At 37.5% G+C, this 72089-nt stretch overlaps 5 annotated features.

Annotated features, from left to right (window-relative positions):
- Window positions 15434-16633: an enhancer, noted in NCBI's record as "BRD4-independent group 4 enhancer chr5:56988450-56989649 (GRCh37/hg19 assembly coordinates)". NCBI's record gives its function as "activates an origin of replication core promoter dependent on BRD2, P300/CBP, MED14 and CDK7 cofactors, and independent of BRD4, by STARR-seq in HCT116 cells {active_cell/tissue: HCT116}" and the evidence as "EXISTENCE:reporter gene assay evidence [ECO:0000049][PMID:35650434]".
- Window positions 15953-16247: an enhancer, noted in NCBI's record as "tiled region #2408; HepG2 Activating DNase matched - State 5:Enh, and K562 Activating DNase unmatched - State 5:Enh". NCBI's record gives its function as "activates a minimal TATA promoter and a strong SV40 promoter by Sharpr-MPRA in HepG2 and K562 cells {active_cell/tissue: HepG2 | K562}" and the evidence as "EXISTENCE:reporter gene assay evidence [ECO:0000049][PMID:27701403]".
- Window positions 21581-22085: an enhancer, noted in NCBI's record as "OCT4-NANOG hESC enhancer chr5:56994597-56995101 (GRCh37/hg19 assembly coordinates)". NCBI's record gives its function as "activates a minimal SCP1, AML or CMV promoter by ChIP-STARR-seq in naive and primed H9 embryonic stem cells {active_cell/tissue: H9 hESC(naive and primed)}" and the evidence as "EXISTENCE:reporter gene assay evidence [ECO:0000049][PMID:30033119]".
- Window positions 38899-40098: an enhancer, noted in NCBI's record as "MED14-independent group 3 enhancer chr5:57011915-57013114 (GRCh37/hg19 assembly coordinates)". NCBI's record gives its function as "activates an origin of replication core promoter dependent on BRD2, BRD4, P300/CBP and CDK7 cofactors, and independent of MED14, by STARR-seq in HCT116 cells {active_cell/tissue: HCT116}" and the evidence as "EXISTENCE:reporter gene assay evidence [ECO:0000049][PMID:35650434]".
- Window positions 57827-59026: an enhancer, noted in NCBI's record as "P300/CBP strongly-dependent group 1 enhancer chr5:57030843-57032042 (GRCh37/hg19 assembly coordinates)". NCBI's record gives its function as "activates an origin of replication core promoter dependent on BRD2, BRD4, P300/CBP, MED14 and CDK7 cofactors, with strong dependence on P300/CBP, by STARR-seq in HCT116 cells {active_cell/tissue: HCT116}" and the evidence as "EXISTENCE:reporter gene assay evidence [ECO:0000049][PMID:35650434]".

A 72089-nucleotide genomic window follows, 5' to 3' on the forward strand; every position in this document is an offset into this window, starting at 1 on the left:
AGAGTTTTATTTCTGAACAGTCTCCTCAAATTTCTGGTATTGGGAGATCAGATGTACCAAAGGAATTGTAGTATGTTGCTGTAACCTGAGTATAAACTGCATATGGTCAAAGAGTCTGCTTTGAAATTATTGTTTTAAACCTTACAGAGGAACCACAGATGAAGTCTTTGAACAATGACAAAAAGCACCCTGCCCACAAATATCTACCTGCTTCCATGAAGGCTTCTGCTTGCTCCTCTTGACATCTCTGACCCCATGTTTTCATCCCACCAAAGTGACTTGGAGGTTCTTAGTTGCTTTGGTTTTCTGCCTTCAAGTCACTGCTTCATGCCAATGGGGTGTGATTTGAAAAACAATCAAAGCTTTGGGAACTGGTTAAGCACTCATGAAAATCTCAATACCAACTCAATGAATAGTAAAATTAAATAGGACAAGTGAGGCTGGGCGTGGTGGCTCACGCCTGTAATACTAGCACTTTGGGAGGCCGAGGTGAGTGGATTACCTGAGGTTGGGACTTCAAGACCAGCCTGGCTAACATGATGAAACCCTGTCTCTACTAAAAATTACAAAAAATTAGTTAGGTGCAGTGGCACGTGCTTGTAATTCCAGCTATTCAGGAGGCTGAGGCAGGAGAATCGCTTGAACCTGGGAGGTGGAGGTTGCAGTGAGCCAAGATCATGCCACTGCACTCTAGCCTGGGCTACACAACAAGACTTCATTGCAAAAAAACAAAACAAAACAAAACAAAACAAACAAACAAAAAAACACAGGACAAGTGACAAGTGAGCAGCTGGTAAATCAATAAAGACTAATGTGAAAAGTGATGTTTACATAAATAGCAGCCTAATTAATCCCTTGAAATACGAATGTAAATACTTCAAGATGTTTACAACCTTGGATGTGTCAAGTCCCAGGTATTTCAAGGGCTTCCAGCATCTTTTTCATGTTTTACCCCCAACATCTTTTAAAGCAGGAAATAAGAGAATCATTTTCTTTCTCAAGGTGAGATTTAAAACTGCGCTTAGGTCTTGCTTAGAATTGGAATACGTGTTCTTCTTGACCCAGCACAACAACTATAACTCTCCAAAAATAACAAGTTGTTTTCTGGCAGCTCCTAGAACAAAACTCAATCACATCAGAAAGTCTCTGAAGAAAAGGCTTCAGAAGGCATTCTTGGAAATAAGCAGAAATGTACTTGATAATAAGAAAAGGAATGGAACTGGCTTAACGACATACAACGTGTGTGTGCATATGTGTATTCCCCTTCTTCTTACACCACACCTTCTTTTAAAATTCTCAGATTCATTACACATTAATTGCCAATCTTCTATTTGTGATGAGAATAAAGTTTGTGTGCTTTGATGTAAAAGTTTGATACTTGAACCCTAAAATTATTTAAAGAATAACATCAGCTTCAGCAGACAGATATCTTGGCACTGTCATAATTTTAAGTTCTGTGTTTGCAACTGAAAAATTCAGAAACTGACCCATTTTGAGGTGGGAGGATAGGGTTTGCATCAAAGAAAGGTAATTATCTGCCCTCTCTCAAGTTCAGGGAGCATGCTAGACCCTACCAGAAGCATAGGTAGATAGTCAGAGAGGGAACTTGACTTCACCAAGCATTTTTGTGTTCTTATTGGTACAACTGTGCATTTCCCAGACTTTCTTAGATTTGCGACAACCACGTGACTAGTTCTCGTCAATGGGGTGTGGGCGGGAGTCAGGAAGGTCACCTCCGGGCCTGGCCCATAAGTTCCCTCAAAATCGTTCATGTTGTCTCTTCTCTCATCTGCCTGCAGAATACAAAAGATTAAATGGAAGGCTCTGGAGCCCTGAGGAATAGCAGTTACTAGACTGAAGGAACCTGAGTTTCTAGATTGCGATGTTGAGCAGAGTCCCTGCTAACCCAGGAAAACTCTGATGTGAGAAAGAAGAAAACCCGGATTGCACTAACTCACCGAGATTTCGAAGTTTAGTTGTTCGGCGATGAACTTGTCCTGAACAACATAGAGGAACAGTGGGAAATACATGGAGTGTGCTTATAAGAAGCTATGGTAGGCAGGATTTCAAGATGTCCTTGTGATCTCTGCCTCCTTGTGTTTCTCCCATGACTATGTCATGTTCCACAGCAAAAGGGATTTTGCAATGTATTAAGGGTACTGAACGGTTGACCTTAAGATCGTGGGATTATCTGGGTGGGCCTAATTTCATCACATGAGTCCTGTAAAAGAAGTGAATTTTCTCTATTTGGTAGCAGAAGAGGCAGTCAGAGACATCTGAAGTGTGAGAGGGATTCAGTGCTGAAATGGAGAAGGTCACATGGTAAGAACCTGAGAGTGGCTTCTGGTAGCTGAGAGTGATCCTTGGCAAGATAATGGAACCTTAGTCCTAGAGCCTCAAGGAAATTAATTCTGCTGACAATCTGAGGGAACTTTGAAGCAGATCTTTTCCTAGTTGAGCCTCCAAGTAAGGATTTAGCTAGCTAGCTGGTACTTTAATTTGAGCCTTATGAGTCTCTGAGCAGAGGACCCAGGGAAATAAAGTCAGGCTCCTAATGCATGGTGATGATGACGTGATAAGTGTGTTTTGTTAAGCTACTAAGTTTGTGGTAATTTTTAATGTAGCAATAAAAAACTAATGCAGAGAGTGAAAAGTGCTGTGTCTAAGATATGTGGCAAAATCAGGGTTAGTCCATGCTGGTGTCACCATCCAAGGAATTGGATCTGGTGAGCAGAATGTGGCAGCAGGAGGCAGTGTGATGGTGACAGTCACAAGGAGATGGGTTCTGGGGCTGCAGTTTGAGGGTTGAAGCAGCTGCTGTGGATTTAAGGATCTGAGAACTCAGGCACAGAAGAGGAGGTCTGGCAAAATCTGGGCAGATTTTGCCCAAGAAATGGCCTGGGGTCAGAGATTGAGTCTAAATCTCAGTGTCAAGAACTGAAGTTCACTTAATTCTTTTTTTTAAAGAAACTTCTCGTTTAATAAACTAGGCTGCTGATTTTGAGATATTTACTTATGATTTTTTCATGGTTCTTCAGAATTATCTCAGAGGGGTCTGAGAGGCTGAGCAGACATAGCCTTAGTGACCCATTTCTGTTTTAGCCAGGGCAGCCCTGCATGTAGGTATTTATATTTAGGGTTCCATATGACACTGCTCTTGGAAAAAGACCTTCATTACTAAGACTGTTAGAAAATGCCTAATTTAGGGAAAAGCCAAGTATCTTTGGGAAAATGTGGGGGCTTCTCCTACATAAGGAAGCAAGGCTAACTCTAGACCCCACAAGAGAGGGCTTGGTTCTCATTGGTTCAGGTTCTGGCTGGAATGAGACTGAAGGATAAAATACCCTAGGCAAGGCTGGGCAATCAAGGACTGGACAAGATCTTGCTTGGCTTTAAAGGATCCCCTACACAATCCTCAGAGATGGAAGCACAATAGATAAGGATATGTAAAAATATTATGTACAATACACATTATACATATATATATACACATATATGTATATGTATAAAACATGGATTTCCTGACCTGCTCATCTAATCTGGCTCATTTTGTGTCAATTCCAGTGTCTTCATTTCTAATAAATATTTATTAAATACCTGTGTGTGCCAGGCCTTGAACTTAGACCTGGGGATCCAGAAGTAAGAACAAGAAGGGAGAGAGAGGGAAACAAGACAATACATGATCACATCAGGTTCAGACAAGAAAACAAGTTTGACTTTCTGATTGTGGCAATTCCATGGGAAAGGAGCAATGCGATCTCCAGTTTGACACAGGGCTGCTATGCAGGAACAGCACCCTGGAGTGACCAAAAATAAAGGCAGCAAGCACCTGGAAGCCCAGGCCTCTGTCTTTTAACTCAGTTAATGAGATCTTTGGCATAACCATGTATACACATGAAATTTTCTCCTCCTCAGTCTCTAATTGTACCAATTTAGTTGCCATTAAGATTATTAGCATAATTCTACTTTAATTACTGACAACTGTACCTGGTGCAATGAGTGAACCTCCTGGGCAACTTCCTGAAAAGCACAGTTGCTCCATCACTGCTGGGTAATGGTGATCATAAGCTTTGCCAAGCAGAGAGACAAAGCGACACTCTGCCGACGCAGCCTCACTTGCAGTCTTCACCTCCCAGCAGCACCATCATGCTATTGACCCCATCATTTTCTTGGGCTAGTTTACAGAAGCGAAGACAAAGGGAGAGAAATCCACCCGTTGAATCAGCCACTGTCTGAACCAAGGCAACAATTCCCATTGATCTGACTCACTGCCTGGAAGAAGATGGTGGTCATCTCATCCCATTAACTGTTTCTGCAGTTTCAGGGGACAGTGTATTCTGCTTTATTGCTTCAAGTGATAAAATGGGTAGAATTTGTTACTATGCAGTGACAAGTAGCCATGAACTTAAGCAAAACCAAACGGATGGTAGGTTAAATCATATTTGAAAAGCATATTCAAGTATAATTTTCTCTTTTCGGAGGCAAAAGACCCAGGTCTTAATGGAGGAAGAGCTATTTTTAGCTTATCATGTGTCCAGGTGTTCAATGATTTGAAATCTTATATCAGGCTTTGTTTCTGAATTAGTCTACTTCCCCCTGATTACAGTGTTTTAGTTATTTATTGCGGCATAACAAACCACCTCAAAACTTAGTACCTTAACACAATAATTTGATATTATCTCTTAGCTCTTGCTTGGAGGTCTCCCATGTGGTCACCTTCAGTTGTCAGGTATGGCTGGAGCCATCTGAAGGCTTGACTGGGCCAGATGTCCAGATGGTTTCTACATTCACAGGTCTGGTACTCGGGTGAGTATAACTGAACAATTGAGCTTAGCTGAAACTGTTGACTTGAGTGTCTACACATGCCCTTCTCAGCTTGTGGTCTCAGTGTGCTCAGGCTTCTCACGCAGCAACTCAAGGCTCCAGGCAGGAGTTGCCAAGTCTCTTTTAATCAAATGTCAGAAGTCAGGTAGTGTTATTCCCTGCACATTCTATTAAGTGAGTCACAGAACTAGCCCTGGTTCAGGAGGAGAGAACTGCAAAAGGGCATGAACGTGGGAGACATGATTCATTGAAAGGAGACACCTTTGCAAAGTAGCTATCATATTAGCATCTTTAGCATTTTATATGAACTCAGGTAAAAACCTGAGGGATTGTAACATCCCCAAACCTTATTGCGAGTAAGCTGATTATGAGGGTCATTTAGTATAAAGTGCCCATGCTAGCTGAAACCTCTCTTAATGAAACTGACTAAACTTTGTCTGTCAAGCTTATGAACTTTACTATTTCTGGTTGAGCCCCTACCTTCTAGGAAAGTAGACAATTTATTCTGAATTGGAAAAATTTTATCTGTATTTTACTTGAGCAACTTTTTCAACAATAAAATCCCGATGATAATTTTTAAAAATAAAGAGCCAAGAGAATCACAATTTCCTATGGCTACACTAGTGACTTCAGATTTGACTTTGCCAGTTTGTCAAACTACAAATGTTAAGGAGGGCCTCGTGTATGGTAAGCAGCCCCTCTGTGAGGTGCTTGGGAGGAAGAAAGGACACTTAAACATGGTTCCCGTCCTGGATGAGCAGGCAAGTCCTGAACCCAAAACTTAGGAGTAAGGATTTCTCTGGCAGCCTAAAATTTAGTTGAAAAAGCAAAACATTGCATATACAGAAGAATAGAGTAAAAATTGCTACATAGTGGAGTACATGTAGATTTTATGGCTTTCCAATTATTTTTCAACTTTCAGTTTTATATGGGAAATAAGCTTATTGGATTTTTTTTCTAGTTGTTGCTGTTTCTGTCTCTCAAGATAACTTTTAGGATAAAGCATTTGTCCTTGACATCTTCATTTATAATCCGGTTGAGTTCTGGTGTGTAGCCAAGTTTATATGTAAAATTGATACCTAGAAGAAAAATAACTATTTAATGTCAGAATGACTTGTTCTAGGCTGATGGTTGTTGACAGAACACAAAACATTCTCTGCCTACAATTTGGACAATGCCCAGAATTATTAGGCAATAACTGAATCAAAAAGAGAATTAAGCTCCTCCATGTGATGAGTACTGTTAGCTCCTTGGGTCACAAAAATAAGTAAGAATCAGTTCCCGCCCTCAAGAGAGTCAGCATGGAGAAAAACACAGGTAACACTACTAAAGTTCATGATATAAAGAGATATAAACAAAGTGCTGGAGGGAAGAATGACTTAACTAGAAGGGTCACTGATGACCTCAGAGCATAGTAACATTTAAGCAGTTTCTTAAAGGCTCAGTAGGATATTGTCAGGCAATAAAAGAAGATTATGCCAGGCAGAGTAGATAGCATGTTTAGGAAAGGGATGATAAAAGGACCCAGAACATGTAAAGAATAGTTAGAATCATGGGAGCTACAGTGTGAGGTGCATTTAGAACTGATGATAGAGGAGGCCAGAGAATAGGCAGGAGTCAGATGGGATATATGGTGTGTTTGCTTGATAAAAGTAGGGTTTGGGTAGTTATGAATTGACTAGAACATAGAGGCCTGAAGAGTTAGAATAAGTCCAGCTGCCAGAAAATATAACTTAGGCCAAAATTCTTCAACTGATCTCATATTGTTCCACATCTGACAGATCAGTCTAGGAGAACAAAGGACAAGCAGGATGCAAGCACCTCTAGACAAAGGCTGAAAATGAGCACAAGATCAGGGTAAAAAACAGAAGCTCAAGAGGCAGGAAAATAAATCTGTCAGCTGCCTGCAGTCACATGGGACTAGACCTTAAGAGGGGGAATTGGCTGGGCGTGGTGGCTCACGCCTGTTAATTCCAGCACTTTGGGAGACTGAGGCAGGTGAATCACCTGAGGTCAAGAGTTCGAGACCAGTCTGGCCAACGTGGTGAAACGCCGTCTCTACTAAAAATGCAAAAATTAGCTGGGCATGGTGGTGGGCACCTGTAATCCCAGCTACTCCGGAGACTGAGGTAGAGAATTGCTTGAACCCGGGAGGCGGAGATTGCAATGAGCGGAGATCGTGCCACTGCACTGTACCCTGGGCGACAGAGCGAGACTCTGTCTCAAAAAAAAAAAAAAAAGAAGAGGGGGAATTATGTCCCTCTAAGAGGGTGGGGCTACTTGGCAGGGACTTGATCAGCCAGGAACAATCCAAGAGTCTAGGACCTAGGCATCTGATTTGGTTTGGCTCTGTGTCCCCACCCACATCTTATCTTGAAATGTAATCCCCACCTGTCAAGGGAGAGACCTGGTAGGAGGTGATTGGATCATGGGAGCAATTTCTCCCATGCTGTTCTTGTGATAGTGAGGGATTTCTCATGAGATCTGATGGTTTTTAAAGTGTGGCACTTCCCTGTTTGCTGACTCTCTCTCTTGCCATCTGCCACGTAAGATGTGCCTTGCTTCCCCTTCACCTTCTGCCAGGATTGTACATTTCCTGAGGCCTCCCCAGCCATGTGGAACTGTGAGTCAATTAGATTTCCTTTATTTGTAAATTACCCAATCTCAGGCAGTACCTTTATAGCAGCATGAGAATGGACTGATACAGCATTCAAGAGCCAATCAAGTTGATTATGTGGTGATCCAGTGAGCCCTGATTTAAAGCTCATTCATAATCCCTACATTGAAAGACTGGCTCTGAGCTATGTTCAAAGGCTAAATCTAACAAGAAAAATTAAAAACCCCAACCTTCAATGGCTAGAAGTATAAAAAGACCTATAATAAAGCCTAGTTTTTCATAGGCAGCTATGGTTCTCCAAGGAAGTAGAGCCAATAGGATGTGTGTATATATAGAAATTTTGTTTTAAAGAATTAGCTTATACTATTAAGAAATTCAAAATCTTCAGGTAGGCTGCCAGGCTGGAGACCAGGGAACTGACCAACATCACAGTTCAAGTACAAAAACTGTCTGCTGGCAGAATTCCTTCTTACTTGGGAGAGATCTGTCTTTTGTTCTATTCAGGCCATAAGTTGATTGGACAAGGCCCATCCACATTAGCCAGGCAATTTTGTTTACTTAAAGTCCACAAACATAAATGTTAATCTCACCCAAACACATGCTTGTGGAAACATCCAGAATAGTGTTTGACCTAATATCTGGGGACTATGGTCCAGTCAAGTTGACAAGTAAAAGTAACCAATCATGACAGGTGGAGGCTGATGGATGTAAGTAAATACTAGAGAGTTAATATTTTATAAATAAAATTTACACATGGGTAATAAAAACAGAATTTTAAAAATTTAAATTTATTTGCTGGACTGTTCATTCATCCTAAAGTCATATTTAGTAGAATATGAATTTACGTCTGTGTGTATGTGGTGTGTGTGTGTGTGTGTGTGTGCATGTGCATGTGCATAGGGGTGTGTGTGTGAGAGGGAGAGAGAGTAAATATTTTTGTGTGGTGTTCATAAAACTATCCTGGAGATTTATCTCTTTACTTAATTGTATCTGTTGAACCAAGATGATCAAAGTGTGGTCAGTTGATTTATTTTAGCTATCTTTAATGAGTAGTGCTAGATTTTTCTTCTGGTTGACTTGTTCAGCAATATACTAGCGAGAGTGTCAGTGCTATGTCAGCCAGTCTCATTGTGTGAAGGCATAGGCTAGAATTACACTAAGTATAATCCATGGATCAGTAGCTCAAATCACTTATAGACCTAATCACTTCAGCTAAATCACTTGTAAGTTCATAAGAAAACAGAATCTTATGTCCCTCCTGACCTGTGAATTAGAACCTGCACTTCAACAAAGCCACAGGTAATTCATATCTATGCTGAAATTTGAAAAACGTAGGTTCAGAATAGCAGCCATTAAGTATATTGCTCATGTGACTGGCTCTCCAAAGCATCTTCTTTACTCACAGGAAATGAGAGAAAATACTGTGTTGCAACACCGTTTAAAAAATCAATGTAGAGCCCTACCAACCTGAGGCCTCTATTAACAAATCCATCCCATGATGGAGGGGAGAGATCTTGAATCTGAATTACTCTAGTATTTACATCATGTAATTCACCATTTTGCTATAAACTGTATTCTGTTCTTTAACTGCTTTATATAGATATTTTGAAACCTTTGATTTACACGTTATATGCTAGTTCAAGCTGTTCTGTTGCTCTGATCTAGCCTACAATAAAGGTCTCAATGTTTTTAACCTGGTGTACAAGGCCTTGCATAACTTATGCTGCCTTCAGATTTTCTACCATATCTTTTTTTACTATGCTTTTAAAGGTTCTTTCATTATTGTTCATCCTACACAAACACCCTGCTACCCTCTGCCCCACACCACTTACCCTTCTGTAGTCCACCTATCCTACACTTTTCCAGACATTCTTTCTCACTTCTCACTCTAACTACTGTCTATTCTTATTGTGTCTGTTACAGTTTCTCTGACACTCAGGTAAAACTCCCTTTATTTTTATTTATTTTATTTTATTTTTTTTGAGACTGAGTCTCGCTCTGTTGCCTAGGCTGGAGTGATGGCATAATCTCGGCTCACTGCAACCTCTGCCTACCAGGTTCAAGCAATTCTCCTGACTCAGCTTCTGGAGTATCTGGGACTACAGGCGCATGCCACCACGCCTGGCTAATTTTTGTATTTTTAGTAGAGACACGGTTTCACCATGTTGGTCAGGCTGATCTCGAACTCCTGACCTTGTGATCCACCCACCTCAGCCTCCCAAAGTGCTGGGATTACAGGCATAAGCCACCGCACCCAGCCTCTTTATTTTTATTTGTCCTTTGATGAACAGATGCTATCTCCTCCTATGGAATTTAAGACCTGTGAAAACAAGGGCCGAGTCTCACATTTCTCCATTCCCATCGCCTAGTACTCTGCCCACAACAGGGGCTTAATTACCGTTTGTTTATAGTGTAGTATGGCTGTGAAGAATAGATGATTGCTTCTCCAGATACAGGCATATTATAAGGAGACCCTGAATAAAATGTAATTGTTTTAGTGGAAAAACTTTGCATGGCATAAACATTATCCAACTCATTGCCAATGACCAACTAAACAAACTCTTCCTATTAAAATAAAAAACGTCATTCTGTATTTTCTGTTACACTTTAATTCACTTCTCATTTTTATTTTGTTGAAAGGAAAGACACATGTAGTTTAAAGACATACAGTAAAATATAAAACTCTTCTTTATAAAGTTTCCCCTCAAATATATACTTTACATTTTTCATTTGATGACTTCTAATTTCCCTTTTCCTTTTCAGTTCAATATCTCTGAGTATTTTACTTCTCAATGACACAAAACATTCACTTTCTATGAAGATCAAATTATTACATGTTTTTCTAATGGGACAAAGCGTAAAGTTTTCAAGATATGATTTTGTGATAGTTTCTTAAGGGGAAATGCTCTCTATCTAAACAGACTTAATAAAAGAAATCCTGAGATCACTTACAGACACAATACCTTTAATTTCAATGACCAAAACCAGATTATATGATATATTGGAATTCCAGAACACCCTCTAAAAATGTGAATTCCATTGTAATTATAAAATACTTGGAGATCACCACATGAACTGCAAACATATTCTTTTGCTTTCTCCTGTGCCAGTAGATTTAAGAAATTCATAAGGAATCTCTTCAAGGACATAATATCCTAACATTAATTTATTGAGCACACCATATTGAAACCAAATGCTGGTGTAGTGCATGCCTTTAAACATGACCTTAAAATAACCTTGCCTGAAAATGTTCTGGGCTGTACGTGTAATGTTGTCTTGACTACGCCGCCAGCTTCCTATCTCTGAGCCTTGATTCCCTTGCCCCTCTTTTACCAGAATTCACTCTGAATCTAAAAACAGAGGAATGCAAGTCTGATCATGCCCTTCCCTTAGGATACTGTCCACCTTTAGCAGAGTTACTAGAAACTAGACCATTTAATGTCTATCTTTTTTCAGTCCTTTAACTAGATCTCTCACCATTTCCTCTGTTATAATCAATGATCAGCCATAGTATGAGGAACATGTTGCTATTTTGTGGACATATCATGTCGTCTTTTTTCTCCATGCCTTGGCAAAGTCCATTCTCAAACACTCCGATTCTCTCTTTACCCAATCTTTATCAAACTCGATGGTTCTCAATCCTGACATTATCACTCCAGGTGCTCAAAAACAACGAAACAAAACAGAAACAGATGCCTGGGTCCCACCCTCACCAATTAAATGTTATTTCCTGGGCTCAAAGTTTATTGAAATATTCCCAGATCAGCTCATGTATAATCAGGGTTAAGAACTCCTGAAGCTAAGTTTTTATTTTCCTTTAGAACTTCTCCTGTCTGTCTTTTTTTCCAGATTGTTTTCCTGGTTCCCCAAGGCCGGGTTGGGTGCTATTTATTTATGTATTATATTACTTCATTTATTTTATTTTTATTTTATTTTATTTTTGAGACGGAGTCTCGCTCTGTTGCCCAGGCTGGAGTGCAGTGGTGCCATCTCGGCTCACTTCAAGCTTCACCTCCCGGGTTCACACCATTCTCCTGCCTCAGTCTCCCGATTAGCTGGGACTATAGATGCCCATGACCACACCCAGCTAATTTTTTTGTATTTTTAGTAGAGACGGAGTTTCACCGTATTAGCCAGGATGGTCTCGATCTCCTGATCTCATGATCCGCCTGCCTCGGTCTCCCAAAGTGTTAGGATTACAGGTGTGAGCCACCGTGCCAGGCCTTATTTTAATTTTTTATGGTTCTCTTAATTTTATCGTTCAAAAAATATCTGTTGATGACAACTATGTGCAGACACAGCGCTAAGTGCTTGGGTAATTGTGATGAAAAAAATTTATCTGTTTTCATGAAGCTTAGTGTTTAGTGAGGTGGTAAAAATAATCAACTATTCACACAAATTGTACATTGTGACAAGGGCTGGGAAGCAAAAAGACAGGATGCTCTGCAGGAGCAGGTGGATGGAAGGTTAAGGAAGGCATCTCTGATATTTATATTGATACATAAAGAATGAATGGGTATTACTACAGCCAGTCAGAGAGCAGTGGACAGGGAGAACATTCTAGACCTAAGAAAGAGTATGTATACAAAAGGGTTCTGGAATGGTGCACTAGAGGAACTAAATCAGAAGCCTGAAGCATAGGTATTGGAAGAGAAATGGTATGAGATGGGGCTCTAAAGAAGGCAAATTCACATGGGACTTCTATTTTATCTTAAGTGCAATGTAAACGAGTACAAGATATTTTAAGGAAAAGAGAGAAATAAATTAACAGATAAATTAAAAATAAAAAATTAATATTAATGCACAAAAACACATAAAAATAGTTCTGACTTTATTGAAACTGGATTAGAGTGCTGAGATAATGCCTAGCACAATGCAAGTGCTTAATAAAGACTACCCATTATTATTACTGTGATTAGTCATTAATTTATTCACCAACAAGGACATTACCTTTGATGCTGAGAATGCATTGTCTGGGGAGGAGAGAACATGAGAAGATAGGTAAATAGGCAATTACTATTCAGAATAATAATTCCTCAGCAGATAGGAGGAATACCCAGTTAGAGGATTATGGCAGTAATCTCAGAAAAAGATACTGCTGACTCCTTGGTCAAGCAGTGTCTTGACCTTGGTGGGCCAAGGATTCAGTAGTATAAATGGAAAGAAGTGGAAATATTTGAGGTATATTTTTGTAGAAAGACTAAGCAGAGCTTAGGATGGATCATGTGTTTGGGCTAAAGAGGAAGGAGTGGTCGTGGGGGGCTCTGAGGTTTCTTCTGGGTAAAGACCTGGGTGAGTAGAGATATGTTTCCTGAGAAATAGAGTACAGAAGGAATAAATGCATTGAATAACTAAACACAAGAATGCATTGTTGAACGTTTCACATCCGAGTTGCATATGGAAAATTCACTTGGACATTTCAAGTAGGTAGTTGTCTGTCTTAGAGCTGTCTGCATGTACTTTATTAGAAACTACAATGGACACTTCGTAGGTGCCAATTGAATGGAAATTGTTATAAAGTGCTGCTTTCTGAAATGCTCTTCTTTATAAGATTATTATTGGGGTTATTATTATTAGCCCCTGAAATCTTGACAAAGAGTTATTTGCAGGGCATATATTGCATTTTCTATTTTCCAGTCCTTCCTCCCTTCTGAGGTTTTCTTTGATCCCCCAGGTAGTGCCCTGCCTCTTCTAAATGACTGCAATGACTGCATAAAGAACATGGCTTCTATCTTTATTTGCTTGGTTTTTACTTACGTATTTTTTCCACCATGTAGCATTCAGCAGAAGAGAATACTTTTTTGTTTATAAATGTATTGTTTATAAGTATTTATTGTTTATAAATTTTGTTACTAAAAATTCTAATAATTTTATGATGGTAAATAATTGATACTTTAGACTCAATTTTTGAGATTTAAACTAGGAAAAGTAAATCCATGTTGGGGTTATTTTTCACATATCTTTTCCCTCATCAGAAAAAATACAAGCAAGTTCACACAATTTTAACCCATCTGCTTGGTCAGTAGACAGTACTTGAAGAAAGCTTCTGTCGCAGGTAGCGGCTATCTGGGGCCAGTGGTGTCAGTGGTAAGTAGGATTTACTAAGACAGTTATAGGTAAAGAAAGGCAGGTTTATTAGGAAAAGTATGAAAATACATTACAAGGGTGCAATGGGCCAATCAGCAAGAGAAGAGCTGACTGCACGGAGACAAAGGCTTGCTGGGGATTTTATAAAATGGTGCTTATGCTGTGTGCTGATGAGGGCTTTGTGCAGTACTGATAACGCCAAGGCTGCAGTGAGCAGACATACATATATATATTTTTTTATCAGCCTAAGGTATGGTGATAGCTGGGAGCAGGAAGACTGTGAGTTATTTGCATGGGAGGGCTATGTGTCCTGGACCATGGAGAAAGGCAGACTTGTAGCTTATCTGCTTTCTCTCTGCTTTTTCCTGCTCCCACCCACTTGATTCCTTTTTCCTAATTAGGACTCCACATTTCCTATGTGTCTTAAGTTAAAGAAAGCTGGGAAAGTAAAATTACTTTGCTCTTAAATGAATATAAATGTAATGGCCAACTTTTGACAACTGGATTTTCAGCTAAGAGTCTGAATGTGCTGAATATCTTAGCTTCTTCAGATCCACTCTCTTTTCTGTCCTGCTCTGTGTTCCAGGGGGCTGTAATCTAAAGGCTGGCCTCTTTGTCCCTGGCTTTCTTTTGTAATTGGCCAGTGGGGAACTCTGGCAGGGAACTGGAGGGTGAGAAGAGAGAGTTGTGGTATTTGTTGCCTCCATTTCCTCCCTGCCTGGGCACTGGCTGGTAGTGGCTGTGCTCCTCCACCAAATATCGGCTGCAGTAGAGTGGCCCTCTTCCACCAACCACAGACATCATCACATTTCAGCTCCACTCCTCACCTCTTCAGGCTTCAAGGTGGCCATGGATCATTGCTGCTGACTCTGAGAAGCTGCCCCATCTTGCCTGTGAGGATGGTGTGGTGTGTCAGAACCCACTCCAGCACGGAGGCTCTTATTCCTCCAGCTGTGAAGAAAGTTGCCCTCAGTGAAGAGCCACTTCGGCCCATGTTTCCAGGGTCAGCAAGCATCCAGTGACTGGCCTATCTGGGGATGAATACAAAGGCTTGGCCTTTTGTCTAAAAAGGAATAATTTTCAAGGGCCATGCCAGCTTCAGAGCTCCCTGTGGGATAGCCTCACATCTTTGTTGTGATTGCAACGAGGTTCAGCTTCTACTTCTGCTCAATTTTGTTTCCCCCACCTTCACAAGTGTTAATACCATGGGCACTCCCCAAGAGACTTTCTACAAGAAAATTTCATCTCAGACTCTCTTTCCCCCAAGACACTACCCACATCTTTAATACATCTTTTCACTAAAACCTCTTTAATCACCCTCTTTGAGTATGCTATTTGCTTCTTGATGAGACACTGACAGATATACTAATTGTTTTCAAATCAGGAACATCTTTGTTCCACGTAAACTTTCTTCCAGCAATTTTTTTGGAAGCAGTGGGAGAGAATTGTTACTCAGGGTTAATCTAGACCATCGAGGAAGAACTACCTAGTAAAGTAGAAGAGACAGAAACCTGAAGATAATGACCTGACCACCTTAAAATTTATACCATCATATATCATCATGATTCAACTATTTGGGCTACATAACAATAAATATAATTATAACAATAACAATAATAAATTCTACATGTTTACTTAAAAGTAAGCAAAATTTATGCTTTGTCTTAATGGTCTTGACCGAGTCAATGTTGAATACATTATAAGCACAGTCTCAAATAAGAAAACAAATCAGGAAAAAAATTATTAAATAATTGTGTGGGATTATTGGATTCACAAAATAATAAGTTGATTGATCTTGTTTACACTTGAATTGGTTATGATACCAATTCAGCAATTATTTTTGTCCTATATAATAGCCAGCTATGTTCCATTATCTCCTGGGAAAACAGAAGAATGAGATTCAACTGCACTAGCCAACTCTCCAGCCAATACAGGCAACGTTCTGTGATCTAGAAACATTGCTAAGAGTGTCCGCAAACTCTTTCCCTGGAAACCTCAGAAAACAGACAAATGTCTGTCTGTCTTGGATGGCATAATTGCAGTGCTGTGCTGCTTGCAATGGGTCTGCTCTCAGTGACCTCACAGTCCCCATAGCCAGGACATGGTAACTTCAGTATTTTGAAAGATTGAGAATCAGCATTCCTGTTTCTTAAGGGGGAAAAAAGGGGCCAATCAGAGACAAGGGTGGCTTGCTTAAACTGAGTCTAGTGTGGGAATGAGTTTCTGCCTTTCCCCAAATGGAATTGGTAGGATATTACGCTTCCTTTTTAGAAATCTAATAATCAGCATGTGAGCTTAGTGTCTTCACTCCTCATCTATGTCTGTTACCAGACAGTTCATCTTTTAAGGTAAATGAAGTTGTTTTTTTTTAATGAGGCATTAGAGTGACCTTAATCCTTCTAGACAGACATTCCCAGGATATTTTTAAGAGGTGGCCAGGGAAGGAGCGTGTGATTTTTGGCAGTCTGCTGACCTCAGCATGACCTGAATTAGAACGCCCCATGGAAATGCTGTGGCCTCCCTGGACCTGGAGTTCAGCTGATGACTCACCAGGGGCCAGGCAAGCATGAGTCATTCCACATTGCAAATGGCACTGAATGAATGCCAGTCTCTGTTTCCTCTCTAGCCTTGTTCTAGTCAGTCTACAGAAACAGAACAGCAACCATTTGCTGGTCCCACTTACGTCTCAAATGAATCCCAGCAAATGATGTGTCATTGAGGATAATACATGTTGCAGCTACATATATACCCTGAAAAATAACATTTAACTAAGCAAGAAGGAAAATATTTAGAATGGAATTCAAATATACTAATTTGATTCTCTGTGTCCCATTTCTGATTTGAACAGAGCCGCCGATTGTTACCTGGTATGCAATTTTAGATCCCTGCATTCCTGTTGTTCCTAACAACGGCTTGAAATTCCTTGCACCTTAAATGGTTTTCCTCCCTCCTTATCAGCAGTGAGAGTTGATAGTCTTCTACTCGTGTTCTGAAACCTTCTCTGCAAATTGATTAGAAATAAGACGTACCCAATTAACAAGATTATGTGCATTGAAAGAAAAGCTATCCTTTTGATGATTTATGGGAAATGAGTGTGTGTGTGTATGGGGAGTACAACGAAAACAAGAAGAAACTAATCTCCGCATGAGATTTTGGATGTGCAGAAATCCATGTTGGAACTTGCTTGAGCCAGCCAAGTAAGGAACAAAGAGAAAAATATCTTATTTAATAGCTATCTTCCTGGTTTTCTCCCTTGCTTTTAAAAAGGTATATTGTTATTTGAATTATAGGATAATACATGCTTATTGTAACAATTTCAGTCATGAGCAAGTAAAACTGGTCATTTCTTTTCCTCTGATGAATGTTCAGTTTGCTTTCGGTTTTCCCAATTACACACAGTGTTGCAATCAATATTCTTTCACATGTATCTCTGTGTATTGGTGCTTTTATTTCTCTTGGCTAGCATCAGAATTCAAAAGGTTGCATATTTCTGACAGACTAGGTTCTCAAAAGGTTGTGGAAATTTATAATCCCATCTACAGTATTTAAGAATCCCAAATTCCTAATCTCACCAACTTTGAAAGCTATTAACCTTTCAAAATTGTTGTCCATTTGAATGGAAAAATGCTATTTTGGGGGTATTTAATTTGCAACTTCATTTATACTTACCATATCTACTGCTTTTTTTTTTAATTTAAAAAAGGAATGTGAAACACTGAAACAAACTCAAATATTATGGATGTCACTTAAGAATAAAGGAATGGCTTTTTTCTATTCACAGATTAGATGTGCAGGAGAAAAACAGTAATATTAAACAAAGCAAAAGATAAGTAAAAACAGTATTTAGTTGGAGATAAATTAAGAAACTTCTTATTCATATCACAGTTGACATTGTTGTTAATTATTCTATGTGAATTGTGAACTTAATTTGGAAAATATGTACTGATATATTACATATTAAAAGCTTTGTTTTTGTTTTAAAATGTGCTGAATAAATTTTGTTAGTGAAATATATTAAGGTGAATACAGAAGAGCTTGTGCGTTCTTCCTTTTGTTTTAAAGTCATATTTCTTGGGTTCAGAGTGACACACAAAACAGAGGACTTCAGGTGCCTGAGGCAGTGGTTCTACATCTTGGCTACATGTTGGACTTGCCAGGAGTCACCTGGCAAGCTTTATTGGCTACTGATGCCTCCATCCCACACTCCAGAGCTTCGGATTTAATTAATCTGGGATGTAGCCTGATTAGGGGATTTTTAAAAGCTTCCAGGTGATTCTGATGTGCAGCCAAGGTTGAGATCCACTGATCTACAGGATATCTTTATTTCACCCTATTTCTTATCCTGCAAGAAATTAAGAAAATTGAACGAAGGAGATTTGCATTATTAATGAAGCATAATAAAATACAGCTTATGACAGAAAAAGCTACACAGCTTTTGCTACTTTCAGGGGACCAGTTTACCGATGCAAAAAACAAAAATCCTTCTCCCATAATGATGTCAACTCTCTTTCGCTCTCTCTTACACACACACAAACACTGTTTTCATTCTGATAGATCATAATGGCTTGTTTGTCTTGCCCTTGAGTTGCATAAGTTGATCTATGTACCCAGGGAAAAGGTACTGACTTTCTATCTAAAGAGATACTGGGAAAATGTCTCAGCTAAAGGAAAAAAAAAAAAAATAGCCACAGCAACACATCACTTTCTGCTATGGAACAATGTTACCCAGGCAGGCCAACCCTGATTTTCCTGCTTTCTGAAGTCCAGCCAACAGGGAAGTGCCCCACCTTCTTTTTGCCAGAAATCGTAGGGGCGATTTGATTCCAGTACGTGCTTTGAGCAGTGAAATGGGGTGCTGGTGTCCTCTAGAGCGGCAGCCTTCCAGTGTTTCATAAGCCATGAAAGTGCCTCCCCAAACTCAGAAACCTGTGTAGTTCCTGGGTCCTGGCCTATAGTTTTGTCTGTGTCCTCATTATCACAACACCAGCCCCTGTAAATCCCAGGGTGAGGAATGGGGCAAGAATAGGCGGTCGGCGACTGTGTGCCAATGGCAAGAAGTCAGAGGAAGGGAGGCTCCATCTACCTGTCAAGACCACTACCCCTGGGGCCTGTCACAGCTGACACCCATTCGTGTGTGTCTATTCAGTTAAAAGTAATAAATTTTATCTTGTTTAGGAGACAGGTGGTGGAGATTTTTACTTTTGTTTTTGGCAGTGAAGGCCTGTACTCTGGAGACTAGGGATTAGGTCATATACAAAATCTAGAACCAGATTGCTTTGTAGCCTTTCCCTTCTCTGTCCTTCTGAGGGCCATGCATCTGATAGGTAGGATCTTCTGGACTCCTAATCAGACAGCCTTCCCACCTCCTTGTCCCTGGTATCTCAGCCAAAGGCACACTTTAAAGATGGACCATTCCCTCTGGAGTCCTAAGGTGAAATAAATATAAACCAGGAACCTTACTCTGCAGACTGCCCTCTGTCTTTGCTAATTGGGATAATATTACTCACAGTCCCTTTGTCTTGCACTCTCTGGAGAGGTAGGAGGTGAAAGCACTGTTATGTCTATCACTACTGGGCAACAGAAAGTGAACCACTTTAGCTATTCCAGTGCCTCAAACTGTTGGGAGAAAGATGATATAACAAATTTATTTGGAAAAACATATTCTTCCTATAATTTAGAAAGTCAAGTAAATGCATTTTCTTCATCATTTTGTTACAGAAAGCTGTAGGATAGTTTTAAAGGATATCATTTTCTCGAGCTGTAGTTTCTGTCTGTTCTGTTGTGTTTTTGTGAATAATGAGGCACAGCTGAGGAGCAGGCCCCTTACACAGGCAAGTTAAGGTCAGCACCCCAGCCTTTTGTTCACTTTCCCAGTTGCTTTGTCCCTGGAGCTTCCCCTTCTGGGTTGAGATTGGCTATTTTTCTTGTTTGTGCTGTTTTTTTGTATTCTTTTTATCAAATTAAAATTGTTTTCTTTTTTACTTAAAAATTATTAATCAACTTGGCTTGCATCCAAGGAAGATAAGCAAGCCAGGATGAGTGTATATTCAAGTTTGGGGCCTGTAATTTTGTCTTCTATGCACACTGGGCTGAAATTTCACAGGAGGGATGAGTCTTCCATATGCATGATTGTATAAATAGCATGGCTTTGTAATATGGGAGTGTAGTGGCCTTAAAATAGCTAAACTGGAATATGTAATGATAGTGCTAGTTTTTTAGCTTTATACATCTGTGTAGAGTGAACAACATCTTATTATGTGTATGTAATGTGTTAACAAAATGCCTAGCAGACAACGGTTGGCTTTGCTTGGAGGAGAACGAGCCTATATGACAGAGACTTGGCACATTGGTATACAGAGGAGCAGAAATTAGATAAGAAGTCATAGTGCTGGGGAGGCAAGATAACATCCTTCAAACAGTTCAGCCCGAAGCTGGCTGGACACGCCATAGAAAAGGGAGAAAATGAATCTGAAAGGCTACATGCCAGATGGCTAAAGTCTAAATAACAGTTTTCTACTGTCCAGGGCTATTCATTTGTTAGCCCTAGAAATTTATCTCTTAAAAACTTTTTATCCAGTTAACTTTTACTTGAGTTTAGTTTTTTTTTTTTTCTTTTTTTCTTTGGAGAGGATGGAGTCAAGTGACTTGCCAGCCATGAGACAGAGTGAGTGTGTTTGGATTGAATACAGAAGCCAGAGTCAACTTTTTTTTCTGTCTTTTTTAAATAACAGGATGGAGTTCCACTACTGCTTGGAGTAGAAGGCCAGGCCAGGGATCTTTATGTTAACATGATTTCCTTAACCCTTTAAAGCTTTGAAGATAAAACTGAATCCATTGTTTGTGCACTATTTACTGATAGAATATCATGCTAAACTCTGTATAATGAGTAAGGTATCCATTTCTCACTGTACTATTTTAATAAGTAATTCATTCACTTTTATTGGTAAGAGAGAGTCTTACCAATATTAAGACTCATGCCGTATTATCATTTTGACTGAAAGAGCCAAACTTTGTATCTTCCTTCCATATATACCATTGGCCACATCCTTTCCAAGATTCAAGGGCAACATCTCTAATTAAGATTTTAACCTTTAACCTAATCTTAACACAGAAAGGAAGCAGAGTACCATAAGGCAGATGCCCCCTTAGTGTGGCAAATAGGACTTCATTCCCTACAGTCACAAGGTCAAGGGATAGTGATGTTGGTCCCTGATGACCCATGAAACCTCAAATTCTCCACTATGCCCTCGTTTTCTTGTACTGAGTCATGCCAATGGGAACAAGTGTGTAGACATTAGTAAAACTCATAGACCCCCTCATGGTCTAGAGGACTTCTTAATTCAATGAATGGAAAATTAAGTTTAGATGAATAAAACCTAAGACTCACTGAATCTTAGAGGTGTCATAAGAACAGGGGAAGAAGTAATTTCAGAGGGCCATGAATAATACTTGCATTTTAACAGGAAGTCCAATTGGATTCTGATATTTTCATGTGGAAATGTTTCTAAAGAACAGACTGTAAATAGAAAATACGTCAGCTTGTGAAAGAGAAACCCTGATTTTTGTTAAGAGAATGAACTAGGCCCTAGAAACTGCGACTTTAAGCTTTGGCAGGATAGAATGACCTATTTTTCATGGTTTTTATTAGGGAAAATTCCTCAGGAATTGTACAAGTATACTTTTGGGGAAAAATATTTTTGTGTTCTACTTATCAGCCTCAATCAGAGGCTCAATGCTAAGGCAGTCCTCATTTGTATACTAAATCAAGAAAAACATAAGCACTAAACCCAAATTATTGTATTAACTTTTGAAAGGGATATAAAATATCATAAAATTTGTCCCAGGTTCTAATTGTGTTCAAGCATTTCTAGTGTATTTTAAATTATACATATTAAGTTTAAAAAAAATTAAAACATTTAGCAAAAATGGCTATATTAACTTATTACAGGAGGAAATCGAGGTCTATTCCTCGTAACAGAGAAAAAAAGCTAAAATTATAATTTTGAAATTCATACTTCCTATAATTTCAAATTGCTATTTTTACTTTCTGTTTATATTGTAGTGCTTGAATATTCATACTTCATAGGTCCTTAGTGTATTTCTTTTTCAGCTTCCTAAGTAAAAGGCACTGAGTAAGCTAAGGGGAGATTTAAATCTAAGGGAATAAAAACAGGCCTGACCTTCCATGGATCTAAGGAAAATGGGTATACAAGGCACCAGCAGGGAAGGGTGAGTGATGCCCTTCACATTCCTGAGAATAATGACACATCTGAATGGAATGCAAATACTCCAGGTGAAGAGGCTGTTCAAGTAGTGACAGGATAATGCTCTCATCTGCACTTCCCATTTACCCTCATGATTACAATAACCCAATGGCAAAAGCCAGCTGGCTCATGTATCAGCCTAGATTTATTCTTGACTCCTTTTTTTCCTTACTGTAATATATGAAAAATGGTATAAAAATAGAGAACAGAGACCACAGTGACATCCCACACAGAAGCTAATTTGTAAATTATCATATAGTTATTATATAAATTGAAAGTGGCCAGTTCTACAAACAGATGCAATTAAAAGGTGCCTATATGATTTAAGACAACAAAGGCTTCCCCCTCTTTCAACAACACTGTACTCTAAATATCTATTGTGTGGGCACATGATCCAGCTAGACAATTACGGAGCTCCTGCACATTTCCATGGTGGTGGGTCTAGGAGTTGGTTTGTGACCAAGCATAGACAATAAAGTCTTCTTGATGTGTGGGCACTAGATGAGATCTTACTTCCGTTTGAATCGTGAGTCCGATGACAGATTTGTGCTGCGAGTAATTATCTTTCCTGCTATATAGGGAAAGGCTATATGAAAATGAAGCCAAGACATGGGGATAAGCATGAAATTGAGAGAAAGAAAGTCTTGAGGGCAGAGCTCCTACATCTACATGCACCTTTGGATTCCCCAGTGACAGAAATGTTTTACCATTTTTTCCAAAAGCCAGTTTGAGTTAGATTTATTTTGCTTGCGATTGAAAGGGTATTAAAAACTTTAAAAGAATTCAGTCAGTCGCTGATGCTCGGTAACTTCCCTTGACAAAGCTTTTCTTTACGTCTCTCGTATGCTTCCCAACCTGGGTACTCATGTAATATTGCAGATTTGGGATTGACAATAAAAAAAGATAAGATTAAAGATTTATATAAGTTATAGTTTTATTTATAATTCAGCCTGAAATTGGTTGCACAAAGAGTAAATGCTTTAGGATTTTAGAGAGGGGTAGATAACTGGGAGCAAATGTAATTCAAAGAAGGCTTCATGCAGGAAGGAAACATGGACCTGTAATGAAGGGGAGGGGTTGAAGAATAGATGGTGAGGAAAGAGAAGAATATTGCAGGTGAGGAGAATAAGAGAAACAAAGGCACAGAGATGGGAGTGAGTCCAATGGAAAATGCCCTGGATAGAAGGATGAGGTTGTAATTGGGCTGGTAGGGAGGCGTCATTATATGACAAACAGATTTGGAAACCAGGCAAAAGACTTGTGATGTGGTGTGGTAGGAAATAGCAGCCCTTGAAAGTTGTGACCTGATAAAAGGGGTGTTTCGCAAATATTAGTGCTGCTGTGATATGAGAGAATGGCATAAGAAAGTCTTGTTAGGAGGCAATTTTCAGCGGTGCTATTTGAGGGAACAATATGAAAACTTGGATTTAAATTGAGGCAGTGAGAATGAAGACAGAGGTGAGAGGGTATAAAGACATTTAAAATGAAAAATAAAAATCCATAGGATATGATTGGGAGGATGAAGTGTGCTTGGAGATGGTTGACTCAGAGTTTTACATTCTTGGCGTCAGGATATATTCCTACTAAGTTGTAGGTAAAAGATTGGAATTGGATTCTAGGATGTAGTGAAAATGGGACTGGGCTTATCAATTGGGAGGAACTCCAAAGAGAAAATAGCAACCAGAGAAAGGATGATGAGAAGCAGAGAGGCCGAGAGAGGGAGAGAGACCCACATTCAAGCAACATAGAAGGGGGCAGAGAGAGAGGCACAGGGCAAGGCAATGGCCAGAATTATGGGGCAGAAGAAGCAAGAAAAGTCAGAAAAGCAATAAAGAAGGAATGTTTAAAGAAATAGGATAGAGATCTACATACAATACTGTCATCTTTAAAGAAGTGGTCCCCAAACTTTCATCATTAGTATTTCCTATAGTAGTAAAAATGTTTTGAGCCTGCACCAAAGGTATTTATTTATTTTAAATCACTTACATTTGTATTCTACTTATTCCTGATTAAATAACATACAAAAATTTGAGTTAAGGAAGAAATTAAAACATTAAATAATACTTTTACAATTCTAAAGCAAACATTTCCCTCCCACTAAAATAATAATAGTAAGAATAATATTAATATTTTTAGTAAAAGCATTGCAGTTTAAATTTTTATAATAGAATTTTCAAAGATAAAAATAAATAGAGGTAATACTATAATTACCCTCCATGGAATCATCATCCAACTTTAAAAATCTATAACATTTTGTCAATCTTGTTCATTTACCCATCCTTACTACTTGATATTTTGTAGGGGGTCTAGAGTATTATAGAGCAAACTCTAGACATCATTTTACCTATAAATATTTCAAGATGTATCTTTAATTTGTAATAAATTTTAAAAATAAACACAATGTTATATCACACCTAAAATTAGCAATAATTTCTTAATATCGAATACCAGTCCATATTCAAATTTCCCTAATTGTCTCAAAACATTTTTTAGAGTTGGTATATGTCCAAACCAAGATCCAAGCAAGATCCACTTAGTGTTTAGTTGTTGTGTCCTGTCTCTTTTAATTTACAAAAGCTTTATCTTAAATATATATATATTTCATTTGTTGTAGAAACCAGGTCATATTTTCTATAGAATATCTCATGTTTGGATATGAATTATTGCTTCTTTATGTTTTGCTTAATTTGTTTCTCTAGCTCCTTATTTGCTATAAACCAATAGTTAGATCTAGAAGTTGTGTCTTTTACTATTGGAATATACCAGAAGATACATATCTATTGACCCACTTTTAATGGTCATTTTAGATTTTAAGATTTATCAGTAGGCTTATGTATTTGAAACCTTATTCTATTCATCTGTTATAAAGAACTATTTTACCTAATGATTTTAGTATCCATTGATGTCCATTGCTTAGATACATTATTTTGGGGGTGGGGGGATTGTAAATTGTAACTTAAAAAAATTCTATTCCTCCTTCTGAATTTACAAACTAGAAATCTTCTATAAAAAGAATCATTTGTCAACTACTGGTCATCCCAAAATATGGTTCATATAAGAAAGATAGAACATTGTTTGATAATTTCCCTTTGTCATTTTTTCAGAAAATTGAGGTTTTTAAAAAAATTATTTAATATCATGATGAAGTATAAATTCATGGATTTTTATATATTTTATGTTTTAATAAACTTTAGTTGTTATTATATTTGGTGCTCAAAATTATCACATTGCTGGTGAAGCAGCCTCTCCAATTTGGCTACTAAGTCTTTTTATTAAAACTCATTAGTCTTTACTACCTTTTTTACTGTTGTCTCCAAACATAGCACCCAACATCAACAAGGTGGCCAAGTTCATCTTGTATATATTCTGCTCCAGACCTTCAAGCAGCATTTTTCCAAGGATCATTGATCCTTTTTAGTGGGCAACTGTATTTAGAAATCACAAGCTGTGCAGTAAGGGTGTTTACTGCTACTGGATTATTAATTCTTCTGGGATTTTTTTACTGGGAGAAGCTATAAGTGTGTGAGTGTATGTGTGTGTATGAAAGAAAAAAGTAACTTGTAAATACATGTTATTTCTAATTCTAATGTAAAAGTAGAGGGTTTTTATTTACATCTTTGGTTATATAATTTCTCCTGCTGAAAATCTTGATTATGAATGGAATTAACCTAATTAAAAGCTTTTAAATTTTGGTTTACATTTATGAATCACATAGTAGTATCATAATTCCAAGGTCTGGCCATGGGTTCCTTTAATTTAATACTTGGTTCTAGTGGTGTTCACATGAAAAATATATGAAGAACTAAGCAAAATCTTTAATGATACACTTAATAATCTATTGTTCAAATTTTTCAATCCTATCCACCAATTACAAAGTTATTTGTTAAAGTTCAGTTTGTAAGTTTACTTTGTCCCCAATGTTAACAAAATTGTCAACAAATTGTGCGCTCTATGTCATATTCCATATGTATACATATATTCTATATATATGTATTCACATAAAACATACGAACACATTTATTTCGAAGACTTTAAACACATTAAAATTATATTTTCAATTATTTTTAGAGTGCAGATGTAAAAGTGTGTGTAAGTGATATACTTACAATATTTTGGGCACCAAAATCATATAGTGATTTCACACATAATTATATAATAATTTCTAAATTTCAGTTTCAATATGCTTTCACCATAGCATATATTTCCTTTGAAAACAGCTGATTCATTTTTCTTTTTCTTTTTCTTTCAACTTCTATTTTAGATTTGGGGGTACATGTGCAGGTTTGCTACCTGAGTATATTGTGTGATGCTGAGGTTTGAGGCACAAATGATCCTGTCAGCCAGGTACTGAGCATAGCACCAAACAGTTAGTTTTTCAGTGCTTGTCCCCCTTCCACCCTCCCTCTCTCCTCTAGTAGTTCCCAGTGTCTATTGTTCCCATGTTTATATCCATGAATACCTGATGTTTAGCTCCCACTTTGTAAGTGAGAACATGTGGTATTTGGTTTTCTGTTCCTGTGTTATTCTGTTCCTGTGTTAATTTGCTTAGGATAACAGCCTCTGGTTGCATCCACGTTGCTGCAAAGGACATGATTTCATTCTTTTTTATGGCTGCATAGTATTCTATGTGGTATATTACCACATTTTCTTTATCCAATCCACTGTTGACGGGCACCTAGGGTGATTCCATGACTTTGCCATTGTGAATAGTATTGTGGTGAACATAAGAGTGCATGTGTCTTTTAGGTAGCACTATTTGCTTTCTTTTGGATATATACCCAGGAATGGGATTGATGGGTTGAATGGTAGTTCTGCTTTAAGTTATTTGAGAAATCTCCAAAGGGCTTTTCACAGCGGCAGAACTGATTTACATTCCTACCAATAACATGTAAGTATTCCCTTTTCTCCACAGCCTACCCAACATCTGTTGTTTTTTTGACTTTTTAATAGTAGTCATTCTGACTGGTGTGAGATAGTATCTCACTGTGGTTTTGATTTGCATTTCTCTGATGATTTACTGATGATTAGCATTTTTTCATGTTTGTTGGCTGAGAAAGCAGCTAATTTCTTACTCATTATTTAGAAGCCACTTTTAACCACTGAAGTTTTTATTTCTTATCTCTGTAGTTATATTATCATCAGCAAATTGTCATTACAAAAAAGATCAACTAATATGAAACACTTGCCTCTTTGTAAAATAAAATCTCATTAACAATAATGGAAATAAGTCCATATTTCAAGTAGTCCTCTTCATGATATTTTAATCGCTCTCTTTGTTGGATCTTATTAGGTTTATATATTAATTTTGTTATGTGGTACAAAAAATAGTTGAAACTAAAAGTAGAAATGTCTTCTTTGCCATTTCCTTATTTCCTGTTTTATAAACATTGCTTCTTTTTCAACCTGTGGTTTCTTATAAGAAATGTTTTTAAGGTACTTATATTTTTTGTGAGGTTTAGTTTATGTTAAAAACATGATACCATCTATAAATCTACCTTGATAGGCACACAAATTATAGTTTTTGTAATATGGTGGAAAAGAGTAATTGCATGTGAGTAGCATGATAGCTTCATACTTGCTGTGTGTATAGACTTACACACATATGATATTTTTATATTAAATATCGATGCCTACTTCCTTTAATGTTATTATAGAATACAATATATTAATAGAAATTCTAATATTTTTCCCATGCTGCAACTGACTATTTCTTACTTCTTGGGTGCGTATACCCTGCTCTGGAGATTCCTCCTTGAAGGATGAGACACCTTCAAAAAGAAGAGAAGTTTTAGTAGCTGGTTGATGATGAAAGTCAGAGTCCAGTGAGTTAACGAGAGAATCAGAAATGGGGCAGAAGATTTTAGATGACTTGTGGCAATGAAGGAGGAAGAGGAAAAATAAAACTGTACGGTACTTGGAGAAAATAAAATGTAGAAAATTCCTCCCATGACAAGCTTAGGGAGATTTCTGCATTTGGAGATTGAAGGTAAAGAGAACATGTAGACTGTGGATTATCAAATAAAAGGTTAGCAGAGGAAAGAAGAGGGAGAAGAGGATTGTGTTAAGATCTGTGGAGAAAAGAGTTTACCTTTCATGACTCAGAGAGGCATGTTGGAGAAGCAGACCAAGAAGAAAGCAAGCTTGCAACTTAACAACAATAGCAGCAGCAAGAACAACAACAATAATAAATTTCCTTTGGCTTTGCATTCTTCAGATAAAATCAGTGGTGAATAAAATTTTTATGGAGAGTAGAAACACAATGACCATTTTGGGTAGGGAATGACATGAGTGAAGCTGGTGGAAGGAAGAATGAACTGGCCACAGACAATGTGTAGGATGATAGAATGAAAAGGGAGAAACGAGTTTGCACAAGCTCAGAAAAAAGATATTTAAAAAACCCAAACAAACATGATAACAGGAGAAGAAATGGTGAAGGTGGGAGATTTTGGCTGCAGCAAAGAGTGACTTTAGTGGCCGATAATGCTTGGAAGAGTGCAGTCGAATATGATTTTTCCTTTATGTGTCGTATTTATCCTCATTGGTCTGGATATCTGCTTTTCTGAAGCACACCAATGAGGGTGTGACCTCAGGGATATTCATTCAGATTCCAGGCCTTCTCTAGCAGAACTACACAAAGGCTAAGAATATGTTGTAACCATAAATTCTCATTTGTATTCCTAATGAACATGTTTTGAAGGACACTTTTACCAGCTAATGTTTTTTCAATCTTATTCTAAACTCATCTATCCAACTTCCTCATGAAATGTTTACGCCATAGTATTTAAGTTCGTGGGTTGGATGAGACATAATCTAGATGACACAAAATCTAACCAGCTATTTACATGATCACAAACAAGCACTGGAATCAGGGAAGTTACCTTATGTTAACATTAAAGTAGCTTGCCAGCAGAGCCCAATATACAATAGCAGTGTATCTATTTTCTTTTCAGTAGTTGATGGATTTTGAAATTTGTCCTTGGCTTCAAGGATTATTGTCAGAGTCCAAAGGTGAACTTATCTATTATTTCCATTAGTGTTTGGGTGATACATGGCAGCAGGCGTTGGGAGAAAGACAGAATGCCTATTGAACTCTCTGAGATGCTGCTGAGTCTAATGGCATAACCTATTTTTTTTATTAGAATGTAAAAAACATACTCATATCCGAATACAACAGCTAAGAAGCAGAACGCTTCTTACCGGTGCAGATTCTTACTGAAGGGAGTGAGAGGACAGTGCGCTTTTAAAAATACATTGTTCTCTAAATTAATAATGACTTTATATTCAGCTTTAAATAAATTATATTTTCAGAATAGTCAAAACCTATGAAGTTAGTTTCATTTGTCCTTGAGGGTTTCCAGTTTTTAATAATTGGAGTTGAATTCATTTTGGGATCTGTTAATTTAAGTTCTAATGGTCAAATAATTATTACATTGGAAAATCAAGAGTCCTGCATCTTCATTATATTTTCACCAGTGATTTACTCACTAACCTTGAGAATTCACTTCAGCTCATTTGCCATACGTAATCTCTCTTTTCCTGTCAAATTTTTGTTAATGAGGATCATTTCCATAGAACTCCTAGAAGGTTTAGAAGATAAATGGAGTTTGGGTTGAAATGAGAAGCATATTTTTTGCTGATAAAGATTTCTGTAGTGGCTTTGAGTATGTACCAAATATCATTTGCATAGAATTGCAATGAGCTAGGTAGCCATATTTGTTCTCATGGTTACTTTTCTTCAAAAAAAAAAAAAAGCTGAAGTGTTTCCTGTATATATTTCTAGCAGTCCTATAAAATGAGATGTGATTCTCTTTGAAATGAGGAAAAGGATAAACTTATAGATTACTTATGAGCTTTCAAAGAATCCTCATGCTCTATTCCTGACATGAGTTCTTGTGGTTTTATTCTTATTGGGTTCAGAAATAAAATGTTCAAATTTATCCTGTCAAAAGATTTCTTGGGCACTGAGATAAGAGCAAGGTTGAGTCTCTTATCAGTGGGTCTTGTCATATAGCTCTATGGTACACTTAAGTTAGCTGATGGCAGTCTGTTATTTATGATGATGGTTTGCCTTGTGTTTGTGCAGCATTTTATGAATTAGCCAAGTTTTTTTTTTGGCATTTTTAAAATGGGCTTTGAAATGGACTTAGATAAAAAATTGGTGAAAATAGTTCCTCAATGTGTGGTTTTTTTGCTTTCTTTTATTGAAAGGGTTTAGAAATGACTTCCCTCAATATCTGGTTGGGGAAATTTCAGACTATGCTTACAAGTCAAAGGAAATGTCTCTGAGCATAAATTGTGTCACTAGGATTTAAAGGTCTATTTCTAATATATTATTTAGAGCACTTAAAAACTTTATCAAAGTCAAATCAAATCTAAGGGGGAAAATGCAAGAGCTTACTTTGGTAATACTGAATCTAAGAGAAGAAGGCTTAGGGCAAATAGACAACAGGTTTAGTTTGGTGATTCAAAACATTTTTAATATCACAACTCTACATTTATACTCACACATGCCACATTAATCCTTCTTATACTGTTGTAGTTAGTCATGAGAATGCTTGGCCTTCAGCTTGATGTGCTATTTTCTTCAAAAACGCTCTTTCTTGGAGACCCTTTTTGATGTTACTGTCTTCAAATGTCCAGATGTCTTAGATTTTTCATTACATCTTGATTGTTCTCCTCTCAAGTGTAAGTTTGTTGGTCATTTACTGACTTCACAAGTCCTTTTATTTTCATGATCATTGCTTTGACATGAAATAAGCCACTCAGAATTCTGAGACTTTTCTATAATTAAGCCCTTCTGATTAGATAGGCTGGACTTTTAATCTATACTCCCTTGTTATCTAGGCCTGCTACAGCTCTTTTAAAAGTTGGTCTTATATATGATACCATATAAAACAACACTTCTATTCTGAAACTGATTCAGTTTTTAACTTACAGTATTTCTAATGTATAGTATTTCATACTTACTCTTTTATCTTTCTTGTGAACAGACTCAGACTCTAACTTACACTTATTAATTGTCGTTTATATGTCAGGCCCTGTATCTGACAGTAGAAATAAAAAGAAATTAGAGCATCTAACCTCAAAGAGTTCACAGTCAAGTATACTCCACTTTGCTTTCTGTATCTCCAAGATGTGTAGGAAAATATCTAAGCAATTTTTACCTGCACAGCATCTCAACAGAAGACAATTGTGTAGGGGAATCCTCACATTCTAATTTTAGCTTACTTATGCTTTTCTGCTGAGATTTTATTTTGCAGGACACGGAGTAAATGAGCCTGTCTAATACTTCCTAAGGATTCTCTTTTTTGAAGGGAAATGCTTCACACAAACAATCAGCTACACACCTAAAAGCCATAACCTTATGGAAAGGGATTAGTCATAATTGTCAAGTCTGTTCCTCTAATTTGGTGGCATATTCAGAGGCTCATGGGAGATTGTTCAGAAATCCTGGAGGGGATCAGTTAGACCATTTTTTTTAGCAAAGGGAGTCTCTGCTGAGCAGGCTGTAGATATCTCATAAAAATCAGAGGGGATAGAATTGTTCTTGGTTTTTTTAAGAATGAGAAAAGGGTACTGTTATAAGAAAAACATACAGACTCCAGGTAGACTAGCGCCATATGCAAATAGTGAGGACCAGGAGGCAGCTAGAACATCACAAGGAGCCCCATAGCACTTCCTTTCCCCCACAACCCCATTGGTGGACTTTTCTAAGGAAGGCAAATCGATGAAGCATGGGGTGTGGAATGGGGAAGTTTACAGTGTAGTGGGGCTGGCTGTTGAATGTCAGCTGTGCCAACCTCTCTCAGGCAGTACCCCACCCAGAATCCCCACTATTTTTATAGAATAGAAACCCTATTCTCCACAAATGAAAGAAAAGTCTTAGAAAACTCTCTTATATATAATTTTCTTATGAAAATAAAACAGTTTCTGGTACTTAAGTTACACCAGAGAATTCCCAAAGCGTCCAACATGCTCAGCTCAAAAGAGGCTTTCCCTTTCCCAGATGGATGCAGCCACATTTGTGTGACTTAACCAGGATGAGACAGAAATAATTACCCCTCTTATATATCACTGTAGTGGCTTAAGGAGAGGGCCCATGGGTCCCCACCTCTGGTGCAGCTAGATAGTCATGAAGCCTCCAATCACCTCCACCCTGAGATAGGTATCTTCCACATTTAGCAATTCAAGCTTCTGCAGCCACCCAATGGATTCATTTTGCTTGCTGTCCAGATAGAGCTGATTTACCAAGACAGGGGAATTGCAATAGAGAGAGTTTAATTCACGCAGAGCCAGCTGAACAGGAGACTGGAGTTTTATTATTACTCAAATCAGCCTTTCTAAACATTTGGAGGCTAGAGTTTTTCAAGGATATTTTGGTGGACAAGAGAATGGGTGCTGCTTATTGGTTGGAGATACAATATAGGGGTGTGGAGAGTGGTCCTCTTATGAGCTGAGTCATGCTTCTGGATGGGGCCACAGAACAGTTGTTGGTGGGTCTGAGTGGAGCCATTTGTCAGCAGAAATGCAAAAACATGAAAAGACATCTCAAAAGGCCAATCTTATGTTCTACAATAGTGATGTTAACTGCAGGAGTAATTGGGGAAATTACAAATCTTGTGACCTACAGAATATACACTGGTAGTCATTTCTGTCTACACCTTAGCAGGGTTCAGGCTCTTCTCATCCTCTTAACCAGATGGTCTTTCATTAGCTTTCCAAAGACAGTTAAGTTTTGGGGAAGAGCCATTGTCATTTAAACTAAATTTCTCCCAAAGTTAACGTGGCCCAAGCCCAGAAATAACTAAGGGCAGTTTGGAGGTTAAAGGCAAGACAGGATTTGGTTAGATCAGATCTCTTTCACTGTCATAATTTTCTCATAGTTATAATTTTTGCAAAGGCAGTTTCACTTAAGTTTAAGATTGTGTTTTCCTCTTCCTTTGTCTTTATCATTTACCCCCACTGTTCTAGGCAACTGCTCTTAGCTCTAGTGCCCCTTCCTCAGGGATGGGATTTTCTGAGTCCTTGCCATGGTTTTCCTGTTTTCAGGGAAATCCAACCTGAGATGCTAGGCTGGCTCTGGGAGAAGTATCCAAGGCCAGGGAGGGAGAGGCGGTAGGAAATGAGGACTTCATAGTGCAGTTTTCTTGTATATTTTTAGAAATCCCCTTGGCTTTTCAGGCCAAAGTGCTGCTGTACCATATCAGCCTTTACTCCTTCCTGTACTAATTAGTATTGAGTTCTCTCTATCAGAGAAGTCTGTGGAGCTGACTGTGCAGTTCCTCCCATAGCATATCATCACTGTTGCCAGTTTTCACCAGATGATTTTTCTTCAGCTCAGTAATTAGTTCTCTGTGTTTGTAGAAAATGGTTTGGGGATGGTGGAATCAGAGAGATGACCTTTGTCTGTGTTGTGGAGAGACTGCCTTCCTGGTGGTTCAAAGACGAGGAGAAAAAATGTTCAGAAATTTTGGCCTTGGTTTCATGGAAGTCAGATTCATCATGGCTGTGTCACTTGTTTTTCTAAATAATAAAACCATTTAGGCATACTTTTCGTATATTTTTTTAACAAGTATCTTGCTTTGTTTATAAAATAAGAAGTCCTATAAATGTGCAAATGATATTATACTTGGGAAATAAATGGATGTGCTAGGTACACTCTATTGAGGCCCATTTATCATGCTGCTAACTTTTGGAGTAGGTTAAAAATACCCAAATGATTGTAGCTGAATTGTGTTATCAGTCTTTCACTTATTGAAAATAATGCATTTAAAATTACACATTTTTCAAACAGTTATTATTTGTTATGTCCTGTGCTACCCATGAGAGTCATTTAGCTTGGGCAAAACTTTTAACTTCTCTTTGCTACATTTTTTCCTTTCACAAACTAAACACAATTTTGTGATAATTAAATGAAGAAATGACACTCCAACATCTGGACATAAAATAGAATAATCAAAATTAGGGGCACAATGAAAAGAGCTAAGAGATTTCAGAAGCTGAAGATGTAGAGGGATGGGCATAGGGAAATGTTTTGTAGAAGAACTGTTTTTGTGCTGGACCTTGGAAATAGTTTGGTCATGTCAAGATGGGGGAAAGGTACCAATGGAATATGAGTGCTGAGAAACAGGACTGGGGAGTGTAGCTAGTTGGGCTAAAGGATGGTAGGACATAAGCACTGAAAAGGGAAGCTTAAACCAGATTATGGAGAGATTTGGATGCCAAACTAAGAAACATGGATTTTGATTCAGAGATGGTATTTGATAAAATTGTCTTCAAGAGCTAAGTTAGATTTTCCTCTCTATGAGCTGAACTAAAGCAACCTGTCACAGGGTGTGCAGGGGTTATCTGGCACAATTCTGATCCACAGTGATTCTTCTTATGACCTATTTAGCTTGGGAGAGATGTGCCAGGAAGAAATACATTTCTTTCTCTCATTACCCAAGGATAAGTTCTCACTGTGGCAAGACCCCTGGGTTGGGAGATGATTCTACATCATGTTTATTAGGTCCCATTAACACTACACCATATTAGTTGTTATACAAAGCACTTCCAGCAAGGCTGGTTTACAGAAATGTCAAGTCCCTGCTATTATCCACATGAAGACCCTCCTTCCTGGCCCTGCACACAATCACTGCCTTTCTGTGAGTAAGCAGATGCTATGACTGGGCTTTGTGCTATGACTTTCCCTTGCTGGAGCACAACAGCAGATTAGGTTAGCAGTCTTATTGGCCCTGCAGAAGATAAGAATCCAGACACAGACTCATAGTAAAACGCCATAGCGCCCAATTGTCTTTGCCTTGGCTGATTTAAGGCTATTGACCCACTTTGTCCCCATTTTATAGGAACATGAATTTATTGTTGATCTTCCATGTGGACATATGCTTTTCTCTTATAATCAAGGTGACATAAATCCCAAAGAGAGTGAAATTTATTCTTTTAAGAGAAGTTATAGAAATTATAATATAACTTTCCATGAACTAATCTGCAATTCTAATTTGCAGACAGGAAATATTAGATGACATCGTCAGTCTTCCAGCCAAGGGACAATTATTCAATGTTTACTTCAAAGCTTGGTTGACTACAGGCTTTAAACAATTGCACAGCCATCAAACATTCTGTGCTGAGGACTGTGTCCCTTTCTGTCACTATTGATGGATTTCTCTGTCAGCATCAAGATTTGCTTGTGCCAGACCCTAAGGTAGAGGCTGGTAATTTCATGATGACTTCCAGGCCCTGTGTGATATAGTAAGCTTTCAGCAGAGGTAGCTCTTAGGCTGGAGAACTATAGAGTAATGAATATACTTGACATTCAACAAATATTTCTGGGTAACTACCATAAGCCAAACATTTAAGTGCTAAACCATATTGTAATGGCCTATGAAATTTGGATTCCTTTTTAAAGTCAAATATTCACATATAAATACCTTTTTAAACAGAATCATAGATTTAGAAGTGGTTTTAATATTCATGAGACAGCATTCACCACGAGGCATTCCCTGCCTACCCACCTCTCTATCCAATATTGCAGTTCTAGCCTGAGAACTCTCTCTCCAGTCCATATATCCTGGATTTTGTTCAATTCTTCATAGATACCAAGAAATGGCCTTCCTCAAATCTTGCACATTGTTTCTTTTCCTGGAGTGCTCTTGCCTATCTGCCTTCTACCAGCTACACCAGCTAACCCCTATTCTACATTTAGGCTGCAGCTTTACTGCAGCTCCCCTGAGGAAGCATTCCCTGATCTCCCAAGACTCATATCTCTTTAATGTATGTTCTTTGATCCCCTTGTTTTATATTCTTAAATATTTTTTCCTCTTTCAGAACTTTATACACCTATAACAATTTGTTTTAAATCTGCCATCTGCATTAGACTATTATCTCCATGAGAGCAGATGCTTTGCTTGCAGAACTATCTCAGTTATAGCATATAGCAGATTTTCAAAAGCTATTTAATGTTTGGAGAGATCATCTTGCTTAAGCCTCCTTTCACATCAGAACACTGAAGCTCAGAGATGATACACAGCTTTTCCATGGAACATGGTTAGGATCCAAATTGATACTAAATTTCCTGACAGCTAGTCCTATGCCTACACTATTTCAATCATGGTGCCAGAGCAGGCACCTATGGGGCTGTGAAAAATGTTCCTCTGGGTAGGAGAGGTAGCACATGTAGTATTCTGCATATATGTTCTTGCCTTCCAGCCAACCCAAATTTAAAAATAAATATTTTGGCATATTTTCAGATTTACAAAAATTTGTCAGTATGATACAAAGAATGATCATATACTCTTTACCCAGATTCTCTAAGTGTTAACATTTATTTTTTATTTAAACATTTATTTTTTATGTCTATCTACTATCTATCTATCTATCATCTATTTATCTATCTATCTATCTGCTATAGTCTGAATGTTTCTGTTCCCCACCTCCTCCAAATTCATATGTTGAATGCTATTCACCGAGGTGATGATGTAAGTAGATGGAGCCTTGGGAGATGATTAGGTCATGAGGGTGGTGCCCTCATGAGTAGTTTAGTGCCTAAAATGGTTTGGCTGTGTCACCACCCAAATCTCATCCTGAATTCCCACGTGTTTTGGGAGGGACCTAGTGGGAGTCAATTGAATCATGGGGACAGGTCTTTCCCATGCTGTTCTCGTGATAGTGAATAAGTCTCATGAGGTCTGATGGTTTTAAAAAGGGGAATTTTCCTGCACAAGCTCTCTTTGCCTGCTGCCATCCATGTAAGACATGACTTGCTCCTCTTTGCCTTCCACTATGATCGTAAGGCCTCCTCAGCCATGTGGAACTGTAAGTCCACTAAACCTTTTTCTTCCTAGTCTTGGCTATGTCTTTATCAGCAGTGTGAAGACAGACTAACACAGTGTCCTTATGAAAGAGGCCCCAGAGAGCTGATATGCCCCTTCCACCATGTGAAGGCACAAGAAGACACAGTCTATGAGGAAGCAGGCCTTCACCAGACAGTGCATCTGCTGGTGCCTTGATCATAGACTTCCCAGCCTTCAGAACTGTGGGAAATAAACTTTTTGTTCTTTATAAGTTACCCGTTTGTGTATTTTTGTTATAGCAGATTTAATGAACTAAGACTCTATCTATCTATCTATCATCTATCTATCTATCTATCTATCTATCTATCTATCTATCTATCATCTATCTATTATCATCTATCTTTCTAGATGCTATCATCTATCTATCTATCTAGATGGTATCATCTATCTATCTAAGACTATCTATCAATTATCTATTTATCTACCTATCTATCCCTTCCTCCTCCTTCTCGTCATCGTCATCAGTTATCTATCTATATATGATTTTTCCCTGAACTGTTCAACAGTAACTTATAGATATGATTCTCCTTTATTCCTAAAGAGTTTAGCATGTATTTTATAAAAACAAGAGCAGTCTTTTCCATAACTACAACATAGTTATCAAAATCAGAACATTAAAAATTAACATATTATCATATAATCTCAGTCCTATTCAGATTTGTCAATTTTCCTAATAATGTTCCTTCTAGCAAAAGAAGATGAAAGTTTATGTGTTATATTCAGTTGTCATATGTCTTAGCTTTCTTTTAATCTGGAATAGGTTTATAGTTTTCTAGAAAGAATAGGCCAAGTATTTTGTAGATTGTCCCTTACTTTGGATTTGCTTATGTTTCCTCATGATTACATTGAGGTTACAATATACTTTTAGCAGGAACACTGTAGAAGCATTTTGTCCCAATATTGGCAATATTAACTTTGACTGCTTAACATATTGTCTGCCAGATTTTATCACTGTAAAGTTACCTCTTTGTCTTTTGTAATTGATAAATATCTGTGAGGAGATACTTGGAGATTATATAAATATATTATTAGTTCTTAAACTTCCCTCCAGTGGTTTTAGTACTCACTGGAGATTCTTGCTTGAGTCAATTGTTATTATGATTACTAAATGGTAGTTTTGTATTTTACAATTTCTTCTACATTTGTTAGCTGCCTTTCTACTACAGCCCTTCTCCCATTATTTTGTTTGTTTATAACAATGTAGACTCATTGGGTTATTGTTTTATTCAGTGGATTTTAATACTTTTCTATTAGTTATTTTGATTCTAAATTATTTCAGTTTTGGTAAGTGGGAGTCTTTCAGATTGGCTCCTGGGTCCTTTTGGTACATTCCCATGTTTCTTGTAGCACTTCTTTACTTTCTGGTACAAGAAGATGTTGCGACCTCATTTTGTAATCTCCCTGCCTCAGCCCTGAAATCGGTCATTTATCTAAAAAGATGTGCTTGATTCTATCAAGAAATAATTACTTATAGACCCTTTCACACATTTATATATTTTAATATCTATTATCTCTCTTACTCACTTCTACTATTTTTATCTAAAAAACATGAGTCTACACTGATATCTCCATTTCCAATTCATACTAGTGGGATCATTCTAGCTTTCTGCCTTCTCATGTTTGTTTATTTTTTCATGCCTTCTCATACTTGTAATTCCCTTTTCCAGTGGCGAGAAACCTGGCTACCATTATTCATGACATAATGCCTTATTTGCTAATCATAGAATACAAAGAAAATGGTTTCAGGTTGCTCATCCATGTCTATGTAAAAGAAGCCCACGAATAAGAACTCAATATTTGTTTAGAATTATATTTGTTTTTAGCCTAAGTGTATATCATTTAAATCCTGTAGGAAAAAGTTACCTGGGTTAATTCTCTCTCCAATTTATTCAGTGTAGGTAGGTTATTCTTTTGAAATATGGTTTGCTATATTTGTTTTTGTTTTGACTCAATTTTAGAGTTATTTCCCTATCCTTTCCGATTTTTTTTGTGTGTTTTTTCTTTCTTTTTCCTTTTTTTGAGTATGTAAAACATTGCCATGGTCCCAAAAGTCAGACCTGTACAAAAAGTATACACAGAGGAGGGTCACTGACCACCTTCTGTCATTCCTTTCATGCTTCCCACCTAGCCTCATCCGCCTTCTCTAGGTAACCAATCACATTAGTCTTCTACTTATCGTCCCTTTGTTGTTTTTGCCTAAATAATCAGATACTTTATTTCCTCTTCTTTCTGAAAAAAGGAGCTCTCTTCCACACTCTGCCTCAGTTCTTCCAGCTTTGCTTCATTCCTTTGCATAGTTGCTTAGTATTCCATTTCCTAGATACACCACAGTTTGGCTAATGAATAGTGTTTGTTTAGACATGTTGCTTCCAATATTTTATAATAATAAACAATGCTGCAAGGAATATATTTGTGCACAAGTATTTTCAAATTGTTGGAGGTATAGTTGACCCTTGAAAAATGTGCAGGTTAGTGGTGCCAACCCCCATGCACTAAAAAGTCCATATATAACTTTTGATTTCCCAGCAACTTAACTACTAATAGCCTATTGTTGACCAGAAGCCTTACCAATAACATAAGAAGTTGATTAACATATATTTTATATGTTATATGTATTATATACTATACTGCAATAAAGCAAGCTAGAGAAAAGAAAATTTTATTAAGAAAATCATAAGAAAGAGAAAATATATTTACTATTAATTAGGTGGAAGTGGAACATCGTAAGGCCATCGTCCTTGTTGTCTTCTTGTTGAGTAGGCTGAAGAGGAGAAGCAGGAGGAAGGGCTGTTCTTGCTGTCTCAGAGTGGCAGGGGCAAAAGAAAATCCATGTATAAGTAGACTGGCAGTTCAAAGGATTCTGTTAAAGGATCAACGGTATATCTGCAGAGTAAATTACTTAAAAGTGGTAATTCTATATCCTAAGGGAATGTATATGTAGCTTTGTTAGATATTGCCAAATTCACCTACTATAAGGATAGTATCAATTTTCATTCCAACCAGCATCATATGATCGTGTACCTGGAAACCCCCTAGAGAATCTATGGTGACTCAGCAATAAAGAATTCATTAATGTGTCAAGACATAAAGCTAATGAATAATAATCAATTATATCATAAAATGGTAGGGGAAATTTCATTTACAATGGCGAAAAAGAAGACAAGATACTTAAATTTAATAAGAAATATGTAAATCCTATACATGGAAAACTTTAAAGCACTTCTGAGAGACATAAAAGTAGACTTGAACAAATAGATCCCTTGTTTTAGGTCTGATGACTCAACATTATAAAACTATCAGTTCTTTCTAAGTTAACTTATAAATTTAACATAAGTTCAATAAAACTACCAACAAGTGTGTTTTGTTTGTTTTGTGTGTGTGTGGAGCTAGAAAACAATAATCAGAAATACATAAAAGAGTTATAAAGAGCAATTAGCCCAATTAGATATGAAGACATACAATAACATATAGTCTCTGTAATTAAAACTCTTTAGTACTGATGTTTGAATAGAATATTAGACAAGTGCAATATAAAAGGAAGTGCAGATATAGGTCCAAGTACATGTAACACTTAAATGTTTAAAAAGGTGACATTTCAAAACACTGGGGCAAAAATAAGTTTTTCAGTAAATGAAGCATGGACAACTATTTATTCATTTGAAAAAATAAAACAAGCTCCATATCCCACATCATACATAAAAATAAATTAGAAGTGGACCAAGGATCTAAATATAAAATACGAAACCATACAAATACCAGAAGTAAACATAATAAAGGATGGGTCTAATTTATCTAGTAGAGACCTTGGTCTTTGCCACATGCTCTGAAATGACTTTCAGGGATGGTGTAATCAGGGAACTCTACACTTTCCCTACCTATTGGTGTCTTTTTAGTTTTATGATATACAACCCTGCATTAGTCAGCTGCACCCACTAGCCATGAGGCTACTGAAGTTGGCACTTGTGCATGTCACTCTCTGGTGGGATGGTGAGAATATGTCATCGTGTTTCACGATGTCATGCCATTCTCATGCAATTTCCCCGTCTTCATGTCCTTTTTTGTCCATGCCTTTTTTTTTCTTATCCTTTTTATCCTTAAAAATAGCTTATTGTACCACATCCAGGAAAGATTTTTATAACTCTTATTCCTTATTTTGTTTGCCATACTCTGGGTTTCCTATGCATATATTTAATGTCACAAATACTTTATTGTAAAACAATTGCTGATTTGCATCTGAATTCCTCCCTAGGACATAATCTCTTAGAGAACAGGAACCTTATTTTATTTGATTTTTATTCCTAGTACCTACTAGAGGCTGGCATATGGTTGGTGCTTGCATTAATCCTTATAGGCTAGATTGTGTTGCAAGAATCATCAACTGTCCAATCTTAGGGACTTGACACAACAAAGATTTAAATATCACTCATAAAATATATTGAAAATCTGGGTAACTCTCCAGGGTAGTTGTCCTTCCTGTGGCTGCTCACTGATCCAGGCTACTTTGATCTTGTGACTCAAAGTTCAACAAAATGTGGATGCGTCATTTTATTTACACTTCAATGGCCAGAACTTACGAAATGGCCTCATCCAGTTGCAAGAAGTTTGGGAAATGTAGCCTTCCATATTTACAGGAATAAATGAAAAACTGGATATTGCTTAATAATTGTTAATGAGTGAAGTACTATCAGGGCATTTCTGAAAATTCAGCAGAGATCAAGGAACTTGAGAGGAGTCTATATTGCAAAGATCTCCAATCAAAAGAAACCAAATTAGATAAATTCTGTAATTTATTTTCAGGATTGATAATATAATAACTCCCTGAAGAAAACTTTTATCTGAAGTCTCCAGATCATTCTAGGTGTTTCCATATTATTCTAGGAGGTATAGTCTTGTCTCACAGAGAGGTAGCATACCCTAACCTGAGTTCACAAATATCTATAAATCAAAAGGTCCTAAGAGCAAGTGGGTCACAAATCATAGTCCTAGAAAAGACTTCTGAGTTGGAGAATTTGCCCAGTCAAGAACAGGGACGAAGGTAAAAGGATTCACCTATCTGAATAGTAAGGAGAGGGTTGGCAGAACAAAATATTGTCATGGTCCTAGATGGGGTTCTTGTCCCAGATGAAATTAGACAACAGCCAGGAAATGGGGCAGAAACTCACCCTGGAGTCTTAACTTAAGGAGTCATGGGAAGCCAAAAATGAGAGAGCATGTGGGTAGCTGAGGAGGCTCATTCAGGATATATGGAAACTTGACCTTGAGAAGAGGAGTAATTCTAATCTCCATAAATTCTTAGAATTACCAGATGTTGTTCTCGTGGGATTGATGGTAAGATTGAATCTGAGGATTGTATTATAAGCCCAAACCCTCTGTGATTAAAAACAAAAAGATTTTCTTACTTTTACTCTTAGTTAGAAGCAACAAAAAGTAACCCTTAAATGAGCATGCAACAGGATGAGGAACTGGCATGGGAAAACATTAGGCCTATTCATTTGGGCCAGGGTTTGTTCTGTTTCCCCTGAACAGTCGCAAAAAGAATGCCTTCCTCATGTTCCACCCATCAAGTTTACAGGATTAAGTAAATACTTTTGACAAAACCATGCTGTTTTAAATTTAAACTCCTTTTCCTGCATTTCTGACATTTTCTTCTGCTGATTCCAACAAAATAACAGTTTTCTATTATGTAAAGAGGAAACATGGGGTTTAGGTATTGAATTCTGTTCTTATATCCATATAAATGACCTATTATGTTCCAGGGCTTATAATTAAACATCATTTTGGCTTTTCTTTGTGTATGGATGTGACCTTATATTTTGGCATTAGTTACATTTTGTGTAATTCTCTTTCTCTCTCTCTCTCTACACACACACACACACACACACACAATTTATATTATTAATATAGTTTTACAAGAATAAGTGGAAGACATCATTGATTACCTCATACTCCTAAATGCTTAAGTTTGTAATTCTTAAGAGCAAAGCCTTTTTTTAACATAACCATGATATCAGGAAATTTAACATTGGTATAATACTTTTATTTATTCTCTATAGTCGAATGTTATCAATTGGTCCAATATCATTATAGCTATTCTTTTTCCTGGTCCAATATCCAACATCATATACTACATTTGGTTTTTATGCCTCTTTAGTCTTCTTTTACCAGGAGCATTTCTGTCTGATGTTTTCTCATGAATAGACTCAAGCAATGCATTTTTGGCAAGAATATTAATGAAAGGATTTTGTGTCTTTCTCAGTATATTGAGTCATGTGATGATCATGTGTCTCAATATTGGTGATGTTAGCTTTGATTTCTTGAGTAAGGTGAGATGTCATCCAAATTCTTCCTTTGTCTAATTACTGCGTTTCCCTGTGTAATTAATACAGAATTTGTGGGAGATATTTGAGTCTATATAAATACCCTTTCTTACCAAACTTTCACCTGCTAATTTTACTATTCATTAATGTTTTTCAAATATCGTGTCTTGCATATTTATTAGTTAGCATTATACTGAAAAGAAGGATTTTTCCTTTTCCCTAATACAATTGTTTATTCATGTGCTTATTTATATCAGTATAGACTCAAAGATTTTTGTTTCACTGAAGTAGTTATAATTCATTATCAACAATATACAAATTGTTCCAGATCATTTGAGGCTAGTTCCTGCATAGTTTTGCCACATTCCCATCATTTTTTGAGCAGCTCCTCGCTTTTTACTTTATTTTTAATTTTTTTAGAGATGGAATCTTACTCTGTCACCCAAGCTAGAATTCAGTGGTGTGATCATAGCTCACTGTAACCTAAAATTCCTGAGCTCAAGGGATCCTCCCACCTCAACCTCCTCAGCAGCTGGGGCTGCTGTGCCGCTACACCAAGCTCATTTTGTTAGAGATGGGGACCCACCATGCTGACCAGGCTGGTCGCAAACTCTTGACCTCAAGTGATCCTGCAGTCTCCACTTTCCAAAATGTTGAGATCACAGGCGTGAGCCACTGCACCCAGCAGCTCTCATTTTTAGTGCAATAAAGTGTTCCAGGCTCACACTGTACTTTCCCTGCCCCCGCCCTGGAGTCAGTCATGTCTCCTAGGAGCTTAGACTTCTGATTTAATTAGAGCAAGTCTATGTTGTAGTATGCTTTCCCAACCCTCTCCTCACTATCCCCCACACAACTCTATATTCCAGACTATCAGCCTCCTCACTGCTCTGCAAAAATATGGCACTAACTTCTTCCATGTCCACTCTTTCTCCTTTTTGCTGCCTACCAAGCTCAGTCCTCTCTGAGGGTCAGTTCCTTTCCCTTTACCTCCATGACGGATGCACGTGAAGAGGCGTTATGACAGCTGGAGCTCATTCATACCCAGGCTTGATTCCACTAAACTGGCTGGCTAGACAAGTGCCTTCGTCTTTCAGGAATACTTGTATGTTTCCAGAAGCTGCAAAATTGGAAAAAGACTTTATGCTCCTGGGAAGAGGGGATTTGTGTTTTAGTGAAACGTTATATGAGATCTTCAATCCTTTACAACAATGTTAAACGTATTTTTGAGCTCCGTTTCCCCCACAAGAGTTTCCTAAGAAACCCCAGCCCACACTCATTTTTCCCTTCTTTGAACTCCTACTACACTTGGTTGCTGAACCACACAATCTAGCTTTTGTCTATGTGCCTGCTATTTCTGTTATAGCTTCAAATTTTCCATAGTGGTTATTAACTACTTAAGGGAAAAGATGGTTTCATATTTATACATAAATATGATTTCTTCCATAGGATCTGGCCTCACTTCCTATACACAGACAAATATACAGTTCTTATCCTTATGCCTCACACAAATAAGTGCATTAAAAATGATTTTTTGAGGAAGTGAACACAGATCATAGAATTCCATGAGACTAGAACTTAGGTCTCATGACCTCCATGCCTATGATTTCTTAACTCTTAATATATTATACCATTAAACCCCCAAACTTGGCCATATGTTTAGCATTATTCTATATATCTAGATATTATAGTCTTATAATATTAATCATCTTCCCTTCATGTTGGAATAAGAATTTTTTTTTAATTTCATAGAAATGACAAGTGGAGGATAGCATGAATCTCTGACATCCATCGATCATCCCCAGGCTCCATTAAAGCACCTGAGTAAGAAGTAGACATTGTTCTTTGTTTCTCTTTCTCCAGGTCATTTCTGCAGAGCTTGTCATGTTGACAGCAAAAGAAAAGGGCATGGGATATCTGCATATCCACTGTTTAATTGATCCCTAGCCACATTTTCTAATTACTGTATATTTTTTCCATTAAATCAAGTCCATAGGTATACATGTTAGTTTTCTAGATATATTTATATTTAAATGTCAAAATTTAAACACCAAAAAATTTCTTATTGTATGTTTATTCCAGAATGTTTGTGAAATTTACTATTTTTGATATTTTATTCATTAATTCAATAAACACTTACTGAAAGTCCACTACATGCATTGTGCTGGGCTCTTGTGTCAGGAATGATTTACTGAGGAAGTAATATTGAGGTGAGACATGAAGGAAGAGCAGAAGTTGCCAGGTAAGCTCTGCAAGGAAGAGGATTTTGGTAGAGGAGCAGCATAGGAAGTAGCTGGGTTGTGAAAGAGCTTAGAGAAACTGTCCAGAGGACAGTGGCAAGAAGAGATGTTTGGGAGGAGGCTGGAGATGTAGGCAGGCACTCTATCTTAAAGGACTTGTAGGGCATGTAAGAGTTTCAGGCTTAATGGAAAATTTAAGGCATTAAGGTGAAATAGAAGTTGAATAGCTTGTAGCAAATAGCTTCGTACCGCTTAATACCCTTTTAACATAGTATAATAATTGATGTTTATGAAAATGATTCTTTTCATAAAGAAAAGTTTACATTCTGTTTCATTAAATCCTATTAGAAAGGTAGAAAAGTTGTATAATACTTTTAAAAAATTTTTTCATCATAGTTAAAAGTGTGTTGATAATTAAAGGGGTCACCCTTACTTATCCAGAAAATTTGTTTGTTTATAAAAGATGTGCTTATCCCAGTTGCATGTTGACTTGTAGCCTTTTAACTTAATACACCAATATTTGTCACAACATATACAAAAACTGTAAAATCTCTCTATAAATATTGTTATTCATCTCATTTATTGATATAAAGTAATAAAGTAAGTTTGATACTGCCTTGTCCCAATCTAAGACCTCCTCTTCATTCTGAAATTGTGTTTTACTTGTTTTTTTTTTTTTGAGACAGAGTCTTGCTCTGTTGCCCAGGCTGGAATGCAGTGGCGCGATCTCGGCTCACTGTAAGCTCCGCCTCCCTGGTTCATGCCATTCTCCTGCCTCAGCCTCCCAAGTAGCTGGGACTACAGGTGCCCGCCACCATGCCTGGGTAATTTTTTGTATTTTTAGTAGAGACGAGGTTTCACCGTGTTAGCCAGGATGGTTTCGATCTCCTGACCTCGCAATCTGCCCGCCTCAGCCTCCCAAAGTGGTGGGATTACAGGTGTGAGCCACCGCACCCTGCCTACTTGTTTAATTTCTTGAAGAGATGTTACTAATACATTTTCGGTAGCTGATGTATATTTCATAACATTCTGTAGGTTTCTGGAAAATGCATAGCTTGTTATGCAAAAGAATGTCCAATATCTGTCATAAACAAAGAAAACAAACTCAAAACTGGCAAGGCATGTTACTGTATGGCATGTTTTAATGTTATTATACCCTAAGAATCTTTTTCAATCAAAACATAATCATAGGTAAAGAATTACTAGGGAAAGGGGAGTGGGGAAGGAGAATGGCAATTAGATCACTGATGATGTTAAAAGCCATAAGAAACAGAAAATAGATACCCATTCTCTAGGATGTAAGGCATGGAAGGACTTACCCAGCTTACCCAAGGCTATGAGCTCAAGGCTATGAGTCTCCCGCTGGGACTCAGGAGAACAACAACATAGAACTTTTGGTGTCTCAACAGAAAATGACTCTGGCTGATTTAAGCAGAAAATGAATTTACCAAAACATAATACAGTAGTTTACATAATCACAAAGAAGATTGGAGAACTGGGGGCTGAGACAGCCCAAAATGTACCCAAAACCATGTTACAAAACTTTTACCATCTCCACTGAGTGTCAAGTGCCGCAGCTTGTGCCTGTGATAGCCATCAGGCCTGGGCAGTACTCAGTTTTATTGCCATTGTCCCAGTCCTCTCTTCTATGTCCTTCTAACTCTTGAGTCCACAGTGAATTCTTCGAGCATACATAGTGGAAGGCAGATCCTGCATCTCCCAAAGACTTATAGTGGAGAAATTCCCAAACATAAGAAGTAGGATTGAATATGTAGTGGCCAAAAATAATGACGATTTTTTACATAGCTCATCCCTTTGAATATCCTTCATACATGATTTCATTTACAACTCTTGGTTCCTATCATACTAAAAACAACCCTTGACAGCTTTGGCACACTTACCTTCTCCCCAAAATGAAGAATCCCAGAGCCTCATCAATTGATGCCTGCAGCTCCTGGCTCAGGATCTCAGGAAGATGCCCAGCTTTCCTCTTCTTCTATCATGATCATGTGTCCATACTCTGTAATCTATGGACTAAACCGAGAAGGTGTCACCCACACATGCTGTGTAGGTGTGAAAGAAAGAGGAAATTTGGTAAAAATAATTAAATGTAAGTCTGATATAGCAAGGAAAAGAACATAAGTATGCATTTATGACACTAGGTCATAGATATGATTTATTTGCTCTCCTATTAACTTAGTATTTCTTTGACTTTACCCAGGAACTTTCATTCCTGAAGGATCTAACTCCCAGTGGTAGCACCTATATGGGGTTGCCGTGATTGGCTATTATTTTTTGCTCTTGTTGTTACACTATAGGTACTGAAAAGTCCCCTCTGGTTTCCATCCACATTATTCCCATATCTCCATGTTAGTCACCTCACTTCTCATAGACAGTCAGGTTCCAGCAAAAATAAAACATTTTTTTTTCATTTTCACCATTCAATACAGGAGAAGCCCAAAGTATACAAGTAGTTTTCTTAACTTCTAATTCATTAGAATCATACTTGTGTTCTCTAATGAAAGTATTTCTCCCATGGTTTATAAAGTCTGTCTCTGTCAGCAGTGCCTAAAGTAACAGGAATGTGAATCACATATTGTAAGTATTTCTTCTGTATTTTACAAGATGAATCATGTCCCATCTTGAGGCTAGAGGCTGCATCTCGTATCACTTTGTTTCTGAAGGGCTTGAGGGTGAAGTATGATAGGATCTCAGAATTAGGCTGGATACTGCTGAGAAGGCTTAACACTCTTGAAAATGGGGGATTGGAGAACTGGGTCAGCTAGAAGCTGATTACTACGATGAGTAGCCAGTGGTCTAGTATGCTGTGTTCAAGCTTGCTTTATCTATTTATTTTTTGAGACGGAGTCTCACTCTGTCACCCAGGCTGGAGTGCAGTGGTGCGATCTCTGCTTACTGTAACCTCCGCCTCTTGGGTTCAAGTGATTCTGCCTCAGCCTCCTGAGTAGCTGGGATTACAGATGACCGCTACGACACCTGGCTAATTTTTGTATTTTTTGTTGAGATGGCGTTTCATCATGTTGGCCAGGCTAGTCTCGAACTCCTGACCTCAAGTGATCTGCCTGCCTTGGTCTCCCAAAGTGCTGGGATTACAGGTGTGAGCCACCACGCCTGGCCAAGGTTGTCTTTAAATTGGGCTTGGTTGCAGCACTTTCCATGCCTAAGGTATAAAGATGTTCAGTCTACTGGCTGGAATTTATGTCAGACAGACTATTGTGCCATGTTCCCATACAATCAGTCTATTTCTAGCTGAAGTCTGTGAAGTAGCTAGGCATAAAATAGACAGGGTCCAGCCCTCCAGAGGAAAGGATAGGCAAGAGCTAGGCTGGACATCAGAGTCTGTCAGGTAATCTGGAGTTTATGGCAAGGCCGCTGGGCTAGAAGGATATTGGATTGCCGTGCATAGAAACTGATGACTGCGTTAGTGTCACAGTGGTTTGGGACAGATGCCAAATAAGTGTGTCTGCAGGCAACCCACATGTGAAACACATAGCAGAGAGACACTAATTGTCGACCTCACTTGCTGGTGGGCTAAGATTGTTGGTCAACTTGCTACTGTGGCCCAGGCAGTTGGTGTAGCTGAGTTGCAGATGTAAAAATCAGCAGCCCCAATGAAAGGGGCAGGGAGAAGTAGGAGCTGAAAACAGGAACCAAATGTGAAGCCAGATGGAATCCAATAGGATGGCCTAAGCTTGCTCAATTTTGAAATATGATAGTCAAACTTCTGTACCACTTTTAGACCAAGACTCTTAACACCTGAATGAAAAGAAATATGGGTAAAACTTAACAATCAAATAAAAGGAAAGAATGAAAAAGAACTAAAAAACAAAATTGGCCTAGTGATCTGACACCCCTTTCAGTTCTGAAAGTGGCAAAGACATCTGAGGAGACTGTCATAAGGTCATGGTTATATTTAAAGCCAGCATAATGTACAATTACCTAGGAACGACAGGAGAATCCAATGTATCTGAGATTCATCACATTAAATGTACCTGTTTTGAAGTTTTGGTCCTTTTGGAGGAATTTTTTATTAAAATTATAGGTACTGGGCACGTTACACAGCTACTGAATTGATTTGTTTTTGGCGGCACACTTTCCTGTGGGTTAGCAGAGGGAAGAGTGTCAGCAATATTGTGAGTCTGGTGCTACATGTAATTTGGGAAACCACAAACTCCTTAAAGTGTACTGACCACTCAGCACTAATTTATAGCCCCAGAAACTATAGAGACTTAATTTCTTTTAATTCTTACAATCTAGCTTTAGAAACCAATGCTTAAATATTACCAGTACCTTTTTTTGTTTGTTTTTTTTAGAAGTGGAATCCTGCCATTTTGCCCAGGGTGGATTTGAACACATGACCCTCCTGCCTCAGTTTTCCGAGTAGCTGGGACTGAAAAAGCAGCGTCTCTGTTTTTGTGTTCAGAGTGACATTAACCTACTTCTGTTTAAATGAGTAAAATTGTCTTTCCATTAGATTCATTTGGTGGAGAATTTAACTTAAAATGTAAAAGTAAAGAGGAGTTAGAGGTGAGCTAGAATTTTATAGTTTAATACCATGTAAATATTGCCAACTTATTTTTTCTAATTTAATTAGAACTAATATAAAGTTAATAAGATGAAAATAAATTCATTGTTCAGAATTGTAAACATTGGAATGATAGTAAGGATCCAATGCTATTGACTTCCCTTTCTTTGAAGCAGAATAGCATTGCTAAAAAATGATATTAATATGTCAGGAATTTAAATTTAAGGAAAAAATGACCAATAGTTTATTTCAAGATTTTTCTCCCTGTCTCAGCATGTAATCAAATATACCACACAATAATTTGAGTTGCCAACCATTAAGAAAATCATAATCACATTTAGTTAGGAGAGCATGTCGTATTCTCTTAGTTCTCCCACATACTTAAGTCATAGACATGCTCAATGAATCCTTGTTGAATTTGATTTTTTTTCACACTGCAGTCAGATACACTAAGTTTGAAGGATTTACTACACTGGAACCATTTCCAATCTAGACAGAGACCACAGGATGCCTTATATTTTAATTCCAAATAAAATGATATTCTGCATATTAAATGAGAAAGCAAATTTTCAGTTAGTTGATTAGGCAATTCTTCTAGATAGATACTTTTGAAGGCCCCACAATAGAAATATATGTATATATGAAATAGAAAAACAAACTCTATGAAAATAATGCAGTTGGATAAGTGTTTACTTGTACTAAATATGAAATGCAAATAACTGTTGGAAACTAAATGTGTTTCTTATTTATAAATGTTACTCATGGACTCAGGAAAGAAAGTCATAAATCTCTGAACTTTGTGTTTCCAAGAAAGAGCAAGAGCAATGTTGAACTGCTGGAATATTTCTCTTTATTTCTTGATAGAATGTTCATAATTGGATCTCATGTCCCAGGAAACCCTAATCCTATAATACATAGGTATGAATAGCAGATATGGGACTGTTTTAGTCATTTAACTAATTTTTTTAAAAAGTGAAAAAATAATTACTAAAGGGATTGGAATCTCTCTGGAAATAATCTTGGAAGCTGTGAACAATGTAGTTGAAGTCCTCCCCAACTTTTATTCAAAATCTTTGCAGACAAATGTATTATGTAATTTATAATTGTTTTGACCATCTGTTCTCTAGAGCACCCAAAATCAAACACATAAATATTCTGACAGAAAAACATATAGATAGTCACACTAAGTGAAATAAATAAAAACCTTGAAGAGCCTTGAATCAGTTCTTACTGCCTTGATTTAAGTCAACTTTTGTCATCAAATGAGTTGAATAAAAACTTTCTGTAAGCCTGTGCTTTTAGTATCATATCAAAGAAATATTAGCAAAGATCAATATTATGAATCTTTTCCCTTATGTTTTCTTCTAGTAGTTTTATAGTTTTAAGTCTTACATTTAAGTCTTTAATCCATTTAGAGTTGATGTTTGCATATGGTAAGAATAAGGGACTAATTTCATTTCTTTTGCATGTGGATATCTAGTTTTCCCAGAATGTTTTATTGAAGAGACTGTCCTTTCCCTACTGTGTGTTCTTGGCATCTTTGTCAAAAATCAATTGATTGTTAATGCATAGATTTATTTTTGCACTCCCTATTCTGTTCCATTGGTCTATATGTCTGTCTTTATGCCATTACCATACTATTTTGATTCCTGTAGCTTTGCAATATGCTTTGAAATCAGGAATTACGAAGCCTCCAGCTTTCTTCTTCTCTCTCAAGATTATTTTGTTTATTCAAGGTCCTTTGTTGTTACATGTGAATTTTAGGATTGTTTTTATCTATTTCTGTGAAAAATACCATAGAGATTTTGATATGGATTGCAATGACTCTATAGATCACTTTGCATAGTATGCCATTTTAACAATATTAATTCTCCCAATCCATGACCATGAGATGCCTTTCTATTTATTTGTTCTCTTTAACTTCTTTTAGCAATGTTTTGTAGTTATTATTGCACAAGTCTTTCACGTCTTTGTAGGACTACTAAAAACTAAAAAGTTTCTGTGCAGCAAAAGAAACAGTTAAGAGTGAAAAGGCAACCTGTACATAGAATGGTAGACATATTTGCAAACCATATATTTGATAAAGGGTTAATATTCATTATATATAAGAAACTTCTATGACTCAAAAGTAAAAAAAAAATCTAAATTACTTAATTAAAATATGAGCAAAGAGCTTGAATTGCCATTTCTCCAAAGAACACATAAAAGTGATTAACAACTATATGAAAAGATGTTCAACATCACTAATCATCAGGGAAGCACAAACTAAAACCACAGTGAGATATCAACTCATACATATAAAAATAAATACCATTGTAAAAATAAATAAGTAAAAAAAAACAAGTATTCATGAGGATGTGGAGAAATTGGAATGCTTGTGCACTGTTGGTGGGAGTATGAAATGGTGATGGTGCTATGGAAAACAGTATGGAGATCCCTCAAAAAATTAAAAATAGAAGTAGCATATGATCCAGCAGTCCCACTTCTCACTATCCAAAAGAATTGAAAACAAGATCTTAAAAATATATCTGCTCTCCCATGTTCATTGCAGCATTACTAACAATAGCTAAGATGTGGAAACAAAACAACCTAAATGTTCACTGACAGATCAATGAATAAATAAAATGTGGTATATACATACAATGGAATATTCTTCAGACTTAAAAACGAAGAAAATCCTGTCACATATTACAACACGGACGTTATGCTACGTGAAATAAGCCAGTAACAGAAGAACAATACTGTATGATTCCATTTCCATGAGATATCTAAAATAGTCAAATTCATAGAATCAGAAAGCGGAATAGTGGTTTCCAGAGCTGGGGTAAAGGGACATGGGCAGTTGCTATTTAACAGGTATAGATTTTTAAACATGCAAAATGAAGAAGTTCTAGAGATCTACTGCGCAGCGACGTGCATCTAGTTAACAATACTGCACTGTACACCTAAAAGGTATTAAGAGGGTAGGTCTCATATTATATGTTTTTACCACAATCATAAAAAATTCTAGTGTTTAAAGTTTTTTTAATTTTAAAATTGCAATTAAGAAATTATTGATCAATTTACCAAAGTATGTTCTATAGATATTGAGTAAAAAGGGAAAGCAGTGTTTATTGTTAAATAAGTTTGGAAAACATAAGCTTAAATAAAATTAAACAGATTCATTACAGTAGAATTTCTCAGTGATTTTTATATGCTAATGTCTTGGGAATTCCAAGAAAGATGGTATACTATGCAACATTTCCTATGCGTATCAAATCACAGAAGCTTTTTTGAAACATCTTGAAGGCCTGGTGTTTTGTAGAATGGATTTTAGAAAGGTTCTTGGAATGATGTCCAGAAAATAAAGGGACTAGTGGCCTTTTCTGGAGAGATTGGGTTCCTTATCCAGTCCCAGGCACCCATTCATTCAGAAAATACTGAAGAACATGGCTCTGTACTTGAAAACTGGCTAGGGGTGCACAGATAGAAGCAAAAGCCCCTGTCCCCAACAAAGTCACAGTCTAGTGTCAAAAGAGCCAAGAAAACAACTGAAGTAAACTTAATAATTGATATAATGGTGATAAAAAGCAAATCTTAGGATTTGCTGTCTGATAATTAATTTTTAAAAAATCAACTCATAATGACTTAGTGTGTGATTATACTAAGTCATCTTACAGAAATGTGTATGAATCAAGCAGTTGATTGATTAGTCCCAGAAACACAGAAAAAAGTTTATCACGTGGGCAAAATGAGGCAGTGCCCACCCAAACACCAGGGCATAGAAATCTAGCTTCAAGTAGCTGGCCCCATTGGTGATGATATGCCTAATGAAGATAAAGACATAGGAGTTTGGGACAAATAATCTCTGTCAGGATGTTTTCTAATGTCTGATGGATGTGCATTAGTCTATTTTATCCCGGTGCCAATGAACATTTCTTTGACCAACACAACTCACCTTATTTTCAAACCATGCTCACAAAACATCATTCTGATGATGATCTGGCATGTCCTATGGTGTGCCTGTAGGAAAAGATTGTGCTGCCTAAAAAATTAGATTATTCTTATTTCTGTGTAAACTATTCATCATTGTCAGTAGGTAAATTTGTGTTAAGGCTACCAACCATGCTGGCTTGCCTGGGACTGAGGGTTTTCTCCAGACACTGGACTTTCAGGGCTAAAATCAAGACTGTCCTGGACAAAACTGGCTGAGTTGATACTCTAATTGGTGTTCATGTTTAAAGATTGATCTCAAGAGCATCTCAAGACCATGTCTGAGAGATGAACTCACCTTGTTGTGATGACCAATCCAGTTTCTGAACTGGTAATACTGAGGGCGGACCCTAGCCTAAGACCAATTCACCAAAGTAATGAAGGTCACACAGCAACAAGCCTTTTTGAGAGTTACCAGCTTTGGTAGAGGCAAAATAAACAGGGGGAACTTCATGCTTCCTGATTCAGGAATTGGAAACTTCAAGAAGGAGGTTGTTTTGATCTGATGGGACTGGAGGTATTAATACAGGGGTTTTTTCAAGCAGACATGCAAGGAGACAGCAATTCATTCATTAATTATCAATTCATTTATTTATTTAACAAATACAGTTAATTCAGTTTCTCAAGCATTTCTTTGAGCACATACTCTCAAACCACTCAATAAACAAAGATCAATTCCTGCTTTCATGAAGCTTATATTCTAGGGAAAGAGATAGAGAATAAAGAATAGGCAAGTACAGTAGAGTATATGTTAGATGATGGCAAGTGTTAAGAAGATAAGTGAGGCAGGAAATGAGGATGGAAGCACCTAGGAAGGTGCCATTTAAGCAAATACCTGAAGGATCTAATGAAACAAGCCATACCAATAAGACAAGAAGGAGAGTCTTGAAGAGGTCAAGGAGGGGTGAGGCCACTGGCATGGCTAGAGATATTGAGAGAGCCGATGAAAACAAAGGCAGAGAGGAGGGGGCTTTTTTGTGGATTAAGTAGGGGATTAAACGTAATCAAAATAAATTAGGCTTTTAATCTTGGTGAGATGGAAAGTCAATGTGGGATTAGAACAGAGAAAACAGAATGTGCAAAGGCCCTGACTAGAGAGAACCAGATAGAGGGGAATTAGAAAGAATTCCACATTTGGCTGTAGTATTGAATACTTTGGAGAATCAAGCAAGACATGGACCAGAAAGGGCCTATTGACTTTAGGAGATCCTAGGTACTTTGATCATTTCCTTGGTTTAGAGAGAAGGAAAGGCAGGTATCCATGGATGAAGCAGTTGGTGGGGCAGAGCCTCGGGTCTTGTTCAGAGGTTGCTGAGGGGCTGACGGGGCAGGCAGGAGTAAATGAAAGACTGAGAGGAGGGTTCTCTGGTCTCCATCCCGTCTCTCAACCAGTGAAGTTGTTCTTTGTGTGTATGTGTGTGTTGATGTTTCAAAAAAGATTTAATTTGAAAAAGAGTGTTCTACTGCTTGAAAAAAAAGGGGCATTAAAAACCAAAAATAGGAAGTGAGAAAATTAATACATCTAGGTGGATGAACTTTCTAAGAAAGGACTGAAAAAGGGGAGACGTAAGCAGTATGGGGATTTGAGGACAGGGTAGAAATTTTTATTTTGTTAAGATAGAGCTAGGTTAAGCTTGTTTTAGGCTGAGAAGAAAGAGCTGTTAAAGTGTAAAAGTTTGATACAAAGAACAACAGGAGGTAATGGGAAAGTGACTAAGCTCTCTTACAGCAGGTAGGAGAGCGTCGGGTCCATAGCAGACATGAATATATTTGCATTATATTTGGTTTATAAGCTATAATTCTTAAAGCTCAAGGATTTCCTTTGACTGTTTTTTTTATGTCATTTAAGCTTCAAATAAACATTTAAATAAGCACTTTTTTTTAAAGAAAGTTGATTTTCATATCTAGTTATTATCCTGCTACCTTTGCCAACATACCAGAATCTTTGATTATTTTTTCTCCTGTGGCGTCAACCTAGAGAGGAAGGATCTTGATTAAATATGCCAACTATCTTTACACTCAATTTGACCAAAGGCCAACTCTTTTTATGTTTGTAATAGGAATGTACTGAACAAATTCTGAAATTCACTTTCATAAACTTTCTTTCTCTTAGACTTTCAGAGTAGGGTAAGTTTTTAAAAAGCCGAGTCACCATGTTCGTCTTTAGGGCAGACAAAAGTCTATGCACTTTTTTTTTTCTTAGACTCCCAGGTAAGGAAATTCTATAATCTACTTTAAAATCTACTCTAGCCCTTAGCAAGATTTCCAATCAAGAGGCTCCTTTTCATCACTAAACTGCTTTGCTGCTGCAGCAGATTTAGTAGATTTCCTAAGGCTTCAGAAGCAGTGGAGAGCAGCCTCCCTTGACTTGGTGTACAGAGTCAGGCCACAGAGACTTCCACTCTTACTTCCCGGGTAGCACACACAGCACAGTCAAATAAATGCCCTCCTGGATTCCTATGCCATTAGGGTATGTGCTAAAAGAGCTCACTGGAGAAAAAGCTGAAATCAATTGTGAGTTAGGGCTTGCTTCCCAACATGTAGCCCAACAACGTAACATCAACACCATTGGGGATCTTGTCACCATCTTCTGAATAACAGGATCCCCTTTTAACAGGATCCACAAATGATTCTTATGGACATTAAAGTTGAGGAGCCACTGCTTTAGATAATTCTTTTGAAATATTATATAATCAGCTTACCGGACTTCAGAATTCCTCCTTTCCCAATGGCTGGCTCTTCAGGGTGGTGTCTTTCTCTTACTCACCTTTGTATTTCTAGTGCCTAGCACAGGGCCTGGCATATGCCCCTTTGATTTCTTTTGGTGTCACAGCTTAATCCATGTTTACTGAATAAGTTGCAGAATCAGTCTAGTGTCACAGTATAATCCTACTGCCATCAGAAGAAATTCATATAAACAATTTTTCTGAATATGGCTTTTACTATAATCATTATTTTAGGCCACATATCATGAAACCAAAAATCCTACTCTAAACTGATGACCTTTTGGTTTCATCTGGGCAGAGTCTCCCTTTTGTTTTAATTCAAAGCATACCTCTATTTCCACATTCCCATTTTTCTGGGGTTCAGTTTATCTTGTGCTATTTAATCTGTTTTTTTTTTTCAGTCTCCCACTTTCTTTTCTTCCCAAATGACTGATGCAGGTGGAGGGTGGCAATTTTTGAGTTATTTTTGTATCTTGTTTTTCCCTTTAGCTTTCATCAAGGTGACACTTTAGAGACTTAAGGTGGGTAAGTGGAAAGACAGAGAGGACTTTCTGTTTTCATCAACACCTGCAAGAGATTTTTCCCTATTCCAACAATAGCATTGATTTTACATTTTACTTGCTCTGAGCAGGATGATACACAAAGGCTTAGCATGATAGATAGTGTTTACTTATTTTTAGACCATTTGTATTTTTCATTTCATGAGACCTCTGCCATTGCACATTTTTGATAGAAAAGTAGCAATCTTTCCTAGGAACATTTCTGCTTTGCTCTTTGACTTGTTTCCCTTCTGCTGGCAATATAGTCATACTGCAGGCTGTTCAAGGATAGAGTTCTTTGTGAAGTGATGAAGATGAATTATTCCTGCCAGACACAAAAACAGTTATTTTACTTGTTACTTAAATTGGAAAGAGACAAAGAATACTGTTCAATTTTAACTTGCCAGCAGGCGTTCAGGGAAAAGGATTTTCCTAACAACTTGGAGAATGCACTTCTAAAACATCTGTCGACATTAAAGTGAGGCTAAAGATCGGTACCAGTGCAAAGCAGAGCTCAATTTTTCTCTCCAATTTCACCAAAATCAGTAGGGAAGGCAAGGGGTGGCAGCTTTACTAATTTATTGGAGAAATGCTCGGGTGAAATGTTGGAAAGACTCTAATTGTTCATGGACTCCCATGTAAGTATAAATTCTCTGCATTATATTTCCTATGGAGGTTACAGTGAGTAGAGAGAAGTTTTTTTGTGGTTGCCAAAATTTAGATAATAAAAGTGGGACTTCAAGATTTAATTGAATAGCTATAGCCTTGAATCAAGAGCAAAATAGTAAAATGTCATTATAGATACGTATCAAGAAGAAAAACAATCCATGATTTCTGAAACTATAGCAGAGTTGCACTGTGCTACAAACACCCAGAGCAAACTCCCCTCAGAGACCGCCCTAAAGGACAAAATGGTTCTTAACTGGAAAAAAAAACACCTTCTGGAATGTCGGCAAAGCATGTAAATTACAGATGATTTTTTAAAATGACTCCCCAACTTTGAAACTCGTAAGCAGATCATGAACAAATGTGTTCAGCAGAACCTGTGGTATGGCCTGGCAGCAACCTCGAGAGAAGGAACTGACATATCCTTACATTTTCAAGTCATGTTTTTACTGTAGAAAAAGAAAAGTGTTGCCTATCGCCCAGTCAATGGAAGTGTCAGAGGTGTGTGAAGTAGAGCAACTCCATCTTGAATAGGAGCTGGGTAAAATAAGGCTGAAACCTACTGGGCTGCATTCCAGACGGTTAAGGCATTCTGAGTCACAGGATGAGATAGGAGGTCGGCACAAGATACAGGTCATAAAGACCTTGCTGATAAAACAGGTTGCAGTAAGAAGCTGGCTAAAACCCAGCAAAATCACAATGGCCAGGAGAAGTACCTCTGGTCATCCTCACTGCTACACTCCCACCAGCGCCATGACAGTTTACAAATGCCATGGCAACATCAGGAAGTTACCCTATATGTTCTAAAAAGGAGAGGCATGAATAATCCACCCCTTGTTTAGCATATCATCAAGAAATAACCATAAAAATGGTCAACCAGCCGCCCTCAGGGCTGCTCTGTCTATGGAGTAGCCATTCTTTTATTCCTTTACTTTCTTAATAAATTTGCTCTCACTTTACCGTATGGACTCACCCTAAACTCTTTCTTGCACAAGATCCAAGAACCCTCTATTGGGGTCTGGATCCGGAGCCCTTTTCTGTAACAGAAGATGGAAACTTGTTTTTCTTTTCATGGTTTGTGTGTTTGGTGGATGAATCAGAGGTCAGACTTGGTCAGACTCTACAGTCAGCCCTTTGGAATTAGGGATTTTTTTCCCAATAACCAAATAGTGACCAACTCTTCTCCTGGCAGTGGGAATATTAAAATTGTTCTTTTAGGCCTGGCTGATTTTCATCTTGTGATGATGTTTTAAAAAAGCAGTCCTATTGTGTTCTCTCATAGTATCTCTCTCTCCTTGACTCCATTCAAATTGTAGGTGGTTCTCAGGAATGCTGTCTAGAGATGTGGAGACCAAGGTATATTTAGTCAAATTTTAGTATCGACATTCGGTTAATTAGAGCTATTTGAGATTGAATGGGAGACACTATGTCAAAAAAGACTCTTAAAAGTTAAAATTCAAGCTTTGATTACTAACTCCATGCCTATTTTCCTGAGAAGTATCTGATGTCTGCCTGAAACACTGTAATTCCTTTCTTCTTTCTTTTTTTAATCCCACTCATTCCTTTTAAAAGTTGACTTTTCTCTTTAATGCCATAGCTCAGGTGATCTATGACACATCTTCATTTCAAGGTTCATCCCTTTGTAATTCACTAGGCAAAGGAAATTCGAATCTCACAGGGACATTTATCTGTTCACGAGAAGAAAGAGGAAGAAAGGGGCCCCCTTAAGATAGTAAGGGAAGGGATTTAGGGAGAGACAAAGATATTTTTCCAGGACTTTTTTGCACCTAGATCCATTTTAAGGCCATTAATCCTTTGATATATGTTTGCAGGTAAGAGAACAAAGGAATCAAACTTGACTGCAATTGGATTCCACATGAATTATCAATTAGAGACATAAGAACATGTGATTTATAGGACTGTTTTGTAAGTGCTCCTTTGTGTAGCCTATTGACAAAGGAAGAGGAGAGATGTGCTGTGATTTCCCGGCCTTGTTCCAAAGCCCTGTTGCCAACTGCTTTCAGCTATGAATTCCCAAACAGATTTTAGCACTTACTTCCAAAACCAGATGAAGTATCAAAATAATTTCTAAAAGGCTAGTGGCAGTGCAAAGTGACAGTGACAGGGACTTACAACAGCCTTCCTGGACACCGTCCACCACCTCCCTACCAGCTGGTGCCCTGCAAGTGCATGCGTGGTGCTTTTTGCTTTCTTCTAACATAATCCTAATCGTGATGCTTTGAAATAGCCTAAGTCATTTTTTTTTCTAACTCCATTTTGAGGATGAAAGCAACTGTAACATCTTTTCTCAGGGCCTGGCATGTTTGAGGAGTTCAGTTAATATGTACTTGATAAATAAAGAAAAAACAAATAATTTGACTAATAGAAAAAGCTTCTGAGGAAGTTAGACTTAAGAACTGTATTCAGATCACATTCAGAAGTAGAAAAGGAGAGAAAACCAAGCCTCTGCTTGAACATGCATTCGTTCATTCTACATAACAACTCCTACGAGTTTGATTCAGTGATCTATTTTGGGGGTCCTGTGGATGTGGCTATTTGGAAACCATTAAGAGGCAGTGTACCAGCTCAGGGCAAAGCTTCTCTACATGACTTGCACTAGTTACAGTCTGATAAGTCTTTCTTGGGTTAAACAAGGAGAAAGATAAGTTTTAAAGTTACCTCTTGTACCTCTTATACCTAGAGTAAGCAATGCTTTAACATATCCTCTGATGACCTAATGAGAAAAGTAGGATCTGTTCTTTTAATATAAATCAGAACATGTTTACTAGGCACCAACTCTTCTCTCAGCCAGACTTAAAGACATGTACAGATATATAAGAGAGTAGAAGAAACAGTTTCTGTTCCCAGAGTCAATAAAGCAGTTGGATTGGAAACATTCCTATAAACAGAGACATGATGAACCATTTACTGATAGTTCAGGGGTATTTATGCTAAATTATGTTCCTTAATACTTATATCCAAATTCACTGACATCAACTTAAAATGAAAAAGATTAATCTAAATAAAATCTTGATATATCAGAAATTTATTACTGAAGGCCAGAGACTGAGGTCTGGGGTTTTGACCAACAGGGATTGGAAACTAGAAATTAGGGCAGTTAATTAAGGTCTTTGACTGCTGACTACAGAAATTCTTAGATTGCTTGGAATTTTCAGATGACCAAATCTTCTAAAGAGTAATAGTAAACAGCTGATCTTTATATCCAGGTCATATTTATCAGTCCTACAGCTCAATGCTGACCCCACGGGAAGGGCTGATGAAGGTGAATAAATCAGGATACAAACAGCCAAGAGAAAATCTGTAAATACAGAGGTGCTTCTCTCTTGCCCCAAAAACTTTTCCCTGTTCTACTCCCATCAGTCAACCTTCTCTGTATTCTATGAGATCCTAAACCATTAGAATCCTAGGCTTTGTTTTCTCCTTTCTCATTTGTCATATTATTTGACAAGGCGGCACACTCAATTTTCCAACCTTTTTATTGTCTTTTGTTCAACAGTGCTACATTCTAGCCTGGGTCTCAAAATCCTTCTCCTTGCTTTGCTTTCTCTAGGCTGCTGCCCTTCTTGCTAATTTTTTGATCTTCTCAACTGTACAAAGGTCATCTGTCTGTTGCACTATCCAAGTCAATTTGTGCAGTGAGTAAAGACGCAGAGTCTCTGTTAGAGCTCTCAGGTTTCTGTGTTCAAGAATGCTGGGCCAGTAGGCTGTCTTTTAGAGTGAGACAGTGAAGCAAATAATTCCCCAGGATGTTTTCTGAGATTCCATTGTTAAACTCCAGTTTTTCATTAATGGCTCTAAATGGTCATTATTGCAATTAAAAAAATTTTTCCCTGTGGTTATGTGTGTGTGTGTGCACGCATGTGTGTGTAGGGCCAGAGTAGTGCATTGGGGATATGAGATTTGAGGGTGAGAACTTTGCCTTGAAGATTTTTAGGTTCTGAAGGCAAAATCTAAAATTAAGGGATCTTACAAGAAAGAAAAACTATAGAAGGCAACCATAAGTTATAGATTTCTGGGGCAATCCAGTATTCATTTGTGATTCACTCAATACACATTTACTGAGACCTTATCTGCACCAGTCACCCTAGACATTGAGCAGTAAGATGCATGCCCTACCCTGAAGATGCAACTGTTTCCAGACAAACAGCCTATTCAATATGATGCAATGACTTCTGTAGTGGAAATATTTGCAAAATACTGTAGTAGCGTAAGCATTAGATTGTAAACTGATTGAGGGCAGAGCCTGGGTCAAATTTACCTTTGTGACCTCAGCATCTAGCTCAGGTTTTGGCACATAGTACATGCTTGATTTATATTTAATGATTGATTGAATGAATAAATATTTTCCCCTATGTGTCTGCCTATATCAACCATTTCTCTCCTGTTATTCTGATACATGGCTTCCCATTTTGATATGCAGCTTTTTGTCTGTGAGAGTGCTTTACCAATGTTTTGTATGTCTACTATATTCCAGTCTTTATTGGGCACCTACTTTTATATCAATGATACTCATTGATGAATAACATGTACATATATCAAAACATCTCACTATACCCCATGAATATATACAATTATTTGTCTATTAAAACATATATTTTAAAAAACCAATAGTTTTTAGATGCCACGTGCTTCAGGTGACTTTCACACGTTAAGTCTCACATTTGGTTGGGATGACATAAGAAGTCAAAAGGAACTAATTCCCTGTACCTTGGGTCACTTTTTAAAAGGAAAAAAATAAAGAAAACAAACCCAAATTCCAGTGTCATTAATGCCAATGTAAAGTGAAGCTTTTTCCTTGATGAAAGGGCCATGTATTTTGGGTCACATAACAAAGAGCAACATTCTATCCTTCCCCTGATTTTGAAATTATAAAATATTTCTTCTGTGTTTTATAAATACAGAAGACTAGACACAGTATAAGTAATAACAAAATGATCATCACGTCAGCTTAGACACGGCAAATGTGTCCTGCATAGCCCATCTCCCTCCCTCTGGGCCTCTGCTTCATTGCGTGGCCTTCCTCCTACTCAAGGGCACTCAGTACTCTGCAGGTGGAGCATGGAAGATGAGTCCTGGTGTACTTATAAATGGAAAACCATAGAGTAGCAAAATAGAATAAATGGTCACTTCATACACGCACATGACTGACTCTCAGAAACACACTGTCAAATAAATAAAACAAGTCACAGAATATACATAATATGACACCATTTACATTAGCTCAAATTTCAAAATCATATAAAATGTAATCATATGTCATTTGGAGATGCTTAAACAAGCAGTAAAATGATAATGAAAAACAGGAAATAATCATTTTTAAGGACTGTTTCTTTCTTTAAAGCTTTCTTTGATCCTTTAAAATATATTGATGGTCACTGGGTCACATTCATGCAAACAGGAAGAAGAAACCTTTATTCATTATGCTGGATGAATGAATTGGGTGGGATTCCTATGGACAAATTAAATGAAAGCTTAGTAGCTTAAGAAATTATTCACCTATCATTTGGCTTTTGCCTCAACTTTAAGAAACATCACAGGGTGTTTTACTTACTACAGTCTTTACAGTGGTGCTATGAAGCTTAAATATCAAGCTGAAGGCCCCAGTGACTGATTTTCACTTTTGCTCATTACATTTGCAGTGAACATCCTAAGTAACGAAGTAACTAGCTAAAGTAAGCTTTTACTAGTAATAGTGTGACAGACATAGAGGAAATACCAAATGAATCACAAATAGGCTAAAGCAGAAGAACACAGATTATCAGCTCAGTGTAAATTATAAACTTTGGGGCAATAAAAAGCCATAGTTAAAGTTTAAAATATTTAAATGCCAGGCTCTGTGATGTGTCCTTTTCTTATTTAATCTTTATGTGGCGCCTTTAAGTTAGGCATTATTATCCTGGATTTACGAAGGTTTGCAAAGGAGGACATTGATACTTACAGGGATTAACATCGCATGTCAAAAGTCATAAGACTGTTACTTGACAAGGCTGGGATTTGAATGCAGGTTCATTTGACTCCTAACTTCTTGCTTTTTCCACAATGTTATTAATGCTGCTTATCAAAAAGAAATAAGATAAGCTTTATCTTAGGTATGTGGGGTCTCGACACATCCTATTCAAATTATCATGTGGATAGGAAGCTATTATCAATGTAAAACAATTATATTTATCCATCATAGCGTGTAACCCTGAGACCTGGAAATTTAGGGGACAGAGAATGGGATGTGGAGTCAGAATACTTAAGTTTGAGCTCTTGTTTAAGTATTGGTTGGGGTCATGATGACACATTAAAAACTTGATTCCCAGTATACCTACCTGTACACTGACAGTAATAATGCCTTCTCTTATTTCTTGTTTGTTTATTCCTTCACTTTTAGCCTAATTTCCACTTTCATTTCCTTCCTCCTTACTCCCATAAGCAACCATTCTAATGTGTTTGATTGATGCTCATCTTTTAATTTGTAATTATTCTTATAAAATGTGAATTAAAATGTTGTGTGTGTGTGGTTGCCATTAGGGCTCTCTACCTATATATTCCAGTTTCTTTCCTTCCAGTTAGGATCACAATTATCTACTTTTTTGAGGTTGGCCATGGCCATTTGACTTGTTTTGGCAATGAAATGTCAGTGTAATTGATGGGTGTCATTTCTGAGTGGATGCCTTTAAAAGCCAGGATATGATTCACCATATTTTCTTGCCCTTACTACAGTGACCAATGGTATTATTTAAAAATGTATTACCTGGCACATACTTACACTAAAAAAGTATTTGCTTATCTGAAATTCAAAATTACCCAAGTGTCCTATGTTTTATTTGGCAATCCTATCTCCAGCAAAATCTTGTAGTTGTTACATTTTAGGGTTTCAAGATAACCTAATAGCAATAAAATCATTTACTATGTTCAATGTTATTTCAGAATTTAAAGCTTGTACCTCAGTAGCATTTTTATTTAATGTCATTGTTTAGAACATGTGCAGGGATGTGAAGCAAAGATTGGACAAGTGAAACGTTTGTCAAAGGGGTGTTAAATAGTGTCTTAGTTGGCTCAAGCTGCAATGTCTTACTCTGTTTTGGCTGTTATAACAAAATACCATAAGTTGAGTGTCTTATAAACAATGGAAATTTATTTCTTACAGTTCTGGAGGCAGGAAAGTCCAAGATCAAGGTGCTAACAGATTCGGTTAGATTCTTGTTCACAGGCGGCATCTTCTTTTTGTCTCCTCCTATGACAGAAGGGGCTACCTCCTTCAGGCTTCTTTTTTAAGGGCACTAATTCCATTCATGAGGACTCTGCTGTCATGAACCAGTCACCTTACAAAGGTCCTGTCACTTAAAATTATCACATTGGGGGTTAATATTTAAACATATGAGTTTAGGATACACACAAACATTTGGACCATAGCAAATAGTAACCTATGCATTTGATGCCTCTGACCTAATGGGTCTTAAAGAAGCCGATTATGCAGAAGGCATTTTAAAAAATTATAATTTCCACTTTTAATTTAAATTCAGAGGGTACGTGTGCACATTTGTTACATGGGTATATTGTGTGATGCTGAGGTTTTGGGTTTGATTGATACCATCACCCAGGTTGTGAGCATAGTGCGCAATGGTTAGATTTCAACCCTATTACCCCTCCCTCCTTCCCCCCTCTAATAGTTCCTAGTGGTTATTATTGCCATCGTTATATCCACAAGTATGCAGTGTTTAGCTCCCACTTATAAGTGAGAACATCAGAAGGCCTTATTATAAGGACAGGGTGTGGCTATAAAGTCTGAAAACATGTTATTGATCATGTCATCTAAAATAATGTAATAGCAATAAACTACTTGTTAGCTACATTTGTTTATGTTTTCAGACTTTGTGACTATCTTATAATTTCTCTGCTCTTCAGATTAAAAAAGAAACAGGACCTAAGCTTCAAACAGTTTAATCTTATTCTGTCAAAATTTCTCCCCTTCTTAGTGAAGTTCCTAAAGTACCTGCATAGAGGAGAAGGCAAAGGAAATGTGTGCTATTACTATAAGGCTTTTGCCTCAAATCTTAGTCTAGCCTCTTGGTGAGAAGGACTGGACCACATAAAAGTCTCATTTTTCCTAGATCAGTCAAGCTGAGCATATTGGTTACCTCGAAGCTAGTATCAAAGTTCTTCCTTTCCTAGCATTCCAGTGCAAGGAAAGATAAGCCAAAGGAAAGGAGAAAAAAATAAACCAGGATTCCTAGAACAGAGCTGATCTCTGCTCTCCAGGCGAAGCCCTCTCATTGCAGCACAGGGGTCCATGTTAGCACTTCAGCTGCCTAGGACAGAGTCCAGAGGGAAGAGATAGCACAGCACCAGAGCCTTGGGAACTTGGCTTCTCTGGTCCTTCACATAAAAAAACTCCAAATGACCAGCACCTGACATTGTTTCCCATGGGTGGCAAAACATTTATTTAACATCAAACTATATGTTTGTATCATATTTTTTCAATTCAAAGAGACCCTAGACGCAAGTATGATGCACATAAAATTTACTATGTTTTTCAAGGTAAAAAAGAAGTAGTACATTAAATGTATACATTAACTATAAAATCAAACTCAATTTCTCAACTGTTTTGTGAAGGGGCACAAATGATATTGGAAACAAGGAAGAGGGGAATACACTCACATATTTTTCTCATAGTTACCAGTACTGTGCTTCTTCAGAGTGGGATGGAGAAGAGGAGGTGGAAAGAGTGGGGAGAGAAAAGGTGTTGAGGGCTTCTGCTGGGAGATGCACTATCATGAGGAAACACACTGGAGGCCTTGGTGTGTCCTGGTGGTAAGTAGGGGGTAAGGGAGGAAGCACTCTCTTTCTTCATTTGTTTACTTCTAGTGTTTATGGAGCTCTAATTATCCACCAGGCAATCTAGTTGCTGATGCTACAGTGGTGAAACAGTCGTCTTACTATAGGCTGCCATTCTGGTGGTGGGAGACCAAAAATACAAAATCATTTTTAAAAGGCACTGTACTTTTTCATAGCAATAAGAAAAACTGTTTAAAAACACAGATTTAGCAGAATAAAAAGAGGATTAAAATGTCAGTATTACAAAGAGCCTCTAACTATGGCCAAGGGACATCTTCTGCTGATAAATAAGCAAGGTACCTATTTCCTTTATTTTGTTACTGTGAGTGTCCACTGGTAGAATGCACTGGGTCCATTCCAGTAAGCAGGGCAGCCTTTACTTACTTCTGTAAGTCTACATTTATCCCAAGCAGACCATGTTCCAAAGATGAGTGAGTTTGTTTGAGTCTAAATGTTCTAGAGTCTCAGTGGCCTCAGTTATTATCTATGTAAGGGATAACTGCACTCTGCTTGTCCTGCCTCCATCCAGCCTTTCAGGTCCACATTACATCTCTACTGTGTATACACTTGAGCTCTTAAAGGTGCCTCATATTCTAGGCTGCTACTCAAGATCCCTCCACACACCTATGAGGAGATGTTCTCTATGACAACCCTGCTGCTTGTGCTTGGACACACCATCCTGTCCCTAGCCATCTGCATGTGGTGGCTTATTCTTATTCTTCCTTATTCTCATCCTGCTATGTTGGCCTTGAGTCTTCTAGTTTATAACTCAGACAGCTACTGTAGACTTTCACCCTGATTGGTAGCAAACTTTCACTTCTAGCTCTTGTGCCAACCTTGCTACTCAAAATGTGGTTCAAAAATCAGCAGCATTGGCAATACCTGGGCTTATTAGACATCACAATCTCAGGGCCCACTCTACACCCACTGGATTAGAATCCACATTTTTTGAGATCTCTAGAAGATTCATATGTACATTAGAGTGTGAGAAGCTATTCTAAACTTCACCACCTTACTCTGGACTCTGTATTAGTGTTCTATCAACTACTTCCAGCTTTCTATGAACAAAGGCATCATGTGCTGTCATTTGCAGTGTATTTGTTTGTGTGCTTTTTGTTTCTGTTTTTCCTTCTTTGATGTGTTTCATTCATTTGTTGTCTAAAATCTGACATTATTAAAACTCTGAAGAAACTGCATTATTTACCTCTAACTATCTCCCATATCTTAGTGCCGAGTAGAATAGATGTGGTTGGTGTACCTGTTCTTGTTACTTAGTACATTGATTTCTCTTGTTTTTTTCGCTCTCTCTTTCTCTGTCACTCTTTCTCCTCCTTTCTTACATACACACACACATGCACATACACATACACAAACACACACTTATTTCAATGAGGGCCACAAGAAGTATCTTCACTCAGTGCCACACAGCACAGAGATATCTTAGAAGTAACTGACTGGAACACTCTATTAAAGGTCTCATGATGTATATTCTACCCACTGTATAAATACAGAAAGCTTTTGTTTCTAATTGACTTTGCAAATCTCTCAGAAGCTTCCTCCTGTGTGTGGGCTGCCTAGGATTGCAGGTTTTATTATATCTAGGAGTTATTCTTTCCTAGTATTCATTTAATTTAGCTGATTGTTTATAATTTGTTTCATCTGACTCATGCTTGATCTAATTTATTTTTTATTGTAAACACTTGAGGAAGAATCTCAAATAATCATTTTCTCCACCACACTGTTACTTCCATTATACTTTTATCAAATTTTCTAAAGGATAGTAAAGTTTAAATTGAAGTTTAAATTGTTATATTTAAAGTGTTTTGTGGAAAAATATTCAGAGAACACCGTGTACACAGATCTGGTGGATTACTTGATACTTCCATTTGTTAGCTCTCTTTAGGAACAAAACCCCTAATTTTCTGCAATTACTCTGTCAACTCCGAATTTGCATTAATATTAGAAGCATCCCAATATAAAATTTGGGCTCAATTTCATGTGTTTCATTTTAGCCTGTGAACAGAGAAAACTACACAGACCTCAATTTATGCTTTAGGAGACTTCAGTTACGGTGAGTAAGTTACTGCTAACTCATCGCCCATATTTAAGGGCCATGTAGTACGAATTTTGCTGTGATGTTCTTCTGTTGGTTTAAGTCTGTGAAGAACTTGAAACACTCCCTTCCCTGGCCGCACTGACCCAGAGCTGCCCTTGTTGTTTTACTTTCTGTCTAGCAGCTTCCTTTCTGCTTCTTCTCTTCTCCTTAGGCTGCTATGATTTGCATGTATATGTCCCTCTGAAATTCATATGTTGGAACTTAAACTTTAAGGTGATGCTAATAAGACATGAGGACTTTTGGGAAGTGATTAAGTCATGAAGGCTCTGCCCTTATGAATGGGATTAATGCCCTTATAAGAGAGGCTTCTGAGGCTGTGACAGGATGATCAACTAAGCCTTGGAGGTGGAGGCTGCAGTGAGCTGTGATCATGCCACTGCACTCCAGCCTGAGTGACAGGGCGAGTCTCTGTCTCAAAAAGAAAAAAATAAAATATCATTCGTATCCATGGTTTCAAATATACATATGCATAGATGACTTACAGATCTTTGATTTGAGCCCCAGTCTTGTATATTGAGGGTCTGCATGGTATCTCCACTTGGATGTTTCAAAACAACTGAAACTGGATTAACAATTATCCCTGTCATATCTGCCTCTAGCTGGAGGAAACTCTGGGAAAATTCCTCTGTGTTTTTTGTTGGCTTACAGTAATTCTGGGATGAGACTGCCTTTAGATAGTTACCAGCCCACTAATGCAAATGCTAATGGAATGCTTTTCCATTCTGGAAAAGTATGAAATTGAAGAGCAGAGGCTACTGGTGCCTGTTCCACACTTTCTCATCCACCCGAAGTCATTTGCAGAGAGTTCCTATATATGCCCATGACTTCCTTTGTCTTTCTGTTTGAGGGCTTCCTTATGCCCAAAGGTAGGCTCAGCAGTACATCAGGAAGGCTGGTAGGGTTGGGCATTTAACACCCCAGGAACAGACTCTTCATCAATAAGGAATCAAAGTTGGTGAATAAACATCCCAGCTTTCTCACCAGTTGGAAGGAGAATTTTGAGTTGCGTTCATCATATTCTCTCAAAAGTCCCCAGTAGACAGAGACCTCAGGTGCTCATAGAAATAGCCACTCATTAAAATGCCTTTCATTGGCTTTCTACCATTTCCTCTCTTACTTTCCTACTCCCTTCTTGTGCTTCCTGGATCACCTCCAAAATAAATGATTTTCACCCACATTCTTTTCTTGGGGTGTGCTCTTGAAAAAACCCAAACTAAAGTGCTTAACATCCTTGGGGACCTACAACCCACTTAATAAACCTTTACTTCTCTTGCTTGCAAATAATATGTACTGACTAAGTTCCATATGAGTGACATTATTGAGCATGACCCTACTCTGCATTTGGGGCAAAGGGCTTATGGAAAGCAGCATACAAAAATGAGTTGTTGTGTTTAGCTGAAAGGCATAGATGTGAGTTTCTTGGCATTAGGTATAATCATAAGTAAAAGAACCTTAAAATAGTAAGTAACCAGAGTGACAGCTCTTGGCCATCAGTGTTACCTAGTTTTCTTCTATTACAGCATAGTTCAATAATTTCAGCAGTAATGGAAATACTCTAGATTTGCATTGGCCATTTTGGTAGCTACTAGCTCTGTGTGGCTAATTAGCGTTTGGAATGAGACTATTACCGAAGAACTGAATAATAAATTATATTTAATTTTCATAAATTTAAACTAAAATAACCACTTGTGGCTGGTATCTAGCATATTGGACAGTGCAGTTCTAGTGTTTCCTATCTTAGTGAGTGGTGCTGCCTTCCATTTGTGTGTTTTGTAAGTCAGAAACCTATGAATCCACCTTCACACCTCCCTCTCCTCCACATTCGATATACAATTTGTTTAACATCTGCTTATTATCTCTTATCTTTGGCTTCTTTCTACCCTCCCAGCCACCACTGGAAACCAAGCTACCATTTTCTCTCACTTTGACTATTGGAATAGCCCTTTAGTTTTCCTCCCTACATTCACTCTTGACCTCTTCTAATTGATGTGCAACCCTATGGCTTTTCAAATTACAAATTGTCATCCTCAACTCCTCAAGTAAAAACATTTTAATGGCTTCCCATTGACTTTAGGTTAAATCCCTACACTCTTAACATGGTCCCCCAAGGCCTCTCATAGCCTGGCCCTTCTTACCTTTCTCCTAATTTCTCCTTCTTGGGATACATTTCTCATGAAGCAAAATAACAAGAAGAATAAAATTTCTATTTACTTCATTTCTTAACCTACTCTTTGTCTTAATACAAATGATTATATATATATATGTATCTCAGGTACATATTTTAAGGTTATTAATAATTTTAGGAAAGTCATCTAGGCAGAGAGATTGGGAGGCAGAGAGGTTACAAAATCACATGTGTCACTCTAATGAAAAGCAAATCAGCTGTAACCACATAGGTCACTTTCCCTTTATTAATATGACTTTACTATTCCAATAAATTCTTGCCTAGGAAGATGAAATGAACATTCACCGTGCAAATTAAAGTGGTTTTTGTTTTTGTTTTTGTTTTTTTACATGCTAATAGAAGAAAGCTCTGGCAACCAAATGTGTCGCTGTTACTGGATGGGGTTAGTGGTTGTGGTAGGTGAGAAGGTATTTATAAAAATCAAAAGAGAATAAAAACTTTGAGAGAATAGTGAATTCAAAAGGGAATGAGAAAGAGGGGAACAAAATGAGAAAGGCAAAATTTGAGAGACTGATTCTTAACATCTTTTTAAAAGGAAGAGAATTCCCAGTTGAGATAGAGGAAGGTGTGGGGTGGAGATTGGGGGGTATCACTTTGAGCCTTTATCAATGTGAGTGGAGTTGTGCTGGAAGCACAATGGGGAGAAAAGTCTTGCCAAAGGACTTAATCTGGAGAACAGTAGCTGTAAAAGAGTTCCATCTGGAATTTAAGGAAGGTGACCTAGGGCTATATTAGAAAATGTATATACACACACACACGCATGCACACTTAAACATATATATATTCCTTCAGTGACATATATCACTGGAGGAATTAAAGAAAGAGAAAAATGAAGACAAAAAATGGATCTTATGTAAAAGAGAAAGTACTATATAGAAGAAACAAGGAATTTAAGAAAAGACTTCTGACTAGAAGGAAAGTAAAGTTGAAAAATAACAATGACAATGTAGAAAAGACAGAATAAAAGTAAAGCTGAGTTAAGTTATCCAAATGGGTTTGCGTGGATATTTAATTAACTTAATGTCATGTAGTGTGTACTCCAAAATTCCACTACAGTGAAAATAGTTGGTGTGTACATGAGCTCACAGTTCACTTGAGACCCTTTAGTGGGGAAACCCCAGATACTTTTATAAGGAGAGGAGAGATGACTTTAGAGAATAATTCAAAAGGAGTCACAAAGTATTTCTTAGAGAAAAAAGAGGTGAGGTCCCCAGAGGCCTCTTCCTTTGAGTTCATCTCCCGGTACCCATATTCTAACCCACGTCAGTTGTCATGCATCTTAGCCCACAGCATGCTTGAG

This window comes from Homo sapiens, chromosome 5 (assembly GCF_000001405.40).
Source record: "Homo sapiens chromosome 5, GRCh38.p14 Primary Assembly".
Lineage (NCBI taxonomy): Eukaryota > Metazoa > Chordata > Mammalia > Primates > Hominidae > Homo > Homo sapiens.